The sequence below is a fragment of the Malania oleifera genome, chromosome 4, assembly GCF_029873635.1.
Source record: "Malania oleifera isolate guangnan ecotype guangnan chromosome 4, ASM2987363v1, whole genome shotgun sequence".
In the NCBI taxonomy this organism is placed as follows: Eukaryota; Viridiplantae; Streptophyta; class Magnoliopsida; order Santalales; family Ximeniaceae; genus Malania; species Malania oleifera.
This window is the reverse complement of record NC_080420.1, coordinates 7,351,148-7,423,236: the sequence shown is the minus strand read 5'-3', so window position 1 is coordinate 7,423,236 and position 72,089 is coordinate 7,351,148. Positions and strand designations below refer to the sequence as shown.

At 36.1% G+C, this 72,089-nt stretch overlaps 1 protein-coding gene across 1 annotated transcript; it reads left to right on the top strand.

Annotated features, from left to right (window-relative positions):
- Window positions 1-11,492: 11,492 nt before the first annotated feature.
- Window positions 11,493-61,715, top strand: LOC131152788 (starch synthase 3, chloroplastic/amyloplastic). The gene is made up of 16 exons (XM_058104647.1): window positions 11,493-12,028; window positions 12,580-12,643; window positions 12,731-14,140; window positions 18,494-18,708; window positions 19,268-19,538; window positions 25,806-25,981; window positions 32,809-32,916; window positions 33,491-33,600; window positions 37,960-38,065; window positions 38,493-38,663; window positions 49,194-49,322; window positions 58,312-58,494; window positions 58,868-58,999; window positions 59,110-59,221; window positions 60,485-60,608; window positions 60,924-61,715. Exons 1-16 carry the CDS (start codon window positions 11,903-11,905, stop codon window positions 61,051-61,053), a joined length of 3,567 nt encoding a protein of 1,188 aa, XP_057960630.1. The 5' UTR covers window positions 11,493-11,902; the 3' UTR covers window positions 61,054-61,715.
- The last annotated feature ends 10,374 nt before the right edge of the window (window positions 61,716-72,089 follow it).

Genomic DNA, 72,089 nt, shown 5'->3' with positions numbered 1-72,089 from the left:
ATGCAGCCATTTTAAAAAAATACATTTTAAGATTTTTGGGCCTAGATACAATTGGTCAGGCTTTCCTGAAACCTAACAAATAAGATAATTAAGGTGAATTAAGGGATAGTAGTGGGTGTACTCCTTGGCGTTTCAATGACTGAACCATAGGAAAAAACTTACAATTCTTGGTAAATTGAACCAAATTGAAATTCTATAGGAGTTAAATGCAAAGGGATAGAATCCAGAGAGGCAAAAATTCATGAATAAATTTGTTGCTTCCCTACAAAAGGGTTAGTTGGATCAAAATAAAATAGTGAAACTTTGTCCAATTTTTTACTAGTGGGTAAACTCTCACCTTAGGTGAACGTAAGAAAGCAGTACTAGGAGGAGAAAACACAAAAGTCCTTTTTTTGGACCAAACTTCAAACATAATCTTAACCTAGTAGAAGGTACTAGAGAATCAACACTCTAGAAGAAACTATAATGTTCACAAAGTTGGAATCAGATCCTCTTACTTATGGAGAGCCAAAAGATCTTAAAGATTCTACATGTTGGAAAGAAACTATAAAACCTATGGAAAAATGGAATTCATTATGGGTATAAAACAACCTAGAAATTGGGCTTCATTAACCTTCTGGTTCAAAACTAATAATGAAGGTCAATGAAAAACGATTGACCCAAGATTCAAAGCAAACAAATTTCGGCTAAAGCTTGAACAACAAACAGCAAGGCACGAACTACTTTGATACTTATGCTCCAGTTAACAGATTGCACTATCAAGACGTCCCCCTTCTTGGCCTTCTTCCATAAGACAAAGTTTCCAAAAATCCTAAACAAATGGATGTAAAAAAAGCTCATTCTTTGAAATGGAAAAATTAGGTGGAAGAATTTAACACGGAAAAACCTCAAGAACTTTATTTTTTGCCTTGAAAATGAATCTAAAGTACTGTTAATTTTGTTTTAAGTCTCCCTTTGTGGACTTAAACCAAGCCCAAAACAAAAGGGGCAATGAAAAAATTTGAAGCACCAAAGTTTTCCCCTTTCTAAATGGCCTTTTAGGATACGTGAATCGAGAACTGTAGTCTATCGTACGTTCAATATAATAACGGTGTAATTAATTTGCTTATTGTTGGCATGATCTGTTTACTATTTTGTACTTAATTGAAACAGTTGTTTTTTGAAAGGCTAGAAAACTTTTGTCATCATAGTGTTTTGATATGAAAGATCTGGGTAATTTAGCTTTGGATTCTTTGGGTATTTTGGGAAATAAGAAGAAAACAGAAATTGATTCTCACCCCAATCTTCACTATATTGAAAAATTACGGAAAAAGTTTTATCTATCATTGGAAAGTGCACCCTGTCCAGCACCCCTTTTTTTGAATGCAAAATTCTTAAACTATATCCTAACACTGGTAAGGCATTAAATCAGTTTAAGAATAAATGCCTAGAAGTTTTATTGGTTGCCTTTGAATTGTTAAATGACTATGACTTTCTACTAGACCTGAAATATTCAAAAACTTTGGCTATAGTAAACTTAAGAGATTCCTAGTGATCCATAGTGAATTTCCCAATTGGCATGCTTTATCCATAGAGTGGGGTGGGAGTATTGCAAATAAACTATGGATTAAATCATACATTTTATTAAGGATATCCTCTTAATTTTAAGAAAGGATCCACATAATGCAATTTGGATTAACTGATCGTACAATGAATGCATACTTACCAGTGGGTGGATATTCCATCCCTTGGGGGAGGCCGCTATTTTCCTTGAGGGTTCAAAAACAAATCCCTTACAACAGATTCCACTATGGAATTAGCTTTGGGGGGCTTTTGTAAGCTTTTGTAGCAAAAGAGGGCCAGAATGACTTAGGAAAATTTGCTATTAGAAATTCCAGTTGGCCAAAGCCTATGCCACTATATCTTTGGCGTTTTATGAACAGTTGGGAGTAATTTTTGTCCACGGGCACATATACGTGATGATAAAATATAAGTGAAACCCCTACAAAAAATAAGTTAAATTATTGAAGGATCAAAACAGTTAACAAAAATCACAAACCGTCCTAAAAATAGTGGACGATTTGTGAAATTATTTGTAACAATTTTGAATTAGTACGCTATAAACTGCAATTCACTAATATTATTAGTGGCGAATCCTAAAAGTGTCCCCCACTAATAAAACAGAGTATTTAGTGCCAGATTATAACCATCCTAAAAACCCTATACCCATTACTATAATTCTACTAATCTTCTAACATCTGGCTCGGCTCAAAATCGTTTTACTCAATCGTAGAGTATTAGTTGACGAATTGTCAAAACCATCCACCTAAATACATCATTATTAAATTTAGTGACGAATTTTAAAAACCGTCACTAATACTTGGTCCTTCGTGACGGCTGTTTGAAAAAATTCATCACTAATAACTGTAGTAATTAGTGACATTTTTTTGAAACTTCACTAAGACTTTAAAAAATGGAACCAGTTTTAATTAGTGGGCAATTTTTAAACCTTCACTAATAAATTTAAAATTAAAATAATTTTTAATTTAATCATTTAATCCCTCAATAAAAAATCATAATAACCTTTTCGTATACATAACATTTAACCCATAATTACTAACAAAATTATAAATTAATTCAAATTCTAATTCCAAATTTCGAAACAAAATAAACAAAATTATACAAAAATTTCAAATTAAAATTACCGAAAATTTCATCTGTTTAGATAAACAAAAAAAAATACAAAAAATTCAAAATTCCAAATTTACAATGAATACAAACCTCAATAAAAATACAAGAAAATTCCATTTGGGTTCATAATTATAAAAAAAATTACAAAAAAAATAAATATCCAAAAAGCTGCATTCGCCTATAGTGGCCATGACAATCGTGCTAAATGGTTTGTAACAGCTACTAAATCCACCAATTAGAATTATAAAAAAAAATCATATACAATTTTTTTTGAACATATAGTTATATGTCATCATAGTACTCAATGATTTGGGAATAGCAAATTAATACATAAACACACTCGAATTTATATTTTTGAGATACTATCCCGTCACTAAAAACACCCAAATTTTTCTTGTATGTTCTAGACAATATTGGCCCATTTAAACCATAGTTTTATGTGGAAGCAAGTTAAATTACTGTTGTGTAAATTACAATAAGATTGTTGTGAGATCCCAATCAAAAATTTGGCTGTAACCATTAACAAAAAAGGAACTTTTGCAAGAGACTGGTCTCGAAAACATCAAAAGGGTAATGAGACTTAAATCCATAACCTAGTCCCACCAATGATTTGAAACTTCTACCCTCAAACACTTTAAATTTTCAAAAGCCTCTGAGTTCCAATTAGCAAAGTTAACAGCATAAAAATGTATTGGACTGGAAGCAACTAACATAATAATGTCCCCCCCAATCCAATCCCAAGGAAAATAAGTTTCTTTGTACCTGTAATTGAAAAAAAGGTGAAGATTGAGCTTTGGCAAGCTTCCTTAACTCAGGATTTTAAAATAACAGGTTCCTTGAGGTAAACTTCAATTGCCAAGGGGTACTTTTAATAAACCCTACCTCTATGACTGTTCGAAGTGGTGCCCAACTTCCCTAATGAAGAAATGGATTTTCATCCTTTTTAGAGCACTTTTATTAAAACTGGGATATAATATTCAAAGCCAATCCCCGCTCGTCTTTTTGGTAACCTCCCAAAGAAATCTGATTAATTTTGTGGTGGTGAATATGTTTCCTTGGTTAAATCAACAAAGGATTTCTAGTTTCAAAGTTTTGGGTCTACTTGGTATTCCCTAAGTAACTTCATAATGAATTCCCACTAAGTGAAGGTTCAAATCTAAAAATACCTTTCATTTATCCATAAATTTTCCCTTTTTATTCTGAATAAAATGTTTGTTTTCATCCTGTAATTTTTGAAATGGTTGGTGGAATTTACGACCCTGTACAAACGGTTTTTTCGTTGGCGGTTTCGGTTTTTGGCCCAAAAACCAAAAAAACATCGAACCCGAAATTTTTTCTTCCGATTTATTTGATTTTTCGAACCCGAAATCAACCAACCTAAAATTATACTTAATTTAATTAAACAAAAATGGTGCCGTTTCATTGCCGATTGTGTTTCGGTTTTTGAAACCGATTTTTTTTATCAAAAAAAAATACATTTATTTTTCCTAAAGTTGTGAAAGTTATGGAGCTTTTCAATTTTTTTTTATAGGGACCCAAATTTTAACAAAATAAATATCTTTGGGCAAAAACTTTTTTATGGGAATAAAATTGGTTGGTCCTTCTAATTAGAATTTTACATATCAATTCCACAATTTCTCCATCCTTAGGCATTTTTAATAATTAATCTCTCTTCATCCCTAATTTTCCACAAAACAAGCCATAAGCAAAGCAAACATGCACAATAAAACATAATATTATATAATACCCAAAATTTACATACAATAACATTCCTAATTGTTTCACTCAATGGTTTAAAATTTTAATGAATTGGAATGTAAATCCAGCATTCCCCTTCCATCTTTCAAAGATTTTGGTAATCTTCCAATTTTTACCCATTATATCGGCCAGCCAAAAAATCATTCCTAATAAAAATGAAACAATCAACAAGGTTTACAACCAAGATGAAATTAAATTGGGGACGATCCATGTTCATTGCCTCATAAATACATAATCTTCACAAATAATCAATCCATGCTTATTTGATCACACCATTCCTTCCATCCTTCAAAAATTATTATTGCCTCATTCTCCAATCTCGATGTACCAATCATTCCTAATAAATGAAAGAAAATAATGATTTATAACAAATAAAAATTAAATTGACTTCATTGGGTTTCAATTGTTTATCATACAATAATCTTACCATAAATCATCCATGGCCCAATTTTGCCATCAAATTCCTGAAATGAACAAATGAACAAAATAAAAAGTTCCAATGAATTCAACCAAGAAAATACCATACAAACAATACTTTGGGCAATACCCCAACTCGAAAATGTTGAAAAACTGTCTTAACGAATAATGTTTTTTTACCTTTCCTCAAAGTTTAAGATCAAAGTTCGTTTCAAGCTTTTTCTTCCATAGTTCAACTGGTAAAATGGTGGATTTTTTGCAACCCAACTTGAAACATATAAGAAGCCCCACAAATCTAGAATCAAATGTTGTCCTGAAAATAATCAAGAACACGACCTCCCGTACTAATGGTGAAACCTCATAAGCAACAGTAACCTATGGGGATAGCCAAAAACATCACGTGGCAACTGTGGAAAGGTATTAGTAAAAACCTTGGATTATTTATTCTTTCCCCCCATCCTAAATATCAAATTCTTGAACTACCCTCGTTCAAAGGTGCCCCTCAGAAAGATAACCTCTCAAAATCACTTCTTCCCTTCCCCCACCTTCATTTTTTTTTCTTGACCTAATGCCTCTCTTGAATTTATCTAGCACAACCATCACAATCTTCCTTGTTTGGTTCGGTCCCAATCATCTTACCACAAAAATGTTCATACCATGATACTACGAGAAGAACTAAAGCTTCGCCTTCAAGCAAGTTTTTTACCACTCGGTTCCACTCCTGCAATTGGAATTGTCCTGTACTCCTTTTTTTCTACTCATCCTACATGACAAAAATTTACAATCCTTCCACCCTTTTTTACTCAAAAATTGAAGATGTAGGAGGAGGGAAAACAAGTTCAGAAAAAGGCCCCCAATCCACATCTCTAACTTGGTCAATTGAGGACTCCAAGAATGTGCAAACAACCATCCCATAAATTTAATTTTTTCCTAGATTTTCCCCCAATAAAAATCATGAATATTTTATGTTTTCAATTTTGAAAGCCATTTCAAAACTAATTCAAATCATCACTATTGCACCAAATTTTAAAAAAAGCCTTAACCCATGCACTTCCAATGGAAAAAAGTATTTAGAAAGTCACCTAATTAAGAAACCAGAAACTCGCAAGTGAAAGTTGATAGAAACAATCCTAAGAAGCTTCACCATCCTTCCCTCACAATTCCTCCCAATCATCTTTCCCTTGGTGTTCCTTTTCCACATCTTTGAAGAAATCCACGTGTAAAATCCTTCGTCCTTTTTCCAATCATATCTATCAAAAAAACTTTTTGAAATTTTTTGGCCCGTGTCCCCAACAAATCCATATATATGGAAGCATCTAGTTTAAGGCCCACATCAAACACAATGTTTTTTTTTAACAATTTAACCTATTTCCCTCATTCCGCACCTCCCTTAAAATTTAGCAGTTTTCTACCAGGTGGATTTTGCCCCTAATAAATATTTTTTTTAAACTGCTTTGCCTATTTTCGAAGTACAAAATCTCCCACAAGTGTTCAATCCATGCTTCACAATTAATTATGAAATATGCGCCACACAAACCTTCATTTCCAAGAACGCACCATTTGGAGTAACTACCCTTGCCAATGTGTTCACCCTCCTCTTTAAAAGTAAACGATGGCTTGTAAACCTTAGACGTGCATTAATCTACAGAATACCGTAAAAACTTTAATCAATTCCCCAATCTAAACTAACAAGCTTTTTCTCAATAGAAAAACCTAACACTTTCCCCCTCGATGAACTTATGACACTGGAACCCAACTTTAAAAATTCTTTTGGTGTAAACCTCCATCAATGGTGTCCCCCAAAAAAAATTGCCACAATTAACCCAACAATGTTGAACTAAATAAGTTCTTAAAGAAATGTCCCAAGTGTTCCCTGTTGTAAAGGCAAAACTCGTTGACGATTATGTTTTCCAATAATTTTTTCTTTTTCAATTTCTTCCTTCTCCTTCTGTATATAAAGAAAGACATTCCCCGTGCCAGTGTCACCTCGGTGATGGAAACCTTAAATCTGGTTCCATGAGGAGCTACAAAAATAAATTTAAAACCTTGTCCCTCCAATAAATCTGAATGGTAGTTCATCCACTATCACCAAACTATGCTAAAGCTTTTTTCTAAGAATATTAGCATCATAACTTTTGGCTGTTAACTGTTTTTTTCTTCCATTTTTATCTCTGGTTTGAAGTGATTTGGGATATGATTACGATCATGAGGTGCTCTTATAGGGATACTTAGCACATAAATTCAAATGATTCCACAAAACTCGTAAAATTCCATTCCTTCTTGAATCAGTACAAAATACTTTAGGACAATATTTACACTGAGCTTTAACCTCTGCGGTATTATCACCACACATAATCTAGTAAAATGGGATCCCATACCTCTGATCTTTAATTTAAATTTCCTCTTCTCACCCTATTCTGTTCCTATAGTAACATTATTTACTGATTCTGTATTCATGCTTGGGACTTGGACTCGTGCATGAAGCTCGACAAGGAGTTGTATTAAGGACTTTTGCTCTGTCCCCAAATTGCAAACATCTATAAAAATCATCATAAGTTGCAAATTTATTAGATGAGATATGTTTAAAAATGATAAATAACAAAAAAATTAATTATTATATGCCTTATTTTTTTTGTCTATAAATCAATTAAATACAATTAATACATATGCGATAAAAATAAAAATTTAAATATTATTATAAAAAATAAAAATTATTATAATAATTTCCATAATTACTATAGTTTAAAATAGGAGCAATTTTATCATACATGACAACAAAAAAAAAATATTTTAAAACCTTTTTTATTATATTAATTTATTCTCTCTTTGAGAACAATTTAGAACATTTTATGAATATTTTTTTGTTTATTATTAAAATATTTTTAATTCACATAGCTGTTTTACTGTAATTTTGATTTTAATTTACATATAACAAATAACAATAAAGAATTTGATCCAACAAAATTACTTTCAGAAACCAAAAACTAGGCATCAACTTTGGTTTTTTTCAATTGTTTTTTTTTTAAAAACAGTTTTATTGTTTGAAAAAAATAAACTAAGTAATAAATTAGTAATATAAAACAAGTGCATTTAGCCATTCATTCACTTGCATTGTAATTCTTCTCCACATAGAAACTAAAAAGTAGAAAATAAATAAAACTGAGAAAACATAAAACATACAAAACTAAACTTATAGCTTTCAGGCTACAATAGTAGAAGCAATTTAGAACGCAGGCGGTGCTTCTTAATTGGGGAAGAACTGAAAGACAACAAGGAGCCATGAGAGAGGCTTAAGAAAAAATAGCTGCAGGCGCACGGCGGACACACGGCGCAACAAATAGAGAACGAACTCGAGAGAGTGAGTTTGTGAGAGTGATGAGTGAGAGTTCTGAGAGACAACTCAGATGAAGGCCGGATCGCGAGTGACGATGGACGCATGACACAACGAAGTCACAGACTCACAGCGAGAGGCAAGAGCCGAGAAGAGAGAAGAAAATGAGGAAGGAGGAGGAGGAGGAGGCGGGAGGCAGGAGGCACGCACGGCAAGACAGCACACAACCGGCTGATAGAGTCCACAGACCTCCCTGGCTCCAGCGAGAGCGAGAAGATTAGAAGAGAAGAAGACAAAATGAGGAAGGAAGATAAGGGGGGAGGCACACTGGTCCAGCGGGTCGCTGCGCAAGCACGCCGCTCACAGACTCACCAATGAAGAACATAGAGTGAGGATTGAGGAAGACAGAGGAGGAGGCAAAGGAGAGAGGGGGTGGCAGGGTGTGAAACCTTTCCATCAATTGAAAACATGAAAAACCCGGCCCCCCGGTGCCCCAAGTGCCCTGAAAAGTGCAATGAAAAGGTGGCAAACTGAAAAGTTTTGAAAATATATACTTTAAAAACTAAAAACCCTAAGCACGGTGGGGTGTGTTACGGTGTTCCGTGTAATAATAACTATATATAATTATATATATGTAAAGTCGGTTTTTTGTTTTTCGAGTTTCTCGGTTCGGTTCAAACTTAAAACCAAAGCCGAAACCGAAACCAAATATTTTTTATTTTGTAAATCGCAACCGAAACCAAAACCGAAAACCCAAACCATTTATGGTTTCGGTGCGGTTTTGGTCGTTTTTTTCGATAATTTTGTAGACCCCTAGGGGGAATGTTGAATATTTTCTAAAATATATTAAAGTTATGTGGGTTTGTCCCACATTGGAAAAAAGTAAAAAAGGGAAAAGTCATTTAAGAAATGATAAAGTGAAATATTCTCTTAATAATGATTAAGAGATAGTGCTAGTGTGGTATCTTAGGACAGTGCTTCGCACTGTTTGCACATGCACGCGCATGTGTGGTGTAGGGTGTAAAGGTGCTAGTGGCTCATTTGATGTCGCACAAGCACTTAGCACTTTGCATGCTTGCATCGTTGTAAGGTTCGTGGGACCGTTGATCATGATCGGATGACTTAAAATTAATCTTATATTTTTATAAATCAAGTGGTGGCGATTGATCATATAAATAATCTAACGGTTAGAATAATTGACTTTCCAGAATGTCTCTACCAAGACGCGATTAGGAGAACTTGGAAGTGCAATCAGGTCTTCTGAACATGAAGAAATAATTGGTTTTCCAGAATGTGTCAACCAAAGCTCGACCAGGGTGCAACCAGGTCGACGCCTGGTGCCTATTTTAGAAATCTGCTTCGCAAATGAATAGATGTAACCTTTCGGAAAAGGTATAATTTTGTCTATTTAAAGACATAATCCGCTCCAAGAATATATAGAAATTTCATCATTCTCTCATTCTCTTTCTCACATAAAATTTCCACAACTTATATCTTCTTCAAATCTAGGTTTCGATTTTTGCAGAAATTGAATACCAGAAATTTATTTAGATTCTTTTAAGGGTGTTTGTGATTAGTTTTCATTTGTGTATAACGCAAACCGATTTCAAAATTATTTTTTGGGTTTCATTGTATCTTGGAAACGTATTTGTTGACTCAATAATTCTTACACTATTGCCTACTGCTTCGTAAGGGAGTAGAGGGGGTGCACTCCCCTCTAGTGGCAGTCCCATTAGCCAATTAGCGGGCAAGCCCGACAGGGGTATAGGGGCTAGCACCCTCATAAAGATATATTTTTCTATTGAGAAGGATACTAATGTAATTTTGTGTTTTATAAAAGTTGCGCTACATCCTCATATAAAATATATTATTCTAGTTTTGGGAAAAAAAGCTATTGAATATGAAGACAAAGAGAGGGAAGGGGATATGACATTTTACATGTACTTGTTGCTCAATGATGGAATCAATGACTTGATTTGACTTCCAGAACATAGATAAATTATCGAACCTCGTAAATTTTTATGTCATGTGTGTTGTTGTTGTTGTTTTTTTTTTTTTTTTTTCTCATTTTCTTTCTTTTGATGGTATTCTTCAGCAAGGTTTTGAGTTGATTCTCTATGGAAGGTGGTTTGAACCTTAGCTAAGGTTTATGCTGCTGTTGGTTCGAGTGTCCAGGTGGCAATTTGGTCTTCAAGTATCTGCATGGTTAACCTCATGGAGGTGGTTGTGTGCTGTTCTTCATCTTCGCCTCGGTCTTCTTTCTTGTGGATGGTGTTCCCAGGCTAAGTTGTTGATTATTTGGGAATCCTTTTGCTGTTCATCGTCTTACGACTTGCTGTTGGAGGGTGCTACACCTTGATTCATTCTAGAGTGGATATCCATCAACTCATGACATTCTTTCTGGTGATGACTTGAGTTTTAAGGTATTTTATTTCCCTTTTTGATTGAATTATGGTATATAGTAATTTTTTGGTTTTGGTTTGATGGCTTATTGCTCCTGGGAATGCTCAGGTTTGATGTAATAGTGATAAACTTTTGATGGAAGATTTATTTGGCTTCCTTCCTCTCGGGTATGTCCAGAGTTTCTGTACATATCCATTTGATCAATATAATTTATTATTTACTGATAAAAAAAAAGGTTATTGAACTGCATACATATATTCATGCATTGCGATACATTGTTAGATGTGTATCTATACAAATATGTATTTGCTCATGGTACCGAGACTTTAAAATTTTATCATCATTGCGTTTAAGAGTATATATTTTCAATATCAAATTTAAATTTATGTGAATTTAAAGAAAATATTACATAAATTAAGCCATATAGTACTTCAAGAAAATCCTACATATTAAAATCTAAGTTTCCAAATTTATAATGACAATACAAATAAACACATTTTTTATACTCTTGTAATCAAACTAATAAGCTAGGGCGGCCTTGTAATTTACCATCATGCCAAAAAATATGAGAAGAGATGAAAACCACTTAGGGAGAGGGCCAAAAATGGGCACACAACAAATTGGCCCAGTGGGACCCACATCAGTTGGAGGGCCTTGAGTTGCGGTCCGTGTCCAGCCCAACTCGAGTGTCTAGGCAATTAACGTTGCCTAGCGAATGAATGCTCGCCGCTTAGCACGCCCCACCTAGCAACAGCCTATACTGAGTTTAAACATCACGCTGCCACGTGGCCATTTTCACTTGGCCCACCAATTCCTTGAATTTCCATTTTCCCCCCGCCATACTTTCTATTTCTTACGATCGGCCCCTAAAATCCCCAGCTATTTAAATTATTGAAAAATAGCTTCGAAAATTGAAGTATGATCGTGTACCACTGCAGCAAAATGAAAGTAAAAACCATCCTCGATTTGGACTGTCCGATATTCATGAAAGTCAAACCGGAGAATCATCAACAGTCATGATCTCACTGACATTTCAAACGGAGTGTGTTCGACGCACACAGGAAATTGCGCGCATAATTATGGTTTGAGATTTTCTGGGTTTTGTTTCCATGTAGCTATTAGCGGAGCAGGATACTGCAGCCATCGTTGTCATGTGATTTCTATAGTATTTAATAGTATAATTCTTTATTAATAAACATAATTGATTGCTATTGAATGGTTATACGAATTGGTAGATTCCAAGATCGATCCAGTGGCATGTTCCAGTGACTTCTGGGGAAGAAGAGACGGGCAGGCACAGATATTCTCTTGGGTCGTCAATCCATGGAGCTGGGCTTGCAAGTACACAGGCCAGTGTGTTGCAGAACGGATTTCTGCTATAGTAGCCATTTGAATATCAAACCGGTTTTTGGGTTTTTCCCTCGTGGAAAAACTTCTCTATCTTCGGAAGTGAGTGCTTTGTTTCTTGGTTGTTTGACTTTGCTTTCGTTGTTCAATTGTCATTTTATTATGGGTTTGTTCGTTCATGATTTCTCTATTTTTATGGGTTTATTTAGTGTTTGATTTTGAGTTTGTTTTCGTTGTTTAATTGCCATTTGATTGTGGTTTGTTCATCCCGAGATGCTCTATCTGTGATTATTAGATTGAAAATTGAGTGCTTACTTGAGGTCTTGGAGGAGTAATTTTGGTGTTTATATACTATTTTTAGTATTTTGGTTTAGTGTCTTGATTATTGTGATAGGGTATTTTTTCCAGAAAATGTGTGTGTGTGTGTGTTTGTTCAATTTGATAATGTAATCTATAAGCCGCTGTTGGAGTAGCTAGTTGAAGCAATAGCCAGGAGATCCATTTGGTGAAAGTTCTGTCATGACTCGATTCAGTTATACTGTGATATTTGTAAATTACGGTATATGCTGAACTGGAGTCTTATAATATGGATTACAGGATCTAATATGTTAATCTGTTATTAACAATTTTCTCATTTTATGCATCGTCTTCAGTCTTCCTCACACTGCAAGGGGCACCCTCCAAGGGTTTCATACCGAATCACTGGAAGTGCGGCAGGTTAGTTTTAGTAATTATTCCATAAAGTTAATTATTTTTTCCATTTTGATTGGACTGAAATTTCTTAAACCACTATGTATCTCACAGATTTTTCCAGGAGGAAAAGAAAAGTATCACACCCAAGGCCTAAAAGTTCTGCTCCAAAGGGGTTTATGCCAAAGACACAGGTGGGGACAAGCACCCAAAGGGATGGCCAGAAAAATGTTGGGGATAGAAAAGAGGTTTCAAGCATTCCTATTACTACTGATTTGAATGATCCAGACGAGAGAACAGTTGAAATGAAAGCTGTCCCTGATAAAAATGAGGTACTTGAAATATCTCGAGGAAAGAAGCTTGAGGAAGGAAGTGACGATGAAACTGGCAGGGAAGTTGAGGAAATATCGGCACTGAACAGACCATTGTCTGTTGCTGAGAAACACCGGCTGGTAGAAAATGGGAGAATTGGAAGTGTTGATGAGGATAATACTAAGTTACAGAAAGAAGAAGGAATTGCCAAGAGTAGTATTGGGGATGTGGTAGATGGAACATCTTTACATAGGGAACATTTGGATATTATCAGAAGTGATGGCAATGAAGAAAATAAAATCAGCGAGACTGATGAGGACATTGCTCAAAATGAGTTGTCAAGACCAGTGCCCCTTCTGGGGGCTGATGCTTCAATCCACAGAGAAAAAGTTGAGGAAGAGTTTTCTCTAAAATTGAAGGTGGAGATGGAAGCCAATATGCATAAACAGCTGCTTGAGGGGCTTGCTGAGGAGGCCTTATATAGAGGGAACAAATTGTTTGTTTATCCACAGGTGGTGAAACCTGATCAAGATATTGAAGTGTTTTTTAATAGGAGCATTTCCACTTTAAACACCGAACCAGATGTTATTATAATGGGGGCCTTTAATGACTGGAGATGGAAATCTTTTACTACAAGGTTGAACAAGAGTCATCTTAAAGGGGATTGGTGGTCTTGCCAGATTCATGTTCCTAAGGAGGCGTATAAGATTGATTTTGTGTTCTTCAATGGGAAAAATGCATATGACAACAATGACAAAAAAGATTTTTGCATACCTGTGGAAGGTGGAATGGATCTTTTTGCATTTGAAGATTTCTTGCTAGAGGAGAAGCTTAAGGAACTTGAGAAAATTGCTATGGAGCAAGCTGAAAGAGAAAGACAAGCAGAAGAGCAAAGACGAATAGAAGCAGAGAAGGCTGCAAGTGAAGCTGATAAAGCAGAGGCAAGGGTGGAGATTGGCAGGAGGCGAGAAATGTTGCAACAGGTGATGAAAAGAGCTATGTTGTCTGTTGACAATGTTTGGTGCATAGAGCCTAGTGAGTTTAAAGGAGAGGACTCGATCAGGTTATATTATAACAGGACGTCAGGTCCTCTTGCTCATGCTAAGGATCTTTGGATTCATGGGGGACATAATAGTTGGAAGGATGGCCTCACAATTGTTGATAGGCTTGTGAGATCTGAGAAAAAGGATGGCGACTGGTGGTATGCTGATGGTATGTGTTAAACATGGTTATTTTCTTTCCCTTAAATATGATAGTAAACCATTTTGTCAATTCACCCGTGCTGTCTCCAATCTTGGGTATGCATTAACAAATGATGCTATTTGGATGGCATGAAAATAAGTGGAGTGCACACAAGGTGTTGATTGGCATCCAGTTTGGTGGGCTCATACCTGGGATTTCTCTGGAAACAACATAGTCATTCTAATTGTCACAATACTTTTCAATTATTGATGATTACAGCTTTTAATGTAACTGGTCCCAAAAGAATTCTCTAGGAAACATACAGTTGCACTCTCTTAATGCATCTCCCTTAAAAAAGTGACCTCCAAGTGGAGATCCGTGGAACGGTGTAGTATATCTAATTGCATGCATGACACATAGACTACTCTGACTATCATGCATTTATAATGCTTTATTTTCTGCAAATCAAGCTTGGTACATTAGGTTTCTCCATAAAATTCGGCTGCTAATATTTATTTTAATTGTTTTGAGGCTAGTTAATTTAGGGGATGGTGGTTGGTTAGCAGTGAATGACAAATTAATTAAATTTGAGTTTTAATTTGAATCAACTGAATCAATATAAGCTTGTAATAGTTGCTAAGTGAGTCCATCTGTGATTTATACATGATGGTGTAGTGGCATTAGATGTTCGACTTTTTCATATGAAGCTGACTGTTACTATACGTAATTATGAATATCAACATGTCTTTGATGAGATGGGTTCTATTGTTAGGCTCCTTGATTCTTGATTGCCTTTATGCATCCATGCATGTGACTAACTTGGAGTCTCATGCCTCCTCACAGCAAAGCAAAGACAAGGAGACCACATGATCCAGGAAAGCATTATAGACATTGTCCAGCGTGGGCAAAAATAGTTTTATATGAATTGCGATCAGTCAATTTTTTTTTTTTGATTCCATACGAAATTTCATTAATAGTGAAATAATTTACAAGGAGGGAGAATATGCATCTCCCAAAAAACTCTGGAACAAACCAGAAAAAAACTAAAACAACAAAAATTAGAAATCAAGCCAACCAGTTCTTCCAATCCCTATTTACATCCTGAAAACTAGCTTCCTTGAAAATTCCAAACCCGAAACACCATTAAGAAATAGTGATCACTCATTAATATTAACTGGCGATGACTTTACTAAACATGGCTCGAAGAAAGAAGCCTCTGTTAGATTATTTATTTATTTATTGAATTTTTTGCAATCAAGAAGTTGGAACATGCTGCAAATGCATCATACTGGTCACCATCAGGGGATGTGTATCTGTTAGAAGTATAGGTTGCATTGTGTTCAATTAGTAATTGAATTAATAATTATGCCATTTTCTTTTTGAATTAGAACTTGTTTTATTTCTAGTTTTAGTTCTTATTCTGTTTTAAAACTAGATCTTATGTCTTAATAATTAACCTTTCTTCGTTCGGTGAATATGAAAGATTCTTATTGGCTTAGGAAGTTCATTAGGTACTCATAACAGCTAGTCTTTTTCCTCGCATGAGTTTTTGGTACTTTGTAGATGATTATTTGGGAATGAAGCAAACCTTTTTAGGAAGAATGCAGTTTGTTTTGCTAGTTTTCTTCAAGATCCTGCACAGCATTAAAGTTGAGATTCGTGCTTGCTGTTTCATTTATACTTTTTTATGGGAATATTATAATTTTATGCATAATATATATTTTTTCCTATTCAAAATGGTCTCACCTTAGGGTTCCCTCCTCATTTTATGTGTTTCTTTGGTCCATCTTGCTTCAGTGTGATTTCTTTGCTCTTTGATTTGTGGTGCTTTAAGTAGAGAATGTAAATGAATGAGGAACTGTTTTCCTTAGTTTAAAGAACCTTAGCTCAAGTTGCATCTAGTTGAACATGCGGTTGACTTTCATGGTTGGCATTAAGGTTATGTTTAGTTCACAATAAAGTGGGAATGGAATGGTAGTTGTGTAGGGATATAATAATTTATGGAATAGAAATTGTGTAGGGATATAATTTACAAGAAAGTCACTCTCGCAAAAGTTGGCCTATCCATCCAACATGGAATAGGATAGGAATGGATATTCCCATGGTAAACTTGGGGTTATCATATTGTTTATTACATGTTATGGATTATTATTATCATTATTATTATTATTGCATTATGGTTTGCTTTCTGTGATGCAATATGAGCTTCAAAGCTTTCTTGTTTATCTCAATTTGAGGCCTGCAACCCAAATTCATCATGTTTGGCTTCTTTAGGATTTTGTGCAATCTTATAATTATTATTTGTCAATTTTCAGGATATTTATAGTAGCATTTTATTTGGTAATAATCTAGTAGATTCTAGAATCAATAGAGAAGAAGTATCCTAGTGGTAATTTTATTTACCTGTTTCTCAAGCATATTGTTTCCGAAAGTATGTATCCTTTAGTTTTAGGAGAAAAGCCCATATAAAGGCTTGATATGTAACTGTGAGAGGCATAATTGAAATTGAGAACCCAAATTTGTATTTTGCTTAGTTTTTCATTTTCCTTTAACTTATCTTTTTTTTTTTTTCATGTTTAATTCTTCTTTATTTTCTTTTAATTTTCTGTGACTTTCTATATGTCAGTTGGCCTTGCTGCTCTTTGTAAGCTACCAAAATCCTTTTACTATAACCGTTATATTCCTAATAAACATTCTGCTAGGGAATATAATCTAATTGTTAGTATGGTTAATTGCTTCTTGATGAATTTTATCAAATGTAACTTACAGCTGTTGATGTTGAATCTCAAATAAAGATTCTTGTGATTTTGAATTCCTTGTATAAACTCTAGTTAAGACTTTCAAACAACGTGTTGCTTTGAGATTCCTGTTGAAAATAGCGCGATGACAATTTTTAATTCTGGTTGAAACCCTTTATGTGTCAAGATACTTACATTGTGTCGATGTAAAAAAAGCATTGCCATATTTAATTAACAAATTATTGTTGCTCATCAAATTCCAACCAAACTCTCACTTTGGCGTTCTTATGAATTCTACCAAGTGATATGGGACTTTTTTGAACACACGCACCCACAAAGAAAAAAAAAGAAAAATAGGTATTAAACACAGAAGATCACAGGAAATGTGAAGTCAAGAGCCCATTGCTCTATTGGTAAACTTAAGAATTTTAAACATTAGGGTTCGAGTCTTGGGGGCTACAGCCAATTGAGATGAGTCCTTGGTATTTAATATAAGAAGAGTGGAGGGTGGGCATGCCATCCCAGTGGATTAGCTGGCTAATGGCCTTGGACACCATAGTAAAAAAAGAAAAAGAAAAAGAGGTAATCAATTTCAGTTTTTTGTTGTTATTTAGAAACTATGAGAGAAATTATTTACTTTGTTTATCTGTCTGAAATTGAAAAGGATGTAATATATAGAGTTAAAGCAGGTTGGTTAAAATTGGGGGGGGGGGGGGGGCTTTGGGTGTGCTTCGTGAATCGTGATTGTAAAATACTCTTAATATTAGAAGGAAGCTTCTATAGAACGACTATGAGACTAGCCATGGTATATCAATCAGAATGTTGAGCAACTAAGCAATAACATATCCAAAAAGTAAAAGTTTCCAAAAATGCGAAAACTAAGGTGGATGAGTAGAGTAACATTAGAGGATAAATTAAGGACGAACATATTCAAGATTGTTAAAGTTTGATATGCATTGTTGGCCCACAACCTAACAGCTTAAGCTTGTAGGAGAAGTGGTAATTTAACATGGTATGAAAGTTGGTTATGAGGAGGTCTTGGGTTCTAGTCTCCTTGCCTACGTTTATTGTGTGGTGTTTAGAAAACTATTTTGTTCCCTATAATGGGTGTTATTTATTATGTGTTTATCTTTCCACGTGCCATTTGGCTGCACATGCTATGGAGTGTTAAAGCTTGATATACATTGTTGGCCCACAACCTAATAGTTCAAGATTTTAGGTGAAGTGTAATCTAATAGATTTAAGCTAGGCTTAGCACTAGTAGAAGATATGATAAGGGAGGGGAGGCTTAGCTGGTTTGACCATTTGAAACATAGGTCAAATAGTGCATTAGTGAATAGGAGTCAGCTAGTTACTGTTGGTAGTAGAAGGGGTAGGGGTAGACCAAAAATAACATGGAATAGGATAGTAAAGAAGGATTTAATAGCTCTTCAGTTGTCAGAAGAAAATACCCTCAATCGCGTGAATTGGTGGGAAAGGATTCTTGTAGCCACACCGCCTGGTGGGACTTAATGCTTGGTTAGTTGTTTGTTGTTGTTTACTTGCAATTTTATATTATTGAGCATGTACCACCAAGGTCTGGATAAAAAACTAATGGAATTTTCATGGCCTTATAGCCTTACAACTACATCTGTACTTTCCGCAGTTGTTGTGCCTGATCGAGCCCTTGTCTTGGATTGGGTTTTTGCTGATGGACCACCTCAGAATGCAACCCTGTATGATAACAATCATTTGCAGGATTTCCACGCTATTGTCCCCAAATGCATCCCTGAAGAACTGTATTGGGTTGAGGAGGAACACCAGATTTATAAGAAACTACAGGAGGAGAGGAGACTACGAGAAGAGGCTACACGTGCCAAGGTTAGTTTATCACAAGATCTCATTCAAATTTATGAGATTTTCTGTATTATACAGTGCAGTGAAGATGCACCAGTTTCCTATTTGCTATTTTCTTTTAAAATAGGCACTTGTTTTGATTTTACAAAATGAGCATGTTGAAGATGGGAACCTGCCTCCTGAGCTATTGTCCGGTGGTTTTCTTTCATTTATATTCTTACAGGCGAGCATTGGGTTTCTGGATTCTCCTATTTTTAAGATGGTTACTTATTCTGTTGACTGTTGAGGGTCCAAGATGTTGCCAATATTTCTCTCTTTTGTACCCAAAAATGAATGAAAACTGAACCTGAACTTCTGGAAGTTGATCATATATAATATGAAAACTTTCTTTTTACTGTATATTATTTTCTTACTCATTATGTAAAACTTTCATTAATTAAATAAAAAAATGAAAGAAAACATGTCTGTTCAATAGCTCCCTCCAATACCAAAACTTCCCATACAAACCAATCTTGAAATGTTGCTGTTCTTTTACCCCAGTTATATGCCTCACTATTTTTTTTTTTTCATCCATTTTTCACAGGCTGAAAAAACAGCACGCTTGAAAGCTGAAACAAAGGAGAGAACTTTGAAAACATTTCTGCTTTCTCAAAAGCATATAGTTTACACTGAACCTCTTGATGTTCAAGCAGGAAGCACTGTGACAGTTCTTTATAATCCTGCCAATACAGTGCTGAATGGAAAACCAGAAATTTGGTTTAGATACTCGTTTAACCGCTGGAACCACCGGATGGGAGTGTTGCCCCCTCAGAAAATGTTGCCTGCGGATAATGGTTCTCATGTCAAAGCTACTGGTGAGGTTTCCAATTATTGGAACTATTTTGGGTATTGTGTTTACTTCATCAGATCTTTCTACATTTATATTTGTAATTTAATCTCTTTGAATGGAAGCCTATATATTTACTTTTTCAAATAATTAAACACTTCTTCGGTTGAAATTTCTCGATGCAATATAAGCATGGAGAATACCAAATTTTGAAAAACAAACTGAAAAACCAGCAAGTTCAACGTATTCGAATTCCAAAACATTATTGTTTCTTGTATTTCTTCATTTTATATATGCACCAATGAGCATTTTTTCCTGAACAACTTCAATGCAAGGTAAACATGCTAAGGTCCTGTTGTTATGGTAATAGAATGGCCAGTTAGATCCTGACAGACTGAAGAGGCCTTACGCATATGTGACTCATTAACGATTGTTTTCCCAATTCGGTTCTGTGCCATACTGTAGTGTGTCTTTGGGTAATTCATCCTAAGAATAGTTATTGCATATGCAGCCTTAGATGTTTGGCTGGATTCTTTATTTTGGTGCCAGTTTTGAGTGCATTGTCATTATGGACTTCTTGGCGAGGTTGTAGAGCTTACAAAAATAAAGCATTGCTATTGTCGAAGTATTGTGTGACTGGCCGAATGAATCTGGTCTTCAGTTCTGTATATTATATATATAGACTTTACAAGAATGCTATACATGGAAAGTAAATAAGGTCTAGCATGATTCTAACCCTATACATGTACACTATAATTTGCCAAGCCCTATACATGTGAACTAAATATATGCTAACTGTACAAAATAATGAATTGAAAAATAAGGAAATAATTGTGGGCTGAAGTAAGGAAAGAAATCTTTTGCTTTGCTGTTTGCTAATCTGTTGACACCCGTGCCCCCCCCCCCCCCCAAAAAAAAAAGATGCGGGTTGATCAACAAGCATCAATTTGCTACTTAGGAAGCAATGTCAATGATGAGTGAGAGCCTTGGTGAAGATATCCGCAATTTGTAATTCAGTGGAAATGTGTGGAAAAGTGATAACATGAGTTTCAAATGCTTCACGGATAAGAGTGACAATCGACTTCAATATGTTTCGTGCGCTCATGATAGATAGGATTGGCTGTGATCTGGATAGCACTCGTATTATCGGAATGTAGAGGTGTAGGATTGGTCTCAGAAAAATCTAGCTTAGCAAGCAAAACTCGAAGCCAAATGATTTCAGAACAAGCAAGAGACATTGCCCGGTATTCAGATTCCGTCGATGACTTAGAAACTCTGTCGTGCTTCTTACTCTTCCAAGAGATCAATGCATCACCTAAGAACACACACCTACTAGTGATGGAGCGACGTGTATCCACACAACCAGTCCAATCAGCATCGCTATAAGCAGCAAGGCAAATAGAATTGCCTGTAGGGAAGAATAAACCACGGGCATAAGCGCCCTGAACATAGCATATGATCCTACGGACAACAGCCAAATGAAGATGACGAGGAATTTGAAGAAACTGGCTGACTTCTTGTACAACAAAAGAAATTTCTGGTCTAGTAATGGTGAGATAGACAAGACTACCCACCAACTTCCGGTATAAACTGGGATCAGCAAGTAAGTCGCCCTCCTCTTTGCGAAGCTTGACAGTTAATTCCATGGGAGTATCAACAAAAGTACCTTTTTGAAGGCCAACTATGGCCACCAAGTCACTAGCATACTTATGTTGATTGAGTGAAATACCCGAGGGACTACGATTCACCTCAAGACCAAGAAAATATGTGAGAGACCCAGGATCTTTCATATGGAAGGACTCTGAGAGATGAGTCTTGAGCTGAGCAAGTAAAGCAGAATCGGAACCAGTAATCACAATATCATCAACATTAACAAAAAGAACAACGATACCCATGTCTGATTTCCGAAGAAACATTGAAGTGTCATACTTGCTTTGCTTGAATGAAAATTGTAATAAAGTGGTGCGGAATTTATCAAACCAGGCCCTCGGAGCTTGTTTGAAACCATAAAGAGAGCGATGAAGCTTACACAAATGTGAAGTCGGAGAGGGAAACAAGCCCAAGGGTGGCTTCATATTTACACTCTTTAAGATCCCTGTGAAGAAAAACATTCTTGACATCCATTTGATGTAGTGGCCAATCACTGGAAGCAGCAATAGCCTGAATCGTACGAACAGTAGTCATCTTAGCCACAAGAGCGAAGATCTCTTAATAATTGACACCATATTCTTGATTATTCCCAAGTGCAACAAGGCGAGCTTTGTAACAACCCATACTTCCATCAGATCGGACCTTGATTGAGTAAACCCATTTACAACCTAGAGGAACAATGGTGGGAGGACAAGGCTCAATGTCCCAGGTGTGATTGGCCTTTAGAGTGGCAATTTCTTCCTGCATAGCTTGTCGCCAACAATCATGCTTGGCAGCGTGTGAGTAGGATGTGGGAATATCTAAAGTGGACAATGCAGCAGTAAGAGCTGAAACAGAATTGCCAGAACTTGAAGAGGGAAACCCATACCTATCCGAGGGTACAGACACTCGAAAAGAGCGACTTACCAAAGGCTCCAGAGGTGCTGCAATTGACTGAATCTGGAGCGTGGTAGGATTAGATATCGGATAAGCTACTGGAAGAGACTATGGGCGGGAGCGTCGCGTACACAATACTTGGTTTAAAAAGAGAGTTGACTTGATGAGGATCTGAGAACTGCTCCTTAAAGGAGGGGAGAATCATAGTAGAAGAGGAGGGTATAGAGGACACTGGGAATAAATGTTGATTTTCAAAGAAAATAACATTCCTAGAAATGCTTGTACGATGTAATGTAGGATCATAGAAAACAAATCCCTTTTGACACACACTATATCCCAAGAATGCACATCGAACAGATTGAGTAGATAATTTATGTCGCTCATGAGGAGGTAAATAAACAAAACATACACAACCAAAGGTATGGAGGTTATCTTAACTAGGTTGCTTAGCAAATAAGCGGAAATAGGGAGACTCCATGAGTAGGACTTGAGAAGGTAAACGATTAATCAAGTAAGTAGCAGTTTTCAGAGCCTTAAACCAGAACAAGGATGGAATAGAGGATTCCAGCAAGAGAGTATGTACCATATCTAGGAGATGACGATTTTTCTGTTCGGCTACTCCATTCTGTTGGGGAGTAGCAAGACATAAATGTTGATGAATAATACCTTTAGAAGCCAAAATTCCTGAAACTCAGTAGACACATATTCACCACCATAATCTGTGCATAATGTCTTAATAGAAGCAGAACATTGATTGTCAACATACGCTAAAAACTTAGTGAAGGTACGAAAAACCTCATATTTAGAGCAAAGAAAGTTGACCCAAGTAAATCTGCTATGATCATCAATGAAAGTCACATAGTATTTAAATTTTTCACGTGAACCAACCGGGGAAGGTCCCCAAACATCACTATGGATAAGATCAAAGCACTGAGAAGCTCTACTAGCATGCAAAGGGAAGGAAAGAGTTTTGCTTTTACCAAGTTTGCAAGAGGCACACTCAAGAGATAAAGAAGAACGTTCTTTATTACCAAGTAAACCAGAGTTCAATACATGAGATAAGATCTGAGTATTGGGATGACCTAAATGATGATGCCACATCATACTAAGATCTGAAACATTAATACAAGCAAAATACTTAATAGAAGAAACTAGAGAACGTGCTGGAACAGGCAAAAGTAGTGGAAACAAGTGCCCTACTTTAGGCCCCTTTGCGATTGGCTCCTCCGTTACCTGGTCCTGCACAACACAACCATTATTAGAAAAATTAACAGCACAATTGTTATCAACTAATCAACCAACAGAAATAAGATTCGTGGAAAGTTGAGGAGCAAGAAACACATTAGTGAACTTAGAAGAGGCATCTCCGATAGTAGCTATTGGCAAAGAATTGCCATTGGCAGTCTGAATAGCAGATTGACCAGCGTAGGGTAGAACATGACACAGGGTAGTGGGATTATTCGTCATGTGATTAGAAGCACTCGAGTCCACATACTAGAGTTTAGTAGAATTGTTACCTTGGAGCCCCGTTGCTGATAATGCTGAAATTAGCATCTGTTGCACCATTTTGGGTGTGCAGTAATTCGCTGTAGGAGGTGCGGGAACAGAGGAGTCACTTGAAGAAGAGCTCGGGGCCGAAAAAGTCACTGTTGGGGGGGGGGGGTACACTAACAGAAGTTTGTAATGCTTGGGCCTGACTATTCTGCGAGTGGAAACGACAGTCTTTGATAATGTGACCCTTCTTTTTGTAGTAAGAGCATAATTTCTTGGAACAATTAGCAGCGATATGCCCAAATTCTTTGCAGCAAAAACACTGCAAGGAGCTAGAATGCGCAGGTGGTCCTCATCATTGAGTAGCATAAGCCACAGAGACAAACCCTTAACTACCATGAGGTTGTGCTAGAGTAATTTGAGTACTAAGCCGTTGTTCTTCACGAAGTAACTCACCAAAACAAACATCAAGAGAAGGAACAGGAGAGCGATTCAGCAGAGACGAGCGAACATATTCATACTCAGGGTGGAGTTTCATAAGAAATTGATCACGACGACTAGTCTCATGAAGACGTTGAATAATGGGAAGAGAGGCAACAGAAACATCCGCAGTAACCAGATGAGAATATTCGTTCCAAAGAGTCAGAAACCCTGAATAATAGTCTTGGATGGAACGATTGTCATGTTGAAACATGGCAATCACATGCTCTAATTGAAAACGACGGGCACAGTTATCTTGATGATATACAGTTTTTAAATAAGTCCACATAGATTGAGCGGTGCGATAAGGTCGCAAGTTGGGGACAATATGTGGCTCAATCGAGCCAAGAAGCCAAGACATAATCCGAGCATCAAGCACAGCCAATGAAGGACAAGCCGCTGACGCGTTGGATTTATCAGGATTGGGTGCACAATCTGTGCCATCAATATGACCCCAAAGATCTTTTCCCTTCAGGAAAAGTTCAAATTGAAAAGCCCACGTAGAATAATTGTTGCTGTAAACTTGGCACACATAGGTGTGGAGTCCATGCTAAATAAAGAAGAAAATTGAGAAGCCCAAAAAAGCAGACTGTGCCGAAAGAGAAAGACCACCATAAAATCGAGAAGCCCAAAAAAAAAAAAATTGCAGGAACAAAGAAAACCAAGAACAACCTGCCTGCACTAAAAAATAAATCTTGAACCAAAAAAAACTACTGTGCCGACAATCACAAAGACAGAGAAGCACCAGAAACAGCAACAGAGAGAACCAAGACCAACCTTACTGCACTTAAAAAATAAATCTTGAACCAAGAGCACCAGAAACAGCAACAGAGAGAACCAAGACCAACCTTCCTGCACTTAAAAAAATAAATCTTGAACCAAGAAACCTGCTGTGCCGAGAATCACAAGGACAGAAACCTGCTGTGCTGAGATAGAGAAGTACCAGAAACAGCAACAGAAAGCTGTTGCCTGCTTGCCGAGAATCACCAGGACAAAAATCTGCTGTGCTGAGATGGAGAAGCACCAGGAACAGCAACAGAAAGCTGTTGCCTGCGCTAAAATAAATGCCACACCAGAAGATCTGCTGTGCCGACAGCCACTCAGCCACAGAAGTACCGAAAGAACAGAGAACAATTGCTTGCACTAAAATAAATGGCAAACCAGAAAACCGGCTGTGCCGACAGCCACTCAGCCACAGAAGTACCAAAAGAACAGAGAACAAAAAAAAAAATTCCAGAAGAGAAAAAAAACCACAACAGCCATGAAACCGAGAAGACAAAAAAATTCGAAGGGGAAAAAAAACTTAGCAGTCGGCTGGCTCTGACACCATGTCAAAGTATTGTGTGAATGGCCGAATGAATCTGGCCTTCAGTTCTGTATATTATATATAGACTTTACAAGAATGCTATACATGGAAAGTAAATAAGGTCTAGCATGATTCTAGCCCTAGACATGTAAACTATATTCTGTCAAGCCCTATACATGTGAACTAAATATATGCTAACTGTACAAAATAATGAATTGAAAAATAAGGAAATAATTGTAGGCTGAAGTAAGGAAAGAAATCTTTTGCTTTGCTGTTTGCTGTTCCGTTGACCGCTATAACATTCCAAAACCATCTTAGGAAGTATCTTTTCAGGATGGATTTTTAAGTACATATTTTTTTTAAGCTGCAAAAACATTTCTCAGCAAGTCCAAATGTGCACGGAGGTGAATCATGTTGACTGTGCTGATCACTCTCTATAATCCATCTGTATTCATTTGTCTGCATTTGGATGTGACAAATATATTATTGCAGTCAAGGTCCCATTAGATGCATATATGATGGACTTTGTATTCTCTGAGAAAGACAATGGTGGGATTTTTGACAACAAAAATGGGATGGATTACCACATACCTGTGTCTGGAGCTGTTGTCAAGGAGCCACCGATGCATATTGTGCATATTGCTGTTGAAATGGCCCCCATAGCAAAGGTAACTTTTGGTCATGATCTTTAATTCATGATTGTACTGAACACTTTCAACCTTATGTAGACTGTACACTACATATTTCTTAGAACAATTTTTTTGTCATATTCTTGTATTCATTAGTTAAAATTGTTATTATATGTTAAAGTTGCTTAGGTACAAATTACAATAATTGTATTGATGATGATGATAATTAATATATTGTGCATGGTGTACAGTAGTTAAGCTTCTTCCTTCATAGTGGTAGCATTTACTGTCACTTTGTTGTAGTAATTCAATCTGTGAAGCTAAATTATATATCTGTGAATCTACTGAATTCTTATCAGCAAAGAAAATATTTAATGGTGTAAGTAATTTTTTTTTAATGTGTAGCTGTTGCACCTTTCTAGTATAAATTTAATACTATGAAGTGGGCAAAAAATCATTGAGAAGTGATAAAAGATAAATTTTCATTGCAGTGAATGCAGCTTGCTCTTTGGATACAGCTCATGAAAGGCATGTAGACTGAAACTGAACAGGCCATAATATTTTAGAATGAAGTCATGTCTTCTCAGCTACCTAGAAACATATTATTATATGCTCAAGCTAGTGAATATGCATAATATCTATGAGAAAGGAAAAAATGAGGGAACAAAACATAAGATGTTTTACAGTCCAAACCTGATACAGAGAGAGCAAGGCTTCCCATAGTCCATCCTCTAGAGACATTTCTAGGCTCAGCCCTTGCTAAAAATGAAGACTGAAAATGAACATTTCCCCTTAATGAAACAGATGCAAGTTGCTGCTGTAGTTACTGCAAAGGGAAAAGTACAAGATTTGCTTTGTTTTTGCAAGTGGAGAAGTTTTTTTTATTTCCCTTACTCGGTATCTAATCAGCTTGCATATTTATTTTGTAATATGTCTACTTATTGCCTCTAACAAAACATTACATGATTTAAAAAATATAAATGAATTCATACCATAAGAGAAGAAGAGTAGATTCTTCAAATTCTAGTGGATAAGAACTCTTAACCAACATCAGATGGTTCAAGAAATAAAAAGCAAAAGATTCCTATAGCTAATAAGACATTAATACAAACTAGGAATGATATCCTTTTGCCAGAAAGCTAACAAAGAAGCACCTTGTATAGATTCTGGCCAAGCAATCAACCTCAATCTCAAATCAAATGCTTTAATATAGCAATAATTTGCCCACTCAAATTTGGATAGAGAAGCTCCATTTTTGTCAATATCTTTTGAATAGATGATTTTCCTACTCAATGCAACACACGACCCTTGATTATTTTGAAGAGAAATTGACAGACACCATCTCTAAATCCTGAACAGCCTCAAAACCCTAGCAATTTAATTCCTTCACACCATGATGTCCATAGTTAATCTCCCTGATATACTTGTGTAGGGTATTTCAATTAAAATAGAAAAGTATGGTCTGATAAAGCATTTGAGCAATTGAAAAAAAAATTTCATAAATTGAATTATTTATTTTGACACACATAAAATATTTCACACCTTGTGAAGGGTTGTGCAGCACTAGCTAAACTGCTAAAGCACTCTTGTTTAACTAGTTGGCCAAAGATTACCAAGGTTTACCATAGAAACACATTCACAGTAGTTGAATGTAAAGTAAGCGGAAGCAGTTAGCAATTCATCAAAGCACTTGGCAAGCAAGTGGTAAACATTGAAGCAACGTAATTCATTAACAAGTACCTTTGTAAGCAACAAGTGTTAAGCAAGGGAGGCAAGTAGGATAAACATGTTTTAGCGAATGCTATGAGTTCTACAAGATCGATGGACTCTCACCCTCCCCTAAAGAGCTTTATATGCTATTTTAGCTCTGACACTAGGAAATATCAAATTGTCCAAGGAGTCATACTCCCCTTTTACACTTACACTTACTCAAAGAATAAAACCAATATTAGTATTTATATGATGGTAATCCATTCCATGCACAAAAGACAAGAACATGCAAGCATAATGCCTTGAACAAGCTTGGCTTGTGACATTCTCCCCCACTTATGCGTTCGATGTCCTTGTAGACTTTGATGCTAGATATTCTTCAACTTGGTCCACAAATGGTTGCATCTCTTCCACTGAAATCCAGCTGATTTCTTCGTCTCCAAGGCCATTCCACTTCACTAAGAACTCATGCTACTTCTTCCTTGATGATGTGAACTCTCTTTCTATAGGGATGACTTTAACTTCTCTTCTTTTATATTGCACTATCTTCAATGTTGCTCTGGTTGATTGAATTCTTCTTGGATCTTCAGTGTTGGCGTTGAAGTGCTTGAGGTAGCTTACGTGAAACACAAGATGCACTTTCATCCGAGCCGGAGAATCAACCTTGTAAGAGGCTTTCCTGACTTTAGCCAAGATGGGAACTAGTCCTGCATATTTGTGAAGTAGTTGCCTATCTCAACCCCATAGTGACCCGATCTGTTCAGGATGGAGCTGAACAAGCCCCAAGTCAGCCATGTTGAAGTGCAAAGATTTTCTTCCTTGATTGGTCCACTTCTTAATCACTTCTTAATCTGTTTGAAAGCTTTCTTTAGGTAGGCTCGAGCAATCTCTGCATTCTGTCTCCATCCTTTGGTGAAGATGTATGCTCTTGGACTCTTTCCTTTGTACGGATCATCCACTGTGTGAGGCAACATTGGTTGCTGGCCTACAACACACTCAAAAGGACTCTTGTTTGTTGTTGAGCTCTTTTGAGTATTGAAACAAAACTGAACCACATCAAATAGCTGCACCCAATTCTTTTGATTAGTGGTGAGCAAATAGTGCAAATACTCCTCTAGTAGTCTGTTGAATCTCTTCGTCTGTCTAGCTGTTTACAGGTTATAGCTCAAAGAGATGTCAAACTGTGAACCAAGGATTCTGAAAAGTTTTGTGACTATTGTCCAAAAGTTGTCAGCAAATCTTATGTCTCAGTCACTGATAATTTCTTGAGGAACATTTCAATACTTCATAACATGTTTAAAGAACAATTGTGCTGTCTTCTCTGTCTAACAGTAGTTCCGTGTGGGTATGAAAGTATAATGCTTCGAACCTAGGACCTCCTAATAACCAGCTCTTGTATCATGTTAGGGTACTGTTTTGCCTAAAAGCTTAAGCTGTTACATATTTCTATTTGAGTGGTACATACTGGTATTGGTACCAAACTACATTTTCATCTTAAATTTGACAAAGTACAAATAAATATCAAATATTTTTGAAAGAAATGTTATTTGGCTATTTGCTGATACTGACCTATATTTGATAGGTATCAGGTGGTATTCAGTTATCAACTGGTAGCAGAATAAGAGATGCTACCTGTTTTTAGACAAAAGGGTGCACACTGGCCAGTAGTGGCTGATAAGAAATGGTATTTACAATCTTGCTTGTAATACCACGAGTCTTCTCATAGAAGTGTTAGCTGAAGTTGTTATCTGAGTTCTTTTGGCCTCCTCCTTATTATCCTAGGTCTCCTACTCACATTGTTGAAACTAGCATGGGTCCTGAAAGTCTGAGTCAAAGATTTGGAGCAATTTGCAGGATTTTCTGTGTGCTTTGAGTCTTGCAATAGTTTCCATCAGATGCCCCTGTCAATAATATTTATAATTAAAACCATTCTTAAAAAACTTGTTTTAAGTCACATGTGTCAGTTTGCAAGACAATACATTTATTGTTTTTGGGATTTCAATTTTTCTAGGTCTCTAAATGATGAGCGTGTGCATGCATGCCCCCGGGGGGGGGGGGGGGGGGAGAAGGTGGAAGAACTCTTATCTTTGTTGGTTTTGTTGTAGGGATGTCATGTCATCTTTAAATTGGTAGGGACACTTGATTTTGGGGTTTTAGTTTCTTCAGGGGTGTATTCTTGTAAATCTTTCTTTTAAAATTTGACTAGATTTTTTTTTTATTGGTAAAGAAAGTATATATTTAGAGCACATCAAGGGGATGCCAACCCAAAGTACATGAAATCTACCACTCTGAAGGGTTTCACAAAAATAAAAAAATTACATTAAACTCATTTGCTGCTAGTCTACTATTCCAACTAGTAATGGCAGTAAACCACTGCTCTTTGCTGAACTGAAGCATTGAGATTGAATTTTTTGAAAATCTTCTTCTCCTCTCTTTCCAAACACAGCAGAATAATGTGTCCTTTCCTCTTCCCTATGGTATTTGGGAAGCTAAAGTCCGCTGGCTTGGTTGTTCTTAATAGAGTTAACTCAGCAAACTGTTGAGGAATAGGAGGCGGAATAGGAGGCATTTCAAGGCATTATCTCCGGATGTATGTACTCTATTTATTTATTTATCTAGTTTTTGAGTTAAAAATATGCTTTATTGAGACAAGTAAAGTGCAGTAAAACAATTAAGTGGAAAAGAAGTCCTCAAACAAAATAAAAGGGAAAAAAAACCAGCAGAAACTTAATAAAGCTATTCAATCTTGGTTAACATCTTGAAAACAGAAACCCTTGAAACAGCCTGCACTATACATTCAAAGAGACGCTAAATACCAAACTCTGTTACAGAGAAGATCCCTTAACTTTAGAAATTATTCTAGCATTCTTTCCTACAAAATTAACCAAAGAGCGGCATGTATAGTGCACCTCTACAGCTTCCCAGCATTCTAAGCTTCCCAAAACCAACAAAAAAGACACTTAAAAAGTTCCTCCACTAATTTGGGACAAACCCATAATTCAACAAGAACTCCAGATAGAATGTTCCACAATCCCTAGCAAATGAGCAGTGTAAAAACAAATGAAATGCATCCTTAGAGCTATTTCCACCCATGAGACATATCTGCAGCGCATTGTTGGTGTTAACTCCAGTGTTTTAAAAGGCTCAATGAAGGCTCGCCTCAAGGCAAGGCATGCTTAGAACGCCTTGAGGCTCAATCTAAAATACCAAATTCCAAAAAGGCTAATGCATTACATGCTGAGGCTTACGCATTTTTGCAAAAAGCACGCCTTTTGCGCCTTTTTAGTTGAGGCTTATGCATTTTGGGTGTGTGATTCTCAAGTTAGAATTGGTTAGAAAATTTTAACTACATGTTTGTGCAAAACGAATGTCATAATATGAGTTTATTTCTAAAACTCTTGAACCTCAACCTTTCCAAAATAACTGGACTTGTATCTTAAGTCATGAAAATAGTTTGAACTTTGTAATGGTATAGCTATCTCTTGTCATGATTTATGTCATGTATACAAGTTAGCAATTTTTGAATGGCCAACAAGAATTTTGCGAAGTACATACAGTTTTTCTTTTTTACATTATATTTGTGATTTTCTTAATTTTTACTTTATTTTAAATATATATAATTTATTTAACAAATTTTTATCGTAAAAAACAAATTCTCAAAAGGCTTATGCCCCAACACCTTTAGGCTTACGTCTCACCTTTTGAGGGTTAAAACGCCTCGCCTTACGCCTACGCCTTTTAAAACATTGGTAAACTCTATTAAGGGCCAACAACCAAAAAAAAAACCTTAATCTTAACAAGGAACTTTAACTTCCATGTGCCCTGAAAAAGAGGAAAAGGCACATGAGCTATATCTAAATTAGAGAATAATGATTTACTTGATATCCAAAGAATGTATCCAAATTCCAAATTCTAATAATCAAAGTATGTACTTTATGTTTTGATAGCTTGGGATTTGCATCTCATCTGTTTTGCTTTGCTCTTTCTCTTGGAGGTTTTGGAGTAAGTAGTTTGGTATGTTTGGAGAGAAGTGTGTTTGCTCAGGGAAGGTGGAGGATTTGTTGACTGTTGCTTTTACCGGCTTAAGGAAGGACAGAGACAGTTCCGCTTTTTGGAGATGTGGTTTTTCTAGGGAATTTGGCTTGAATGGAATGCACATATTTTTGTGGGGAAGAAAGTTATCTGTTCTTTTTTATGGGAAGGGATTCATTATTGTGTTTTGCTTTGTTCCTTTGCAGCCAGATGTGGTTGTCTTTTTCGGATTCACAGCGAGATTGGAAAGCAGTGTTATTTTGATTGTTGTACCATTTTTTTTGGTTATCTTTCTCTTAGGAGGATGCCTTATTCTTTTTTTTTTGTCCTTTCTTCTTTAATGAAAATTTTTTAATCCCAAAAAAATAAAGGATGCTTAGCAGAAAAAGAGAGGAAAGAAGATTCAAAATATGTTAACAGTGTCAATATGGGCTCGTGGTTTTATGCTTGTATGTTTAATAGATCCTCAGTACCCTTTTTTGTTTCCTAGGTCAGCTAACCAGCAACTTATAAATGGATAATTTAGCTAAGATTGGGTTGCTGAAATTTTAAAATCTATACTGGTGGTCTCTCCCTGATTTTCCATCATTATTTTCAGTTTATGTATTTTGTTTTATTTGATTTTCATGAGGAACTCTTTTGCTTATTGCATTTTGGCCTCTTTCTGACAATTTCCTCTACCCGGGTGGAAAAAAGAAGAAGAGAGGATTTATCTTCAAATTGTTTTGATTCTTATGAGTTTGGATGCATTATAAGTAAAAAAATAATTGCACTATAGGATTGCTTCCCCATAATACAAGAAGAAAGTTAAATTTGAAGAAAAATGATTCAGTGGCATTTCTATTGAAAAAAAAAAAGGGTGTGGGGGGGGGGGGGGGTGGGGTGGGGTGGGGTGGGGCTTGCAAAGAGAGAAGAAGGAGAGGGATTTGTCAATGGGCTATAATATATTGCCATACTCCCTTTTTCCAGTAGACGTGCTTTTTAGGGATAAGGCGTGTGTTTTTTGAGCATCTTCCAAATTTTCTTCTTATTAGACAAACTGTCAAGATGTATGGAGCTTGTATGCGAAAAGCCTACTGATCCTCTGTTGCACCTTTTTTCGGTCCTGATGAAATCTTTTGCAGGTGGGAGGCCTTGGTGATGTTGTTACTAGTCTATCCCGGGCTGTTCAAGAATTAAATCATAATGTGGAAATCATTCTTCCAAAGTATGACTGTTTAAACTTTAACAATGTAAGCTTTCAATTCCATTTTGTTTGATTAATTTTCCTATTATTTATTATACTCTAGTTTTGGTCTTTATTTCTTACATGTAGTTTGTTCTTCCTTGTGATTTTTATGCAGCAATCATGCTATCTGAAAGTCGTAGGTGTGATAGTTTAGCTGAGTGCCTAACTCTCCTGTAGTTCATTTTATTCAGATGTGGATTTTTCTTTTCAAATTAAGCTGGAAAATCTAATTGCGTATAAGGTTGCTTGAAATTCCTTGAGAAAAGGTTTTCCATTGTTTCCACTTACCTCCTGTAATCTGGCACTTACAGAACAAATGTACTCAATTTTTTAATATTGGTTACATTAGAAGTGCATGCTATTGACATAAAATTACTGGATCATATACTGTGCTGTTATTCCAGTTAGTGGCTTGTGCAATTCTTCTTCACTCTTAATTCATTCTTTTGGGGGTCCTTTTGGGGAGGGGGGGGGGGGGGGGGGGGTGGGGCGCGACGCGGAGGGGTTGTAGCTCGTGTCATGTATGCTTCTTGAGTAAATCTTCTATCAGTTGGCTAAATGGATGTGTTTTGAAATAGGTGAAGGAATTTCAGTTTCGTAAAAGCTATTCTTGGGGCGGGACTGAGATAAAAGTTTGGTTTGGGAAGGTGGAAAACCTCTCTGTCTACTTTTTGGAGCCTCAAAATGGGTAATTTTCTCCTCTTCTCTGAACAGCATTTTGTTTTTTTTCTGAAGGTCTTCTACTTGGATTCATATATGAATATTTCATAATTCCCTCAGCTTGCATAATTAACATATCATCTTTGATGAGTAGGTCTGAATCATTTCTTTATCTTGGTAATTGTAGTTATATATGGAGACCTTGGTTCAGAATATCTAATTTATGCAATACTAGTTCTGAATCTGCTCTTAACTGTAGGAAACCGCATAATCTACTTTCGTGTAAATTAGAGTAGATACCCAATAAAAATGAAGAAGTAAAAGCGAATAAAGCAAGTGGAAAGATGACAAGACGCTGAATCTTTGTGGAGAACTCTAGGAAAACTGCAGGTACTTGCCCAGAGAAATCTTCTACTATGCTAGTGACTAAGCTACAGGCTGCCAAGCTTTAAGAGAAACTGACAATTGAATTAGAACAAAACATGGAGCAATAATTTAATTTCTCAATAGATGCCCTGTAAAAAGTAATTTGTTAACGTAATTTAAGAGGCTTATTTATAGTCCTAATCTATTGAAGAACCAGTCAAGTCAATTATAAAGCTTAAGCTGTTAAGTGAGGGTGAGGGCGGACCTTGGATCAATGGTAAGGTTGTTCCTTTGTGACTGGTTAGTCATGGGTTCAAGTTCAAGGAAACTGCCTCTCTTGCATAAAAGTAGGGGTAAGGCTGTGTACACTGTGACAACCCTCCCCTTACCCTCGCAAAGCAGCGAACTTTATGGCCTAGGGACGCCCTTCAAAGCTGTTAGGTGAGGCTTTAAGAATGAGTTTTAATATCTAGCTAGAGTATTGGGCTTGAAAGCGAACTAAGCACAAGTGCACCTCTTACCTTGGTCTGAAATTTAATTAGGTCCATGGGGATCCTTTTAAACTTTGGACCACTAGATCAAAACATATTCTTATGCTCTCACCAACAGCATAAGGGTTTTAGATCAAGTGCTTGTCAAACATCATGAAAGCCATCATGGCCTTAGGGCCTACTGCACAAATACTAGTTTGAACCCGTGTTGTAATCTTCACTTGCTAAGTAAGAAGAATATACACTTGAGGGAAAGTATTAAAGCATTGTCCCACATAATTGGCTTGAGATTTTAGATCAAGTGGTTGTTCAAATTTAGCCATGGTTCATCACTTCTATTATGACTGAAAATTTTATCCCAAAATAGAGTATGAAGGAGCCTTCAAATTGCAGTCAAAGCGGGTTAACTTTCTCTGTTATTCAATTAAAAAATAAAAAATCTCAAGAGAGATAATCTTGCTGCTGTGGAAGTTAATGCTCACCAAGATGTCTGTACAAAATTTCTTCCATTTGTGCAAGACCATGCTTAAGTCAAGAACCAACCCAAAAATGCGTTAAATGTATCTTGGAATCAAAACTGCACTTGTGCTAAAATTGAATTAGAACCATAGGAATGTTTTTTAAACTTTGGACACCACTAGGTCAAAACTCAAAAGACACTGAAACCAAAACCATTAAAACATATTCTTATGGCCTCACCTAAACACCATAAGGTTTTAGATCAAGTGATTCTCTGACATGGTATCAAAGCCATAATGGCCTTGTTACCGTATGATCTAGTGCCTTCTTTGGCTATGGCACCAATAATAAAGCTGAACTTAGGGCCCCAACGGAGGGAGTGCGGATGTTCAAAGAGATGGGTTATATGAATGTGGAGATTGAATGTGACTCTAATGTAGTGGTCGATTGGGTTCGTTCTAGGAGATGCATGGTATGGCATTTGTGGGATTTTTGGGAAGAGATTCTTGAGGCTTTTTCCATGATTAATTTCACCATTGTTCACCAATTCAGAGAAGGAAATAAGGCTGTGGACTTCTTGGCACGTCAGGAAAGGAAGGCACCCCTATGAGATATCTGGAGTTTGTTTCTTTATCCCGTTTAGTTAGAGGCATGATACGACTTGACAAAATTGGTCTTCTTAATTTATGAGTCTAATGTGTAGTTTTTGTCTTCGTTTTGTTTTCGTTACGTTTCAATTTTATCTGTTTGTAGCTTGTTTTTTTGGAACCACGGTATTCCTCCGCCATAAGTGAGAGGTTTTCTAATAAAGAAAGGAGGTGCCGCTCTCTTTTGTGAAAAAAAAAAAAAAAAATTGACCGACCCATGTTATTTAAATCTTCATGTGCTACATAAGGGCGGACACACACTTGAAGGGAAGTTTTATGACATTGTCGCGCCTAAATGGCTTGAGCTTTTAGATCAAGGGGTTGTTCAAAAATAAGTGATGGTTTTCACTTTTGTTATAATTGAAAATTTGAGCCAAAATAGAGCAGGAAAGAGCCTTCAATTGCAGTAAAAGCAGTCTTACTTTTCTTTTTTATTCAATTTAAAAAATCTCTATAGAGATAATCTTGGGACGTGGAAGTGAACACACAACAAGATGTCTGTACAAACTTTCTTCCACTTGCACAAGACAATACTTGATTCAAAAACAATGCCAAAAACTATGCTCAGCATTAAGATGTCATAGGGGGTATTATTCAAGGTAAAAAACACATTTCTTCTCTTATTCTTGTGTATGCCTAGTTTTAAAAATTGGTGCAGTTGTGTAGCTGTTATGTAATAGTATATTTAGGTTTTGAAATTGTTATAGGGCGATATCTTGAAGTTTCTCTCATTCACAACCATATCAGCCAATATGGTTTGTTACGGTACCCATAGCAGCTGTTATTGAATGTTACGGGCATTGTAGGCCACTTATTATTGAATGGCTAAAATAGATTTTTGAGTCCCTTTTGTTTTTTTTTGTTTTTCAACGCTTTTCCCTTGTGACATACACCATACTGCCAAAACCCATATGGTATGCAATCTTTGTGTAGGTATTGTATTTATTTCATACTAATACCAAAGAGACCCTATTCATGCATGAAAAATTCACTCCTTCACCACCACCCCTCCTTCAATTTTATTGTTATTCGTGTTAGTCATAACTATTCACCTAAAAGCTAAAGCTCTTAGGTTGTTGGCCAACAATATCAAACCTTAACAATGAACCATGGTTTTAAATCGTGGTAGCAGGTAGCTTAACATAACAATACTGGGTGTAATGGGATGCGGGAGTGGTGGATGTTACATAACAGGAACTGGGTGTAATAGCCGTGAATTTTTTTCAAGCACGCACAGACTTGTGCATATTAGTGTTTTGGCTTGTTTTAAGTTTTCAACCCTTCTTAGAATGAGTTTTTCGTGTATTTTGGATCCTTTAGTTCAACTAAATTGTTTGGTAAGGGCAAGAAATTTACGTTTGTTTTAAACCATCATTGACAGAAAAATTATGTGTGTGTGTGTGTGTGTGTGCACGCATGTGTGTGCATTTATACTTTCTCATTATTCTTATGCATGATAAATTTTTATATGTGATAAATTAGTTAATAAAACAAAATAAATTATACACTCCATTAATCTATTAGACAGATAAGACATACGATTATATGAATAATACAAATATACAAATAACTAGAAAAGAAAAGAAGGTTGAAGTTGAAAAATATAGAACATAAATATTAAATTTCTAATTTTATCAAAATAAAATATTTCCCTAACAGTTAGTATTTTCAGATTGTTAATTAATGCATCTCTTGCGAGTATTTAAAAAAATAAAAAGTTTTGTATCATTATCATCCTCATTATAATCTTTTCTTCCTCTCACCACATAGTTTATTGAGAATGATTTATGAAAGGGTGGAAAAACAAAAGTGATAAGGAAAAGTAAAAAATAAAATAAAATATTTTTCACGTAACAATCCTGTAACGGTTATGGAACGGCCGTCATAGCCTTTATGTAACGGTTGCGGTCCGTAATGATCACTAAGGCCATGATTTTTCTTCCGACTGATTTCGCGGTGTGTAACGATATTGAGAACCCAAAAAATCATCATGTAACGGTATTACATAACGGTCGTGGCCATTATTTAAAACCATGAAATGAACACTCTTCCTGCATGTGGAGTGTGAGTGCACATGGAGGGGTAAACGATAAGTAATACCTATTGTGATTTATAAGACACCTTTTTAACAAACAAATGATAAATGTGGGCACTAATGATTGAACCTAGAACCTCTAAACAGAAATATCTGTGATGCTATTTGACAATAGAGCACCAATTCATCTAGAAGATTAAGCTGTGAGATTGTGGGCAGACAATGCATATTAAGCTTTAAAATATTTGTTTCCATGCAAGGAAAAATCCTATACTTATACCATACAGAACCCACACTGGCCCTAATATCTATCTTATTGAGCATAACTGTTTTCAATTGTAGGCAAGGCCCTCCATTTCAATATCTTTTGATGCATTTTTTTCTTCCAGATTCTTTTCTGCAGGTTGTATATATGGTTGTAGGAATGATGGAGAAAGGTTTGGTTTCTTTTGCCATGCTGCACTTGAATTTCTACTCCAGAGTGGATTTCATCCTGTAAGATCTACCAACTAACTCATTGGTCATTGCTAGCTATATAATTTTAATTTGCAGGGGGTAAATTATTAGTTAATAGGCATTAGAAGTGCTATTCACTATGTGACGTGGTTCATTTCTCAAACTATTATTAGTTATTAGTTATATCTGGTTTTGATTTGATTTTAGATCCTTCGTCAAGTGGAGATAATCAACCATTTCTTATGCACCCGAAAAGGCAAAAAAAACCCTTCTATGCTTCATCCTTTTTCCTAATGGAGCCTAATTCTTTTGGTTGGGGGGTGGGGGGATGGCCCGATGGGTTAACGAAAAAAAATGAAATTGAGTTTTATGCTATTTTTTTTTTTTTTTTGTTTCAAAAGTATATTCTATCGTTTTGCTAGTGTTAAAATGATATCTGAAGTAACAATTGCTTCTTACTGAGCAGGATATTATTCATTGCCATGATTGGAGTAGTGCTCCAGTTGCATGGCTATTTAAGGAGCATTATAGGCATTATGGTCTTAGTAAATCTCGCCTTGTCTTCACAATTCATAACCTTGAATTTGGAGCACACTTCATCGGGAAGGCAATGGCATACTCAGACAAGGCTACAACTGTTAGTACTCAATTTTTTCTTTAGTTGTTTGAAGCCATTATTATTTATTGTTACAAATGTATTTGTGCTGGTTTATTTGGTTGCTTTGAAATTTTTTTATTCTTTTTTTCATGGTATGATTTGGCCCTTTTCAACCTCATAAATCTCCATGTTGGCTCCTCTTTACTTAGCCTTACGTGCTCTGAAAATTTACTTCTGGGGCATATGCTTTTATTTTTATTTTTATTTAATAAATTTATGTTATTATTGATCTCTCCATCCTACATTCTATTTTTATTCCCCTTCTCCCCTCCACCTAGAAAAAAAAGAAAGAAATTAAAAGGTGTATGATTAATTTATTTTACTGTTTCTGGGTTTTTATCCATCAAAATGCATGTTTTGATGTTCAAAGGGTTTTGGTGTGTGTTGGCGTCGTTGGATCAGGGGTTGTTTGCCTAATGTGTGGTTTTCTGTAATTGTGAATGGTGGGCCTAAATCTTGGTTTGGTGCTTCGAGGGGTTTTAGACAAGGAGACCCTTTATCCCTTTTCTTTGTTTGTTTTTGTAGCAGATGTTTTGAGTAGGATTGGTGGATAGGGTGGTGGAAAGGGGTTTGGTTAGAGGGCTAGAAGTGGGGAGAGAGGGTGGTGGTTTCGCATCTCCACTTCACTAATGAGACCATTTTCTTTGTAGACGATCACAATTTCTCTTTTAGGTGCATTTTGTGTATTCTTCATATTTTTGAGTGGGTGTCTAGGCTCAAAATCAATATGAGGCAGAAAATGGGTTGTACCTGGTGAAAATGCACAACGGGCACCAACGGCAGATATGATCCACAAGTTTCATGGAATGCAATGACTTGTGGTCCTCATGAAGCTTGACTGTGGCATATGAGGCCTGGTCATGCAGCTTTTCATGCTCTTAGTAAAATGTTTTCTAGCCTAATAAAGCCCTTTGATGTATCCCAATTTTATTGTTGTACTTGTGAATTAGCTAAACATCATAGAGTGTCTTATCCTTCAAGTACTAATAAAGCATCTACTCCATTTTCAGTTATTCATTCAGATGTGTGGGGACCATGTCACATATCTTCTGTCTTTGGTCTTTGTTGGTTTGTAACATTCATAGATGAGCACACTACACATATGTGGGTGTATCTGATGCGTGACAAATCTGAGGTTTTTTCACTGTTTGTTATTTTTTACAGCATGATCTAAGATCTCTTCGACACAAAATCAGAATACTTCATAGAGACCAAGGTAGAGAATATGTCAATAATGACTTAAAAACATTCTTTACCAAAAAAGGCATTATTCACCATATGTCGTGTGCACACACCTCTCCTCAGAGTAGTTTGGCAGAAAGAAAAAGCTGGCGCTTTCTAGATGTCACTTGTAGCTTACTCTTTAATCATAATGTTCCTAAGCATTTTTGGGGTGATGCGTTCTTAATTGATACCTTTCTTATTAACAGGATACCTTCTAGAGTTTTAGACTTTGAATCTTTCCTGGACAAACTCAAAGCAATTTACCCCACAGTTAAATTCTATTCTGATCTCCCACTACATGTTTTCGGGTGTGTTGCCTTTGTTCAGAATGTGTCAAGAAATATTAGTAAGTCAGAACCTCGTGCAACAAAGTGTATTTTCCTTGGGTACTCGATGTTTCACAAAGGGTATAGGTGTTATTGTTCACAGACTCGTCAGCGGTGTATTAGTAGAGATGTCACCTTCCACAAGTTGGTCCCATTTTACCTCCCTACTGCTCGGCAGGGGGAGAATAGGGTCAATCCCGAGCAGTTCTGGAGTCCTAATCAAGGTCTAGATCAAGTCTCTATGCCAATTGCTATGCCTACTGACGTGCAGGAATATGAAATTATCACAGAACACCTTGGCCTGCGGCCTAAACAGCATGACAACCCCGACCTGAGGCCTGAGAAACCTGACCACCTTGACCTGCGACTTGATCTCCTGTGACCTGAACATGCACCTGGAGACATCCTACCACCAGACACTTTGCAACTTGTACTTGAACTCATAGACAGCCTGCAGTAGATTGACTCTTCTAAATTGCCAAAAACAACAGAGCTTTTGACATACCAGAGAAGGAGAAACACACTACCGGTACCAGAAAAAGAACCACGCACAACTGACCCATTCATTCCTCACAAGATCCCTTGGATGCAATAGAGGAAAGTATGTTTGAAGGTACAAACTCAGCATTTCAGATTTACACAGTGAACTGGATATGCCTATTGCTATTAGGAAGTGGTTTCGAACATACACTGTCAAATTATGTATCCTATCATAGACTTGGGCCAGTGTTTAAAGCTTTCACTACCAGCCTAACAAGTCTTTCCATTACAAAGAATGCACAAAGGCACTTCAATAGGACAATTGGTGGAAAGCAGTACTTGAAGAGTAGGGAGCTTTAGAAAAGAATTAGATGTGGAAGTTGTGCACACTACCAAGTGGAAAAGGGCAGTTGGTTGCAGATGGGTATTTGCAGTAAAGTATAAACCAGATGGAAGTGTTGAAAGGTTCAAAGCACGCCTAGTAGCTAAAGGATATGCACGCCTAGTAGCTAAAGGATATACTCAAACTCCTGGTGTTGATTACTTTGAAACTTTTTCTCGTATGGCTAAGATTAATGCATATAGAATCCTACTGTCTCTAGTAGTAAATCTGGATTGGGAACTGAAATAGTATGACGTTAAGAATGCATTTCTTCATGGAGAACTTGAGGAAGAGGTCTACATGGAAATTATACTAGGGCTAATAGGAGAAGATGTAAAGGGGAAAGTGTGTCACCTTCATAAATCTTTGTAAGGACTAAAGTAGTCACCTAGAACATGGTTTGGGAGATTTACAAGGTTCATGAGAGGAATGGGTTATAGGCAGAGTCAAGGTGGTCATACTTTATTCATCAAACACTCTACAGATAACAAGATTGCTGTCTTGATTGTGTATGTAGATGATATTATTGTTATAGGAAATGATAAAGAAGTAATAGAAAATCTAAAACTGAGGATGGCTCAAGAATTTGAGATCAAATCTCTAAACAGGGTATTTTTATCACTCAAAGGAAATATGTTTTTGATATATTAAAAGAGGTTGGGATGAAAGGAAGTAGACTAGCAGGAACTTCAATTGAAGGAAATGCCAAGGTAAAAGTGAATTGAGGGGGTGAAGCAGTTGATAAGGGAATATATTAGTGGTTAGTTGGTAAATTAATTTACCTATCACATACTAGACCTGATATTGCTTTTGCTGTAAGTTATGTGAGTTGGTTCATGCAGTGTCTTGGTAAAGAACATATGGAAGTTGTGAATCGAATCCGAAGGTATTTGAAGTCATGCCCAAGAAAGGGCATCCTATACAACAAGCATGATACACTGAATGTAGAAGCCTATACCGACTTAGATTGGGCGGGATGTCTGGAGGATAGAAGATCTACTACAGGATACTGTGTGTATATGGCGGGAAACTTAGTTACACATGGAAGAGTAAAATGCAAAATGTTATTGTTAGATCCAGTATAGAAGCAGAATTCTGAGCCCTAGCTAAAGGGTTAGATGAGATACTATGGATTAAACTAATCCTGAGAGGACTTGCGAATGAACATCAATGGAACCATGAAGCTCTGCTGTAATAATAAGTCAGCGATCTCATTAGCTCACAATCCGGTACTACATGAAAAGTATAAACATATTGAGATTAATAGACACTTCATTAGAGAGAAAATTGAGTCTAGAGAAGTTTGTATGCCATATATCCCTATAGATCAACAAGTGGCTGATCTGTTTATGAAAGGGTTAGTCAGGAAGGCTTATGAAGTTCTGCTAGACATGCTTGGAATGATTGACATGTATTCGCCAGCTTGGGTGTGGGGGGGGGGGGGGGAGTGTTGAAGATCTGCCACATATGGAAAGCTACCATTCTCGGTAACTCTAAATATAGAGTTTTCCGAGAATCGCAATTAGTGTGTCCTAAATTAGACTTGCCTTATTAACTAAAATTTCCTAGAATTAATTGTATAGAGTGTGAGTTGATTTCTTTCTATTTATAGGCACCCGGATTTATGTATAAATTTAGTAGCATGTAATGACATTATACACAACATAATACATAAATTAGTTTTTCTACTGCACCAAAGGAGTCTTCATGGGGGCTTGATACCCATGAATGAGCACCAACTTGATTTTTTCAATGTGGGACAAACTCATATATGAAATTCTCAACAATCTCCGCCTTATGTGCCTCGAATGACATTTGATGTGCCAATGAACCAATCTTACCTCCCATGTCTTGACCCTATTTAGATCCATCTTCCTTGCCTAGATGATCCTTATTGGCCTCAATCACACACTTGGACCTCCAATTGTTAGCACATTAGGAGAATTAGCTTTATGTTTTGACTTTTATGACATCACTCGTCCATAGTTACGTACCGTCTGCTCTGATATCGAGTATAAAAAACTAACGAATGATTTTTCCTATTATGTTGTGTATAATGTCATTACAAACTGTTGCTTTTATACATAAAGTCCGGTGCTTATAAATAGAAAGAAATCAACTCACACTTTATACAATTAATTTTACGAAATTATAGCTAATAAGGCAAGTCTAATTTAGGGCACACTAATTGTGATTCTCAGCACACTCTATATTTAGAGTTTCCGAGAATGGTAGCTTTCCATATGCGGCAGATCTTCAACACTCCCACTCAAGCTGGCGAATAGATGTCATTCATTTATACTTGTCCACTAGAGCTTCATAAGCCTTCCTGTCTAACCCTTTAGTAAACATATCTGCTACTTGTTGAGCTGTAGGGATATATGACATACACACTTCTCTGGATTCAATTTTCTCTCTAATGAAGTGTCTATTAATCTCAATATGTTTAGATTTTTCATGTAGTACCGAATTGTGAGCTAATGAGATCGCTGACTTGTTATCAGAGTAGAGCTTCATGGTTCCATTGATGTTCATTCGCAGTTCCTTCAAGATTAGTTTAATCCACAGTTTCTCATCTAATCCTTTAGCTAGGTCTCAGAAGTCTGCTTTTGTATTGGATCTATCAACAACATTTTGCTTTTTACTCTTCCATATAACTAAGTTCCCCACCATGTACACACAGTATCCTGTAGTAGATCTTCTATCCTCCAGACATCCTGCCCAATCTGAGTCGGAATAGGTTCTACATTCAGTGTATCATGTTTTTTTTGTATAGGATGCCCTTTCTTAGGCATGACTTCAAATACCTCAAAATTCGATTCACAGCTTCTATATGTTCTTTACCAGGACACTGCATGAACCTACTCATATAACTTACAGCAAAAGCAATATCAGGTCTAGTATGTGATAGGTAAATTAATCTACCAACTAACCACTGATATCTTTCCTTATCAACTGCTTCACACCCTGCATTCACTTTTAGCTTGGCATTTGCTTCAATTGGAGTTCCTATTGGTCTACTTCCTTCCATCATAATCTCTAGGAAGGATATTGTATGTGATGAGAAAATGAATAATTTTCGCTTCAAGGGTTAATTGTTTGTACAAGGGGGGATGCCCAAAGTTCTTGCCTTCCTTAGTTAAGACAAGTGGAAGAAAGGATTGAGGGGTAAAATCATGTTCCACAATCCAAGAAGATCCAACTTTAGGACACTTAAAACTCCCCTCGGGCAATGTGAAACTGTTCAGTGATGGGGCTAGCGGTGAGTGAAAAATTTTTGGACATGATTTGAGTAGTGTATTGTTCACCCTCCTTACCTAGGTTTGCATAGAAAAGGCGCACAAGGTTTGGATAAATGCCTTGGGATTGATGAGACAAAAATCTACCACATCCCAAATCTGAAAAATGATGAAGAATGTTTGGAAAATATTCTTGCATTAATGGAATGTCAAGGATCTTACCAAGAATAGGATCAAGAGAATGAAGATGCTCATTATAGATTTTCTTAGCTCCAAGTGTCATGAGCCAATGGTGAATACTTTCGGTATCATCTTGACCTGTTGTTGGAGTTTTTCAAGCAAGACTCTTTCTTCTTGACATGACGATGAAGTTTGAATGAAGATTTAAGGATGAAAGAAGTGATTTAGATGGAAGATTTGAGTTTAGAAAGATCGATCAGGGAGAGTCGCACTTTCGGGTGAGAAAGGAGTGATGTTTGGGTGACTGAAATGACGAAAAGTTAGGGTTTTTTCGCGAGTTTAAGTTTTTAAATCCTCGTGGTTCGGTCGACCAAGTGTGGGGTTTGGTCGCCCGAGTCACATGACGCTTCCAATCACTGAAGTTAAAATGGATTCGGTCGATTGGACAAGTCGTTCGGTCACCCGAAGGATTCGGTTGAGTATCTGTTGGACTTTTAGTCACCTGAAACACTTAATACTCTCAGCAACCAATTTAATATGGATTCAGTCGACCGACCAACCTTCACCCTTCGGTCGCCCGAGTTGCCTGAAAACCCAAAATCATCTAAAACAGATGTATTCAGTTGACTGTGCTATAATGTTCAGTCGCCCGAGTGTTTTGAAATTTATCAATTTCTTAGATTTAGCTTGGAATACTTAAGATAGTGTACCAATTCTCCTAAAACAACTTCCCTAACATGTAATAAGCCTAATTCATGTCTTATTAAAATGAAATGATATCCTTGAAGAGGTTTCGTGAATATTTCGGCCCAATGTTCATCAGTACTCACAAATTCAAGGCTAATATCCTCCTTTTGCACATGATCTCGTAGAAAATGATGCCTTATGTCTATGTGCTTCGTTCGTGAGTGTGATATCGGATTCTTAGAGATATGTATAGCAATGGTATTATCACACTTGATTGGTACACACTCATAAGTCAATTTGTAATCCTTAAGTTGTTGCTTCATGTACAAGACTTGGTTCTATGGGCCTTATAAGATTCTGGAATGTATATGCCCTGTCGTCTTAACTTACCAATAGACTCTTAAGGTACATCTAGTTTTTCTTTTTCTCTTGCCTCAAGATGAAGTTAGGGGAGCGAGTTACTGTGCAGTGCCACTTGCTTGATATTGTACCTACTTGTAAGTTTCAAATGCAGCCACAAGCAAATTTGGATCGCTGAGTGGTCAAACATAGAAGTCGAGACATCACAAACGTTTTAGTTCATTGATCTCACTTACTAGCTGAAGATGCAACTTGGAAAACTTATCCATCCTTGGAGGACAGATTCTTGGAGTTTATTGCTGCTCAACCTTGATGAGGCTGATTTAAAGGAAATGGGAATTTTAGGATTCCCAATTCAACTTGGATTTCTAATTAATGTGTTAAGATCCCCAAATCAGTTAGGATTTCTATTTAATTTGTTAGGATTCCCAAATCAATTAGGATTTCTATTTAATTTGTTAGGATTCCCAAATCATTTAGGATGGAGTCCATTGAGGACTTGGATTGAGATTTTTTACACCTAATAGGAGTAGGGTTCCCTACCTTATATATATATATATATAATCCTATGGGTTCAAGCAATAACATAATTCAGAGCCTTAGGCTAATTTGGAGGCAGATCCCCTTGAAGCAATAAACCCTATTTTCTCTTATCATTTCTATTCTTTCAATTTCCCAAATTTCCATACAATAAAATCCTAGGGTCTTATCATTTCCAATTTCCTTATGATAGATCCCTAGGGTCTTTTTTCATTTTTGATAATAAAAGAAGCTATATTAGATAGATAGAAGATAAGGTACAATGTGGGACAAGGAGCCTACCAAATAACCACAAAAGGCCAACAAAGAAAAAAGAGAAAAGAAAAAAAGGAAAAAAAAAAGAAAAAGAAAAAAAACACAAGCCATAAAATAAACTAAGACAATATTAACCAAGGAAACCCCTTTCAAACCCTATCCATCATAATTTACAAGCTATTCAAATTCTATAATTCTATTTGACCCTTCATTTTTTTGAGTTTTTCCACCATCCAATCGCTCTTCATTTACTCTAAAATCAGTCAACTTTAAATTCATTTTATCCAAAAGATCTTGAGCTTCTACCTCCTTAGGAATTTCCTCCACAGGTGTAGGAAAAATTCCATCCCTATGTTGTAAATTATTAACCAGCCCATCATTTGCAAAAATAGACACTCCCTCCAAACCTTCCAGCAGGGGAGGATGAACATAAGATATATCCCCCAATTTGTCATAAGAAGCAGAAACATAACCATAATGTTCTTGAATCTCATCCAACAACAACCCCCCACCACAGTCGAATTCACTAATATCGTCACTCTTTGAATCTGAAAATGCCCCCTTTTCTTTATCCCCTTTCCTTTTCTTGCCCTATTGCTAACCCCATTCTCCTTCTTTTCATGAGAGTCTTTCACTATGCTAAATTCTCCTTTAGAATCTCTCCTTAATATATTTGGCATTGACTCGCCAGATTTGTCACTCTTATCATCAAACACCTTCCTCATCTCTGCACTCATACAAGCTGCCTTTTGATGAGCATAAGCCTTCTTTCCCTGAAATCTGTTAAAATTTGGACAAAAAACATGAGAATTCCCCCTGAAGGCAGCTTCTAATTTTTTACTCCTTCTAACCCCACCTTTTATTCTCTCTTCAACATTTATCTCATTTTTAACATCACAATCTTGTTTCGAAACTAACGTGCTAATATTTTGGTCGTTCCGAAGCTTGTTCAGTTTGATTTGTAACTTGGAGAGCTTCTGTGAATGGAGTCCATTGTCAAAATATTTAAAGTTCTCCTCCCACTATTCATCTCTTGAGTACTAGTAACAGTAGTTTGGACCTGCCCATTATTGGTCTTCAGCAAGGAAGTACCAGAATCACTTTGTTCCTCTGGCGTGGAGCCTAAAAGATGTGGTCCTCCCTTAAGCTCCATATTACTGCCTACATCAGACTTGCCTAAACATTGGGGCTGCTCAAGAAATTGTCCCAGTTTAGACGAGAGATGTATCTCCTTTTTCAATTATTTGGGTCAGGTCCAACACAAGAAAAAAACCACCCAGCCTACTCCTCTTCACGATCTCCTCCCCATAAGCGACCCTAACTGCCTCAGAGAGAAGTGCAGCTCTCACCGGAACCCTAGCTTCCTTTGCATTCTGGTCGGTCATCAATTCCAGTTTTTTAGCACTAGTAACTGTCTTCGAAATCCCATAATCCTTCTGCTGTAGCTTACCTCCACACCTACAGCGGAGCTCTCCTCTTCTGACCTCCGTACTCTGATTTCCAGAAAGATCTTGATTTCTGCAACCCTTGCTTTCACCTTTTATAGCTTCCAGCACCACCTGACTCCACAGTCTGGGATGTGAAGAACCTTCTGCAGCTGCATCTCTAAAATCCTCCTTAAATTCCTTAGCCAACTCACGAAGTGTCCCCACCCATCATCCTTTGTGCTGCCATGAAAAAATACTGAAAATTTCTTACCTTTCCAGCCCAACCCCAACTCCAAAATCTTTTGCATCTTTGTCCACCTAATTGACATCCAATACTACGTGATTACTTTGTGCATACATCGAAATCCCCTTTCCATCCGACCGAAAATTGGCAATCCATCAGTGAACCAGGATGCAGCTTCTTGTGAAAAGCTAACCCACCTGTTACGAACGATTATTCTCATCATGAGCAAAGATGTAACCCCCCTGCCTTTGTCCAAGCACAGAGCGAATGATTTTCCTTTGATATGTAACGTTCAATTCAATATATCCTACAACAGGAGGCTTCAGTGTATGCAGATCGTTTCGCAAAGGGGGAAGAGAGAGAACTAGAGAGAGAAAGGGATGCATCCCTTCTACTTTAACTTCAATTTTAATCTAGTGGGATCACTTACATGTAACTGGATGGAATAAATGGTTAAATCTTAGGGTCTTAGCAGATGGATATTTGGTAGAATAAGCACTATACCTGTAGAACATTAACAAAAATTTTGGAACTGAATTTAAATAGTGCCAGTTGCATGGAGATAGTTGATAGAATGATCAAAAGAAAAAAAGTAACATAATTTGCCTTAAAGAAATTAAGTAGGTGGGAGAAACACAAGATAGATTAAGGCCTAAAAGATAGTGCTGTCAATGTTAAAAGACTAGAGGATAATGAATGACTTGACCTGAGATACTGAATGAAGATTTAACAAGAAGTCAACTTTTGTGAGGATATTGCCCGAGATCATGCAGAATGCTGTCTTCTTGTTGCATATCTATATGGAACCATTTGAAGGTTATTATCATGTCTAAGCAGCAACATAAATGAGAGATCATTTTGAAACATTTACAATGTTCCAAAATTACTCATCTTGTGATTGGATTTTGAACTGATGAAATTTCTCATTAATTTGGTTAGAATTCCTAGTGACCAAACAAGTGACTGGTTTATGGCCACTCATGACACCCAAATCATAGTGAAATCAGGGATATTCCCTCTTTTTCATCTGTTATTACCTGGATTTTTTTTATTTTTTATTTTTTAATTTTGGTAAATTTCATGGACAGGAAGACCCTTGATCAGTCTTTGCTTCCTTTTATCTTGATTGTCAGAGCATCTTAATTATTTGTGTTCATATCTGCAGGTATCACCCACTTATTCGAAGGAGGTTTCTGGAAATTCTGCAATAGCTCCTCACCTTTCCAAGTTCCATGGTATATTGAATGGCATCGATCCTGATATATGGGACCCATATAACGATAAATTCATTCCTGTAAGTATATTACAGTTTTGTCCTGCCAATTTCTCTTTTTGTTTTTGTTTTTGAAAACATAGATCCTTAAAATGAAGTCCTTAAAAGTGCAGTCATCTTGCTAATTTTTTTGGAAAATTATGTTCTCCCCTTCAATGTGCACATGCGTTAATACAGTCGACAGTGAATTCTATAAAAGTTAAATAAATAAGAACAGTATACAATGAAAAAATATGACCTCCATCTACTGACTTTGGAAGGTTTTCTTAACCTAACTAGGGGTGAGATGTAATAAAATGGCATAATGTTGGCCGTCTTCATATGCTCAATCATTCTGCCCTTCCAAGCATTGTAGAATTTGATCCGTGTCTCTGGGTTGCATGCGTGTGTGTGAGGGTGTTCTATTTATTTATTTATTTGTTTGTTTACTTATTTTTTTGTGAGGGTGGGGGGGAAGGTGAGGTTGTCAATATTAGAGCTTGATCTTTTATATTGGGAGCTAAAGCATGGCATCAATTTGGTGTATTATGCTGCTGTAAATATCCATTCTAGATGAACAGCTTACCTGGTCTATACTAGTTAGCTATTTATCCGAAAAAAGAGAATGAAGAAAATACAGAGATGATCTGAACTTATTTTAGAAGTTCAATCGAAATATGGCTTCTGCTCCCATTAAAATAGAAAGACTAGAATTTTCTTGGCAACCCTAAATAGGTGCTTGAAGCACTTTTTCATGTGCGAAAAAGCCAATTTTTTGGGTAAAGCTTTGTATTTGTGTGTAAAAAGGATTTTTTGAATTGAATTCTGGGAAGGGAAAGGTTGCTGGAAGACTAATGTGGGAAAGGTTTGCTGAAAGATTAAAGTGACATAGGAATCTTTGTTTAAGTGTTTTTCTGAATCTGAGCCACTTAGTTCTAAATTGGCACATAAAGTCGAGTCTCATCAACTGAAACAATATCATCAACAAGCAACATCAACCATTTTATATTTCCTTGAATAAACAACATCAACACCAGTAGAGAGGGGTTGAATGCCCATTGTTGGTTTAACCTAATTATATTTGGAAGTTCGCTTGTTTTGCATGTAATTGTTCTTTGACTAATTACAGTTCCATTGACTAGAGAAGAGAAAAGGAATAATTACAATACCATCTTGCGTACGGCCATTGGTTACTAAATATATCTGTGTTGAATTGATATTTTATATTTATAACTTTTATTTAGAATTAATTTTTGAAATCATATTTTGTGCATAGTACGAAATCTCTGCTAATTTTTTATAATTATATGTCATAGGGTCTCTCCTAGTAATGGCTAACTGAGTTTGGGTGTGAATCATTAGCATTTTAGAGATCTGGTTTGTGTTTCTTTCCTAGAATCCTCCACATTGTACCTGTGTAGTCAATATAAAATCATTTGAGGGCTGTCCTATGCTTCCAAAACCTGTTCAGTTTTCACTAGCCTTCTATTTGAAATTAGGTTTGATTGTTTGATTTATGATTATTGATTTACATCCTTTTTTCTGAAACTGCTGTTTTGTACATGGTCTTTGCTTACTGTCTATCCTGAAGCTCCACATAAATGTTGAATAATGTTTTTAATAAATAACGAAGTAAGAAATTTGAAGTTCATTATAATATGAAAAAAGCCAGATTATTATTATTATTTTTATTTGATGTAATGTCATCATTTTAGATAAGTATAAGATGTCACCTAAAATATGGGGTTTCAGAATTTGGATTGCAAAGTTAAATGGCAAAGGAATTAGCTACTGTTTTACACACATATTGAGCAGAACTTTTTATTAGGCACATGAATTAATTACATTTTGTCTCTGTGAAAACATGAAGACAAGAACATCAGAATTTAAAATTTTTAATTTGATAAAAAAAGTATGTGACAAGGATCTCCTTCCATTTCTATCATAAAAACAACAGAGAGAGGTGAAACAAACCAAAAAACTTGATTATTCTTTGAGTAGTTAATGTTTGATTTTCCAAAATCCAAGCGCTTGGCCTCTTAGTGTATACATCGAACTTGGACATTTTCTCAGTGGAACCTCACAACTGTGAGAGTGATAGAAGATTTGCAGATAATTCCTGGAGACCAGATTTTGTAGATTTTATATTAATCTAGGGATAGTTATTTATGTCAATAATTTTTAATTATTTTGGGCTTATTTTGTAATTTTTAGTAGTGTTGCCTTTAGAGTTTGTTACTTGCCTACAAATATAGGTTTATGATCTACGGTTAAGAAGCTTGTGGATGACTCATTGAGTTTTACGTTGATCTCTCTCTATCTCTTTCTCACGTCTATTCTATCCCTCACATTTTCTTCCTCCTCCTCCCCTTTTCTTCTTCTATTTCCTTTTTCCCTTCTCTTCTCTCACTGTCCTATTCTTTGTTCTGTTATCCTCTTTCTGATCTTTCTATTCGTTGCCCCTGTCTGCCTGCAGTTTCTCTTCTCCCTTGTTCCTCTCTTATTTTCATTCTGTTTCCCTCCCTCGATTCTCTCTCTGTTTTTGTTTCCCTACTGCCCTACATTAATTGGTATTAGAGCCTAATTTCCATCCACCGACCCTCCATCCACAGCCATCAATAACTTTTAGCAAAACCTCTAAAAACCAAAACCCTTATTCTTTTCCTCTTTCTGAAACAGTCTCACAAATGCAGAAGCACTCTGATTTATGAAAAACCACTGCTGTCAAAAAAACAAAAAAAAAAAAAGAGAGAGAAAAAAGAGTTCTGCTGCTTTGAAGCTTGTTGTAGGATAAGGAACTTCATCTGACCTCTGCTGGAAATTTCTTGGGTTTGCATCAGATTTTCTCATTCCCTGTACCTCCCCCAATACACTTAGCTGTTACCTTCCAGCCATCAAAGAAATCCTTCCTCCATCACTTGCAGCTCCTTAGTTACTTTCCCATAGCTCAAGCATCTCATCTTAGAATCATCATCACAGCCCCATCATCACATCCCTAAGCCATCTTCACTTCCAGGCCTTTATTTTTTTTTTTGAGAGAGAGCTGGTTTGTGAGAGAGAGACTTCTGCAAAATTCAAGCCCATTTTTATTACTAACAATCCAAGTTAACCAACCAAGTTATTTTGATGAGAGCAGGGATATTGAATGCCCTTGAAAGATAGTGGACTGTACAACGGAAAATTTGGAATTTTCTTGCGAGATTTTGAAGAAACTGAAGAGAACCTGCATACTTTGAGAAACTGATTTTTTTTTGTGAGATTTCAATTGTTTGCGTGAGGTTTTGAAGAGACTGAAGTAAAACTGCATCTTTACTGTAAGTTACAGTTTCCTTAGACTGTTAGTGAAAGACTAAAAAATAATAAATAAATGAGAAACTGGAGTAGCAGCATCGCTTCAGGTTTTCCCCGTGGTATTTTGGAGTTTTCTGCTCAAATCTAGGTGAATTTCTGATAATTACAGAAAAAGATGATCTAGAGTTGAAAGCATCCCTGTAGGCACTTGATAAGGTTATATGGACATTGGTATGTGCTTGTACTTCCTTGAAAATTAATTTAATTTTTCTTATCTAATTGGTCAGCTTGTGAATCTGCACTAGTTCCGATGTCCTTCCCATCCTCACTCAGAGGAAAAAAAAAAACCATTGCCTTGCTCAAATCTTTATTTTGTCTCTTATCATTGCATACCCGTCTACTCCATGTAAAAGAATAAATAAATGAACGAGTCATCATGACATATTTTGTTATCAAGTAGTTTGCAATTCTGAACAAGTGACTTAACCTAGGTGTCCCTTTTTTAATAAACAAAGTGTGTTATTAGAAGAGAAAAAAATGGATGTCAGAAAAAGAGAAAGAGAGAAGAAAAGAGAAGAAAAATGGGGAATAAAAAATCCTCCCTTTATATCAATAGAAACTAGTTCACAGTCTAACCCCAAAACCAACTCAATTTAGCAGAGCCAACCAATCCCACATTAGGTATTCCAAAGAAACATGATGAAAAAAGCCATTTGCTGACACCCACAGTGATGCGATATAAGCTACTCTACTCCAAAGAAAATTGCTAGCAGTAGCCACATTTTGAATATTCTAGCATTCCTCTCCAACTGAGCACAACAAATAATAGCCATAACAGTGCATTGCCATAAATCCTTCCTATCCTTTTCTTTGCCAAACCCCCTAAACTTGATGGTACAAAAGACCTTCAATATGGAGGGACAAACCTAGTTTTCACCAAATATACCAAATAATTTATTCCAAATAGCCAATGTGAAAGTGTTAATCGTCCCAGCCCCGGGAGTATGTAGTCTAGAGAGGGGGGGGGGGGGGGGGGTGTGTGAATAGACTCTTTTCGCGGAATATGTATTTTTCTACAAAATAAAATCTCTTGGCAAGATTCAAGCAATTATATCACAATATATGAAATTTAAATCATGCACAAGACAAATAATAAAGAGTATAGGGAGAGAAATATGAATACCGGTATTTTTACGTGGTTCGGCACCAAGCCTACATCCACGCCTTAGCACCAAGTCAAGGATTCCACAATCCACTATAACACTCCTTCACCGATGGAGCAAGCCTTACAACTCGGGTACCAAACCCTACACTTAGGACAAATCCCTACTGCGCTCACCAAGAGCCTTCACTTCGGTTTACAACAAACTTTCACCAAACGGCTCACAAAGAACCTTACAAGCAACCTTACAAGAAGATGGAAATACAACACAATACTCCTTAAATGAGCAAATATAAATTACAACCCAAACCTCGCACTATTCTCTCAAGAATTGAATCAAACACAATAAGTGAGTAAAAGAGAATGAGCACATGTAATGAAGAACTAATATGCAATGTGCTAGGTTTTGTATAAAATGATGTTTTTCACTAAGAATGATCAAAGACTTTCAAAACCATGTTAATACAAGTCTAATAGCTTGTATTTATAGCCCAAGAGCCAAATGATAGTTGTTGGGGGGAAGAAAAGATATTTTATTTGGTAAACTAGCCGTTTTCCGCCTGTTGGAGTAGTTCTGCCCGTTGGACTCGTTGACTAGTCCCCTGCACTCGTTGACTAGTGTCAACTAGTTACTTGTTGACAAATTCCCTGTTCTCGTCGATTGAGTGCCTTGAATCAAAAAAAGTAATCAACATGAAAGTTGTGGAATTTTTTCTTAGCTTTCTAGGGACACCAAGATCGTCCTTTTTGGACTTTGTTAGAAAAAGTTATGCCCCAAATACCGAAAGGTGTTCAAGACTCAAGGCTGCACTACGTCAGTCAACGATTGCTCTGTTTTTCCTTATCAAAAAGCCTTTTAATGATTTAAAACATTTCTTGGACAAAATATAAGAAAGATATTAAGTCTAATGAAGTTCAAAACTTGTCTAAGTGATATTTTCCTAAAATATAAGATATCTTGATTTATGAAAACACAATTGAAAGATCATTTGATATCTTATATACTTAAAATGTCCTTTTACAAAAATGTACTTAACTTTCTTAAAGTTTTAGGACATTAACCATGCTTTGACAAAACCGGGACCAAGTATAAAAATGTTCTTAAAATTAGGATGTTAAAAACTTGTCCATTTGAAAACATATTTTGAGATTAGGATTGTTTTTGACAAACTCTTTGAATTTAACTTTGAAAACCATGAATGTGAGTCTGTCACTTTTAGTGCAATCCTATAAACTCAAGTGTCCTAGTGTTCATGCATTGGCTCAACTCTTGCTAAGAAATTATGCATAAACAAAATGCAAGAGTTACAATAAGTTCCTACCACACACAACCCCTATTACAAATAATTCAATGATGAAGCTTTCATCGGTTGTGCTTGGGTTCATCCGAGTATGTGACCTTTTGATCTTTCCTACTTCGATTGTTGACTCGGTCCAATCTTTGCCTTTGATTAAGTACTTCGTGAATGTGCCACTTGTATCTGTACTAAGTATAATATGCAAAGATGGAAGACACTAGGAATAACAAGTAGGTTAATATCATCAAAACACAATAAGCCATGATAGTGTGGCCATCAAGACTAACATTCTCCCCCTTTTTGATGATGTCTACCCTATTAGGAATCTACTTAATTTTTGCATTTGTATATATACTTACTATGGCTTGATATGCAAAGATAAGCTAATCTAGAACCACTAATGGGTTGTTATCATCAAAACAAGACAATTAAGCTTACATAGCCTCTAAGGCTAACAGAAAGGGCAATGAAGAAACATATGTGTGCAAGTCTCTCCAATCCTCAAACAAAGGACACAAACGTTAGGTGACAAGGCCTCATTAGATCTCCTTTTTTTTTTGAAGAAAATCATTGGCGTTGTTTTTTCAAGTATCAGTATAGATAAAAGATTTTCTTTTTGAGGAGCTTTAGCTTTCTAAATTGAAGGGTACAAAGCAAAAGGATCAGCAGTAGAGTCATGAGTCAAGTTGGAGAGACAAGATATACAAGAGGATTCCTCAAAAGGATCTAAGCTCCAAATCCATTTATCACTCCACAATTGAACAAGAAAAGAGTCGAGCAACCCGGTTAAGAGAGCCAACTCATTAATCTTTGTCTCATTAAGACTTCTGCAGAAATGGAAGTTCCAAGAATTCCTATCCTCTTGCAAAAGAAGAGAAACAGAAATAGGGGTATCATAAAGATCAGTAACTGAAAAAGATAGGGAATGTAATAGCCAAAGGAATTTCTCTCATCCAATGGTCCTCCTAAAAGCAAATTTGCTCCCAATTACCTACTGTATACTGGACTTTAGGAAGGAAATAATCATAAATTTGAGATACAAACTTCCGAGAACTCAAATAAGCAATGTTAATTCCCACTTCAGCATCACAACCATTTTATAATACTCCAAATTTACTGCGAATTACCTTGCAAAAGAGAATTAGGTTCTAAAGGAAAGGCATAATGATTTCTCCACCGAGGAAATGTTTTGGACACCAAATTACCAAGATCCAAGCATCCCTTCCTTTCAGGTTTTCAGACAATCTCCCAACCTACAAGATGATCTCAACTACCCTCTCTACCACTTGACCATAGGAAATCCCTCATTAATTTCTCAAGCGTCCACGCCAATGTCATTATTATTCTAAAAAGAGAAGGTAATAGAAGGGATGGAATACATACAAGCATGGATAAGGGTAACATGACCCCTAAAGTGAAAAATGCACCTTTTCACCTGTCTATTCTCGTAGCCACTCTCTCAAAAACGGGGTCCCAGAAAGAGTCAGCATTGGGATTACCACCTAGGGGGACACCTATACAAGTAATAGGCCAAGTCAAAGTGGCACAACTAGCTAGCCTAACAAAAAGATCCACATTAGTACGAAACCCACCAAACCACTCTTAAAAGAAATTAATTTTCAGCCCAGATGCTTTCTCAAACACCTGTAAGATAGTCAACAAATTAGAGAAGCAGCCCCATAGTATCATATGGGAATTTAATGATGTTTACCAGGGCAGCCCGGACCCCTAGTTTTCCAGCTCAAGATCTTCATTCTACCACCTTACTGCCCCTGACACTCTTACAACTCCTCCCTCCATAGTTTATGTTAGAGGGTAATTTTTGCAGTTCTTTCTCCACCCTATTCATTTTCCTTTCATAGGTTCGAGGGGAACCGATCACCTCAACAGCCTGCCTAAAGGATTAACTGCAGAATACCCCATTTTATCTAGAAGATCCTGTGAGTCGTGGCTGTTCCCATCATATACCAATGGATCAAGGGTTAAAGTCCCTCAGGATCTATCTCTCTTTGGAAAGAAAGGTAATTGGTTTCAATATGGTCAACCATAGGCTTAGGCATGATTTTTGATTGTTTTGGGGTTATTTTGTAATTTTTTTAAACTAGTTTTATTTTAGGGTGTATATTATGAATATGTTTGATGTGAGTATTACATACAACTTTTGCACCTCATACATAACATAAATGTATTTAATTTATGAAATATTAGTCCTAAAACTTACATTATGATGTCTATTTCTAAAGCTTCATAAAAGAATTTTATGCTTTTCTATTAATTTCCATTTTTTTTCAAACTGAAATTGAAATTGACATCAAAGTCGATTTTTCTTTTGAAATTACTCTACTTTTGGAGATTTGAAATTTCAGTTGACATTGAAACTTAGTCCTTGTTGAGAGGTATATTAACCTCTTTAACAGCTTTATAGTCTCAACTTGTGTTCTGTCATCTATGGACTTATGTTATAAATAATTATGGCTGCGTATATGAATGTGATGCTTTCCTTTTTATCAATTAAGTGAATATGGAGAAGTGAAGAGGAATGCAATTTTTTTTTTGGCAGAAGACACTCACCTCCCCTGAGGTTTGTCAAAAAGGGAGAGACCTCCCCCGAGGTTTCAAAAATGCTAGACTTCTCTTGAAGTTTCAAAAATGCCACAGACTTCTCTTGAAGTTTCAAAAATGCCAGAGACCTCTCATGAGGTTTGCCAAAAAGACCGAAATCTCCCCTAAAAAAACTTGTCTTTTTGTAAAATATAAGAGGAGGTTTGTGTCTTTTTGACAAATATTAGGGGAGGTCTTTGGAATTCTTGAAAGCTCAGGGGAGGTCCCAGGAATTTTTGAAACCTCAAGGGAGGTCATTGTCTTTTTACCAAATCTCGGGGGAGGTTGTCTTTTTCCCTTTTTTTGTTTCGTTTTTTTCTTCCATATAAGTTGTTTGAGCAAGATTGGCTTTTGGGCGCATAATGAGTCAAGGAACTAGCCAACATGACATTGTTTCTGCTTACCTTTTCCAAAATGATACAGAGCTGCAATTCCTTTATTGTTGATTCAAATGGCCCTATATAAGATAATTTATGCTTGAATACATGTTAAGTAGTATTTTTGTGTAAATCTTCTGTGATATTCTTGATTTTCCTCTGATAGTTTCCTTTGGAAGGGAACTGAACTATATTTGCCTTCATGTGTTTGATTTTTGACATGCACAATATTTACATTGGAGCTTTTGATTTTTAATTATTTTGGTGCAGTTGCGCTAAGAAGTTATTGCATTTAATTCCAGGTGTCTTATGCTTCAGACAACGTAATTGAAGGCAAGAGGGCTGCTAAGGAAGCCTTGCAGCAAAGGCTTGGATTGAAAAAAACTGATCTGCCTTTAGTGGGAATTATTACTCGCTTAACTCATCAGAAAGGAATTCACCTTATCAAGCATGCAATTTGGCGTACCTTGGATCGCAATGGACAGGTTATTTTCTTCTTCTTCTTCTTCTTCTTCTTCTACTGGGAAAAAATTAGCAATGTATTACTATTGACAATGTTGCTTAAAATTCTACCCATATTATAATCCTATCTAGTGCTTATGTAGTAATCCTTTCAATGTTCTCATTCTCTGTCACACCATGTGTGCATGTGAGCTCGTGCGGTGGGGGATGAAACTTAGCCAAATTAGCAGTGTTACCTGATTGATTTGACTTACTATTGAGTGGAGGGATGCAGTTTAATGTCTGTCATCACGCTGATTGCTGACTATACTGTATTGTTTGACTTGGTTCTTGCTAAGAAGCAGATGCAGTTGTTATCATTCTACTGTCTGAACTAACAGAAAAATATAATGTCAGGTCGTATTGCTAGGTTCAGCTCCTGATCCTCGAATACAGAGTGATTTTGTTAATTTGGCCAATCAATTGCATTCTTCACATGGTGACCGTGCTCGCATTTGTTTGACCTATGATGAGCCTCTTTCACACTTGGTATTCTGCATTTAAGCCTTTGTTTCTTCATTTTTTTTTTCAATGCATATTCAGCTCCTAAATATGCAAAATCACCCTTGTGATGCTTACCCTTTTGCTCATTGTACTAGATATATGCTGGTGCTGATTTCATTCTAGTCCCGTCAATTTTTGAGCCATGTGGGCTTACTCAACTTACAGCGATGAGATATGGTTCAATACCTGTTGTTCGTAAAACTGGAGGTACGTTATGTTTATTCTCAGAGATGGAGCATTATCATTCAACATTTTATGTTAAAACAGTTATGAGAATAATGCATAAGGCACATGCTTGATTCTCTATATTTTAAATTTATTTAGAATATTTTTTTATCCCTATAATAAAGATTTAAAGAGGCATACTATATTCCCAACTTTCCTGCCACGCTTAGGTAAAAAACATTAAAATGAAAAAAGAGTAAATGAATTTATCAGTTATGTTCTTTTCTCATGACATGCTACATGCACAATGACTTAACACACTAGTGGTAAAAAGGGTAACAAAGGACAAAACAAAAGTTTTATATTGGGTTCTCACCATTGTTTGAAAGCCTAGATTGCTCCGGCTGGTCAGAATGGGTTCAACTGGAAACAGTCATTTGGTCAGTCTGGATCAAAAGAAAATCTGGTGTTTACTGAACCTGAACTTGGCTGAGCAAAAAATCTGGTTTCCTTCCGTTAACCATATAGCACCAAATTTTGTTGTATAGATAGTTTATAGAACATTCTTTAATGCTGCAGTTATTGGAGTTAGTTTTGTAGGATTGCATATGAATCCATGTAATTCTGCGAGTTAGTTTTGTAGGATTCCATATATTACCATGTAATTTTGCGACAAAACTGTGTCTTTTTCTTTGCTTTCCTCACTCAATTTTTTTTTTTTTTTACTTTTCTTTTGATTCATGGTATTTATTATTTGGTCCATATATTGAATTAATCTCAGCTCATTATATCTAATGATAAACAATTGTTTGGTCGAAGGGAGTGAAAAAAGGGGAGATAGGAAAAGGTGTAAGGGAGGAAAAAAGGAAGGGGAGAGAGTTGGTTTACCATTTACCTTTCCCTCTTTAAGGGATTTTGGTCTTGGGAGGAGTGGAAAAACCCATTTTATCTTTTTTCTTCCATTCTTAATTTTCCATCCTACCAAATAAGAGGAAAAGAATTGTTCACTTGCATTTTCCTTTGATACCTTTTCTCCCACCTACAACAAAGAAGGTAAAATTTGTTTGCATGCACGTACAGAGGCATGTGTGCTTATATGAAAAAACTGATCTCGATATACTCTACTCCATCCTGCCTGCAGGGCCCAATGAAAAAAATTGAATCGATTTGTCACTGCTAGGGAGTGACATTTTAATGTTGGATGGGTTGGAAAGTCGTATTACTGAAGCAGCTAATGTTTGGATTTAATTCATATGTACTTGATGATAACTTTGCCCTTTATATTAATGCTGTTTCCTCCTTTAGGGCTTTACGATTCCGTGTTTGATGTTGAGCATGATAAGGAGAGAGCACAAGCACAAGGTCTTGAGCCAAACGGATTTAATTTTGATGGGGCAGATCCTGCTGGTGTCGATTATGCTCTAAATAGGTAAGTAGATCTGTATTATGTGTGACTAGCAAAATACCTTTCTTGATTGGCAGTCATATATCTATTCATTGTTTATTTCTTTTTGTTACGCCACTACGAGGAGCAGGAGAGGAAAAGTATTATAGGAGCACTGCAGGGGTGAACTTCTAACATTTAGGTTTTGCTTGGTTAATGGAGTAAAATAAGATGTAAATAGAACAGAAATTATATAAGGATAAAACTTAATAGTTATACCTTCTTGTAATATTGGCTCTCTCTCTCTCTCTCTCTCTCTCTCTCTCTCTCTCATATTTTACTGACAAGTGGAATTTTCAGGGCCATCTCTGCTTGGTATGAGAGCCGGGATTGGTTTAATTCCTTGTGCAAGCGGGTAATGGAGCAAGATTGGTCTTGGAATCGGCCTGCTCTTGACTACATGGAGCTTTACCATTCGGCTTGCAAGTGAAAACAAGAGACTGGTTAGGAAGGGAGAGGGAGAGTAGTAACCGGATTCCACACAAGAATTTGTACAGGTCCCAGGGACATGTCCACAGTTTTGTTGTTTCAGAAAGATGAATGGGTGTGGTTTAGACAATTCAAGATGGCATGCATCTACTGCAATTGGCGACTCATTGGCCCATCCATTCTTCTTTGTAGAATAAAATTAGCCATGGTGGCATGGCAATAATGCAGTGTCCGTGCGGTAAACAGTAATTTGTTAAAATCATTTTTAAAAATCATTTTTGGTTTCTTTTTATGGTGAATGTAAATATGGGAGGAAGCAAAGCCAAGCATGGGATCTGCAGCGGTATTTTGTTGATCTTAATCTGTCTCTCAATAAAAGGAAAATGAAGCAAAATATTTTGCTTTTTGAATAGAACATTTCCGGGAAAAGATACGAGGAGGATCATCACAGTGTACGCATCCTTATCACTGCTTTTGTACAAAAAAGACTTTCTTTAAATTTGAATCCATGGCCAAAACAGTTGATCCCAAGTTGGGATAAAGGATTATGTAGACCTCTTTAGATGTCTGATGATTTATTGTATGTCAAAAGTGGTTTGCATTCTCAACCTTCCTGTAAAATTGGTGGTTCTGTGGTTAATGAGATTTTGAATGGGTGAGAAACTTGGGTAGTAAACTATATATATGATTGTATTCAGCCTTTTTAAATTTTTTTAATAAATTTAAATTTGATATTTGAAATTTATACTCTTGAATTCAGGTTTTCTGGTTGGTTAAGTATAATTGTACCAAATCATTTCATTATTAAATTAAGTTAAATTATAATCAATAATATATAAGTTATTAGGGAATTTTTCTTTGTTTTTCGGTTCTTTTTGGTCATGTTTGGAACTTGAAAAATGTGATGGAAATGAAAGGAAGTGATTAAGGAATCTGATTTCTTATGTTTGGTTATCAAGGAAATTGAAAATGAAAGTAATGAATATGTCAAATCAATAAATAAAAATTTAAATTTGTGCATCACTCGTATTTAATTTTTCTTGATTTTAATCATATTAGATTAAACTTTTATTTTTAGTAATATTTGATTTAAAGAGAAAAATATAATGGAAAATGAGTTCCCTTCTCATTTTCCTTTCCTTTCTTTCCCCTTCCCCATAAAAATCCTTGATTGGAATGGATGACTAGGCTGCATTTTTAACTCAAAAAATATTTATAAAAAAAAAAAAGTAGCAAAGAATTCTCATTTTTATGTTTGGTTATGAATGAAAATGAAAAAAAAAATGCTAAATTTATAAACAAAAATTTGATTTTATATATTTTTAATATTTAGTTTTTCCTTATTTTCATTCATATTAAAGTAAACTTTAATTTTTTATATTATCTAATAGAAAAGGAAAATATAAAGGAAAATGAGTTTCATCATTCCTTTTCTTTTCTTTTCGCTCGTAAAATCCTTAATCCAAATAGACTGTATAGTTTATGGGCTTGGGTAAGGCAACCCTCAAAGCTCTAGTATTACCTTGACTAAACAATTAATCAAGGCCCCAACTTCATGTACCTATTTATTAACTTAAATTTGAAAGGTCTACATGTTTTGTTGCCTATATATTATGACCTTAGAAATTTTATTTTATTTTTATTTTTTTTAAATTATCTAGCAATGCATCTTTCGATGAGGTCACAACATCTCAGATGTACTAGTGCGAGAAGTCTTAGATTTGGGTTCAAATGAATTTAGTCAAAACTCAATAAAATTTTGTATTACATTTTGTTCAAATTCACACAAATTCAAATTCAAATTCAAACATTCTCTTAGAGCAATTGGGACCTCAAATAATGTACAAATGAGAAATAAAAGAAGAAGAAGAAATATTAATAAAAAAAGCTCTTTATTTGGTAAAACCAAAAGGACAAACAATATGCATGGGAGAATGAGTTAATTCATTTTTCAAATACATGTCTCAAACAATATTTTAAGATGATTTTGAACATGTTGATTAAGACACTGCAGGTCCTTAATTCTTGCTAAAAAAATTTGTATTTGTTGTTGGAACATTGTTTGTATGTGTAATGTGAAATTTAAAAAATCTAAATGCACATTAATTTACTAGTCAAGGCTCCAGCATGATCTGGCATAACAAATTAACCACATTTAAACATTTTGTGTTATGTTTTTTGGTTGCCTGTTGATGCTATGCAGCTTAAGACTCAGTGGAGTTGGAGTTGTTGCAATTGTTAAATTTAGAGACTTTATAATTGTTAAAAAATAGCTCTTAATGGAGCCGGGAGGTTGATTGGATTTGGGATACATAATTAATGAGAATAATACATTTCCATTTCAAACTTCTTCCCATTCCCATTCCCATTCCCCCATTTTTTTTTTTTGCCAAATTAGAACATTAGATTATGGTGTCGGGGTCTTAGACTCCGATTAACTCTTTAACTTTTTTGACTCGATAAAAAAAATGAAAAAACAATAACCCTAAACTTTTATATACTGAAAAATGGAGAGAGAGAGAGAGAGAGAGAGAGAGAGAGAGAGAGAGAGAGAGAGAGAGAGAGAGAGAGAGAGAGAGAGAGAGATGCAAATGATTAATGTAAATTTCTTATTTATCCCCAAAAAAGTAAAAATGAGAACAAGCGCTTAATTCTTTTAAGCTATTTTTTAGGTTATAAAATAATTGTTCACAAGAATCTCTCTTAAAAAAAAAAAAAAAACATATAGACACGCAAATATGAAAGAATTGTAAGTTTTGACCGATTGAGTGCAAAAGGTAATCATAGGTTAATTAAGTTCTGCTTGTTAGGATGGGTGTATAGGGTACACTGATATTTGCTCTCGCATACTCATACCCACAACCCTGCGATAATTATGCAAATCAAGATTACTGATTCTTGACCAAGAGTTAGCTTAGAGATCAAGGGATTGGTAGTAATTAAGTGGCCAAACAACACATAAATAAATAACAAATTAGTGGTGATTTAGTTTAACATATAATACCCAAAATCTTAATCATACTCTCTCAGTCCCCATTTGAGTTGAGGCATTTTAGGTAAACACTGGTATGAGACATGTCAACAATTTGAATGTTTGTGCAACCAACCAATATTTGCATCAATAATTTGGCATCTTGTAGTGTATGTTTGCGACATAGAGAAATGGCATGATCATGTACTTACAAAAACAGTCTTTTAACGATGTCAAAACAATATATTTATTTGAAGGGAACATCATAAAACACCATATAAAGTTGTATCGAGTTTCTTCAAGTACACAAATCTATATTCAAGACTTGAAATATATAGTTTCCAAATAGTATGTATAGATTATTCTAATGATTAAAGCTTGCAAATCTTAAAGGGTTAGGGATGCATATGGAATAAGAGAATTGCATGAGACGATATAAATAGAGAAAACATAAAGAGAGAGAAAATGAGAGTGTTGGTCGAGTATAAGTGGAAAAAGCTTGAGAGAGAGAATGGCTGAGCATTTGGAGTTGATGCCCCGATAATGGTCTAGACAACGGTGATCCTTACAACAACCGAGGAGACTCTTTGACTTGGGATAAGGATGGTGATGGCCTTGGATGGTTATAGGAACTCACAAACAAACGAGCTCTAGTTGGAGAAGCTCATAGGTTCTCTCACAATTGTAGTTAATGTAATTGGAGGATAACCATCAGCATTCAGAAGTGAGGAGGTAAGGCCATGGTTAAGTGTGAAGGAAGCAGTTAGAGAGCTCATCCTCAAAACCTAGGTGTTAAGGAGAGAGAGTTAAGAGGATTTTGTACTGGTTTGGGACTACCCAAAGAGGCGATGTGGGACTAGATGCACTCCAACACTCCCCCTCAAGCCCATGGCAAGGGAAATGATGTGAGAAGGAGTCCAACCCACAGAGGAGCCAAGTAGCCCAAGGCCCAGCTCTTATACCAAGTTAGAGAGCTCATCCTTAAAACCAATGTAGTAAGGAGAGAGGGTTAAGAGGATTTTATACTGGCTTGGGACTGCCCACAAAGGCGATGTGGGACTAGACTCCCTCCTCGCCTCATTTCCCCCCATGGGCTCGAGGGGTAGTGCGTCTAGTTCCACATCGCCTCTGTGGGCAGTTCCAAGCCAATATAAGATCCTCTTAGCTCTCTCTCCTTTCATACCTAGGTTTTGAGGTTGAGCTCTCTAACTTGGTATAAGTGCTGGGCCTTGGACTGCTTCGCTCCCTTGTGGGTTATATTCCTCCTCGCCTTATTTCCCTTGTTATGGGCTTGAAGGGGAGTGTTGACATGCATCCAGTCCCACATCGCCTCTGTGGGTAGTCCCAAGCCAATATAAGATCCTCTTAACTCTCTCTCCTTAGCACCTAGGTTTTGAGAATGAGCTCTCTAATTGAAGCTAAGATGGCAACATTTGTGTAGCAAAAGATGCTGAGGTTGTAGAAAAGGCTGCACATGGTGGTAACAAGGAGTCCACAAAAGAAACAAATTAGTCATGGTTGCTACCAAATTAGGATGGTGTGATATAGCTGAGAACAACATAGATTGGTGGCCATTATTAATGAGTGACCACTGAAAACTAAGGTTTAAACCCAAGAGAGGGGGGGGGGGTGAATTGGGTTTTTAAAGTTTCTTTTAAATCTTTTTATAAATTCACAACCTTTTGTAAACTTAACAAACACCCAAGAATGATTTGATTTTTAATGCTTAATTAAACCAACCACAATCCACACTTAAGATCAGCACAAACCAAATACTTTCAACAATGACAATTGGTCAACTAATCAACCAATCAATCAAATACAAGATACTTAACCAACACAAAAGTTGCAGCAGCACTTCCTTGATTCAGTGTTTCCAAAACTCAGCATAGAGTTTGATTATAGCCTTGTATTTATGGATCTTATGCACTTTCTTTTAACTAAGGTTTCTGCAAACGATTGATCAACGTACTCCCTTTACGATTTTCGCAAAAGATCAATCAATGTACTTCCTTAAATTAAAAATTTTTCTCAATCTCAATATTTCAACTTCTTGCACTTAGATACACAACCACACAATTTATATATGCAAAAAAACTAAAGAGTAAGGGTAGAGAGTGAGACCGAGTTTTTTACGAGGTTTGGCTTATACCTAGCCTACGTCCTCACCATAGGTAAGACCACCTAAGGATTCCACCATAGTGTTCCTTAATGGGCGGAACAAACCGTTACAATCCCTCCTTCAACTAGGGTGGAGCCCTCTCTCCAAGCGATATCCCATACTTGGTACAACGATCCAACCAACCTTGAACCGTCAAAAACTACAAGAGAAACAAGAAACAATTCTTGTGTACAAGAGATGCTCTCAAATGGAGCTGATTAGTACAAATATAGCACAACTAATACTTCAAAGTAAATATCAAAGAGAATTAAATTGAAGCTCAAAGAAGTATGTCACCGAGATTATTCTTTTGATTTGTATCAAACCTTAGAAGATTAGCTTTCAGATCAGTGATCAAAGACTCAGTTTATCTCAGAAAATTCTCTACAAGAAAATGCGTGCAAGAGGGCTTTGAGAGAGAGAGAGTGAGCAATATAGCTTGAAAATTGATTTTCAATTCTTGGTGCTAGTTTGATTTGAGAAACCATGTATTAATAGGCTACAAAAAGTGTTAAATTCGTGTTGCCCAAGTTACTTGGAGTGTTTCCCCAGTTTATACGAAGTTTGGGGCACAAGTAACTTGATTTTGTAATTTAAAAAGCTATTTTAAAAACTAGCTATTCGAGGGTCAGTCGCCTGAGCCCTTCGGGGTTAGTCACTTGATCCTTTTGAACACAATGCAAATTTTTAGTTTAAAACAGGTTCAGGCGCCTGAGGATTCAGGGGTCAGTTGCCTGATCCTTCACTGCCTGTTCAAAATCAATTCAGGAAAATCTTTCAATCGCCTGACCAAACACAGGTCAGTCGCCTAAACGATTATAAAATCTGTTTTTGAGGGTTGTTTCCAAAATCCTTGGCCATCTTACTTTGACACTCACCTGATCCTTTACTGCTTGTTCAAAATCAGTTCAAGAAAATCTTTAGTCGTCTGACCAAACACAGGTTAGTCGCCTGATAGTTATAAAATCTATTTTTGAGGTTTGTTTTTAAAATCCTTAGTCATCTTGCTTTGATACATTTAAAAGGCATTTTCCGGGATTTTCAAAATAAGGTCTCTAAGTTCATATCAACCCCTGATGAGTTTTAAAGCGTACAAAATGATATTTATAATGAAGTACTTACATAAGACTTCCTAAAAACTTAAAAAACTCTCTAAGCTTGAAGTCTTCATGTAAATCTTTGCTTTGAATCCTCTTAGACTTAAACTTCAATATTCTTTCAGCTTCCACATGTTTTGAACATCTCGGTCCTCTTGAACTTTCTTTGGATCACCTTGTTGATGAAGTATAGCTCTACGGTACTTTTGATCTTGGACTTTTATTTCTTTGATCTTTTTGAACTTTGTCATACTAAGTTTCCTAAAATATCATCCCTTAAACAATAACTTGTTAAATTAACCTTTATTTGTTATAATCAAAACAAGATTCGAAAGTCATGTTAGGCCAAAAACCACAAAATATGAAAATATCTTGGAAAAATTCAGAAGAAATAGAAAAATGCAAAACCTAAAATATTTGAAATTTTAATATTTGGAAAAAACCCAAACTTTTTGAAAATTAATGATCAAAATGCCCTTAAAGTTAAAAAATTGCCAAAAAACCTTAGAAAATTCTTCAAGGAACCTGAAAAATTTCTGAATATCAAGAGAGTATTTTTGTTTCGATTTTGTTTGTTTGTTTGTTTTTTTTCCTTTCTTGTGTATTCTCATGCTTATCATTGCTGCTTAAACATTTGGTTGCCTCATTCTTGTATGCATGCACATGTGTGGATCCCTATCGTAAAAAAAGGGAGATTGTTGACTCTATAAGTCCAATCTTGTTTTGATAATGACAAATCACTTGGAATTCAATCTGTGCATTGAGATTATGAGTAGGAATATTATTTAGCATGTATGGAAGGTGAGGAAGCCACGAGGATTAAAACATATACATCTGATACAAACCTCGGAACTGAAAGAGTAGAAGGATGAAGAAGCAAGCCGCCTCAAGTTAAAGACCTTAAATGGGAATGGGTATCTAGATTTGATGTATTTACATGTCATATGATATAATTTGAAACTCAATCATATCTTACTTTGAACTTAGGACTCATGCATTTCATTAAAAATTCATTTACATTGGTCCAGGTTGAATAAATTTTTCGAGGCTAATTTTAGTGGCCTCGTCGACGAAACCCATGGCCTCGTTGACGAACGCATAAAGGCCACTTGGCAATGAATAGTGTTGTCTCATTGACGAAAAAATACCGAGAGTGCAAAAATTTCAGACAATGCTCTCGTCTACGAATACATGGCCTCATTGACGAACGAGTGTTAAACACTCGTCGACAAACGTACCCATTCGTTGACGAATGACAGGGCGCTGATACATGCTTCAGCGCAAACACGGACGTAAAACCCTTTGTTTTATTGATCCAAAAGTCAGGATTCATTCTAGGGTCAAGGATACATATAAATTTATCTTCTAAACCCTAAAGCACCACTTTTTGAACACATCTTGAGAGGGTTGAACGAAAATACTACTCTTGCCTGCACTCCAAAGCATTCACATCTTGTTTGGGCATTTGTAACATTGATCATAAAGGCATTCACATACATATTCAATCATCAACGTTATTATTGAGGTTTGAGTATACAAATTTTATTTTATTTTTTGTTTTCCCATATTCATTATTTCAATATATTTCTTGGAAGCATAAATCAATATTTCAATATTGTCTATTGTTTGATTGAATAAATACTTGAGAAAGTTATTTTTGAAATAACCAAATCTTTGAGATATTTTAAAGCTATTTTTTTTTATAAAGATCTGTTATTTGGATGTTTGATTGGAAACTCTAAGAATTTCTTAAATTATATTTTTGAAAAATAATATTCTTTTAAATCTTGGATACACTCAAAGTCATATTTTTATTCAAAGATATAATATTCCAAGTTATTTGATAGTAAGAATCTAGATCTGCATAATATTCAAGACTATCTTTTTGAAAGATCATTTTTGGTATTCTTGCATAAAGTGATTTGAACTTAAACCCTAAGTTCTCCAAATCATTTACTTATAAAATTTATTTTTGGGAGAAATTGACAAAAGGGAAGATTTGTGAAGCATATCATTCTCATTACAAGGATCATATTTTCACCTACATACTGAGTTTCAAGTATTTATCATATGATTGTGTAGTAGGACTTATTGTACTCACTAGCTTTGTGTAGAAGCATTTGAGTTTTTGCAGAAATTGTCATTTGTATTGTGATCATGGTTCGGGTTGTGAATCGGATTGAGGAGGAAGTTGTACCTTTTGTAAGTAGTAGAATTGTAAGGGAAGTTTCATCCTGGTTAAAGGAGTGAAAATTTTTAGTGGAATCCTTGAGTGGGTTACTCAAGGCGAGGACGTAGGCTGGGGTAGGCCAAACCTCGTAAAAATCGAGTTTGCGTTTCTTTCTTCCTTACTCTTTTAATTTCCGCATTGCATTTAGATTACTTGTTTATTGTGTGAATTGAAAGTAGTTTTAGTAATGTATAATCAATTGTTTGATAAAGAAACACAATTCAGTTAACAAGTTGAGAAACCCTAAGAGTTTTATCAACCAAGTGATTATTGGGATATCAAAGGTTTTCAAACTTGGAAATTAAAGGACATATTTTTTTAAAATACCCAATTGACCTCCCTTCTTGGGACAACACCGTTATTCACATGTATTATATATTTTAGTATTATATTTATTTGGGGCGAAGTATACACTCCGCCTGAGGGCTTGCTAAGAAAGGCGAGTGTCCTGATTATAACTAGATGTACCCATACTAGGTTGCATAACATATTAGGGCAGGGGAAAGCTACTTGTATAGGCGTGTAATCTTCCCTATTCTCAGGAACTTTTGCCAGTAAATTTTTGTTTGAATGTGTGTGAGTACGAGATAAACTATCCACCAGAGGGCTTATTGAGTAAGGTAAGTGCCCTGATATGCTTTAGTTGTAGTCACAGGTTGTAAAAGTATCAGAGAAGAGGGAAATACTTGTATGGGCGGGTAATCACCCCAATCCTTGGGAACTCTTGTTGGTAAAATATTCCGCATGTGTGTGAGTAGGGATAGAGAATGGTTTCATAACTGTCATACTTTTATAAATGATGATTATATAATTGTACATAAACCTCATAGCCACACATTGGTGTTAATCTATTCTGACTTACTGAGATGTGCTTCACCCGATATGAATTCTATCTTTTTCAGGACCTCCACGTGATTGAACTCAGTGAGTTAGGGGCTTGGCGTAGCGTTTTTGAGAGAGAGAGGGTATAAACTTTGGTTACATTTTTGAGTTGTATATGTTGGGGTTGTATTATATTTAAGTTTTCTAAAATGTATATATATGTTTGTGAATACTGGATGTTGGAAAATAATTTTTGAGATTATAGATATATAGAAACTCTGGTATATTATTGAGAAGTTGTTATTATTTCCGCTGCGTAATTGATGTGAGAATATTAGATACAGGTAATGGAACACATGGCACCCGGGTCCCACTTGGCGGGTTCGGGGCATCATAAGGTGGTATCAGAGATATATTTTAAATAAAACTCTGGACTCTAGTTTCGGGTTCGAGGCGTTATAGAAAGACAAAATAATAATAATAATAATAATAATAATAATAATAATAATAATAATAATAATAATAATAATAAACATCAGCATCGTGTCCATTGACACTACACTGAAAAAAATAAATTTCAAAACCTGCTCACTTCATCATGTGCAAGTCAGATTTTGAAACATTTAGGAACAAATCTGCTCCTATCATTGTTCAAACCGAAGATTCATCCTTCAACATAGGGATTATACTTAATGGGACAAATTATTATGTGTGATCTCAACTAATGGAGATGCATATTGTGGAGAAGGACAACGTCATACTAGAGGTATTCCTAAACCCATATATGAACTCGATCCTTCAAGTAAAGTTAAATATCCTATGAGTCACTATGTGTCTAACCATCGTTTGTTAGAATCAGATTAGTCATTTTTGAATCAATTATCTACTGTAGCTATTCCTAACAGTGTGCAGGAAGCCTTAGCTGACCCAAGGTGGAAAACTGCTATGAATGAGGAAATGAAATCCTGGTAGAAGAATAAAACTTGGGAACATGTTGATTGTCCACCAAGAAAGAAACTAGTTGGATGCCGGTGGATTTTGACTATGAAGTACAAAGCATATGGTACAATTGAACACTTTAAAGGAAGATTGATTGCAAAAGAATACGCCCAAATTTATAGGATCAATTATGCAGATACTTTTGTACCCGTAGCTAAAATCAATAAAGTTTGAGTATTGTTGTCTCTAGCTGCAAACATAAATTGACCATTACAACAATTTGATGCTAAGAACGCCTTTCTACATGGCGAGTTGTCCAAAGAAGTCTACATGGATCTCCCATCAGGAAGCATGATACTAGAAATATATAGTCAGAAGGTATGCATGTTAAAGAAATCATTGTATGGATTGAAACAATCTCCAAGAGCTTGGTTTGGAAGGTTCACAAAGGCTATGATAACCTTTGGCTACCATAAGAGAAATTCGTACCACACTTTATTCCTAAAGAAACGACAAGATAAAATCACTGTACTTATCGTATATGTAGATGACATGGTAGTCACAGGAAATGATCATGAAGAAAGGAAAACACTACAGAGGTACTTGTCCAGAGAATTCGAAATGAAAGATCTCAATCCCTTGAAAATTTTCCTTGGAATTGAAGTGTCCCGATATGATAAAGGGATCTTTCTCTCTCAAAGGAAATATACCTTAGATTTTTTACAAGAAATTGGTATGTCAACATGTCAACCAGCTAATACACCAGTGGAAGAAGGTTTGAAATTATGTGTTGAGTCTAATTGGGTACCAGTTGATA

What these genes read in the sequence shown, in the direction of transcription:
- LOC131152788 (XM_058104647.1), top strand. Translation starts at nt 11,903, where the DNA reads ATGGAGCTGGGCTTGCAAGTACACAGGCCAGTGTGTTGCAGAACGGAT. An exon ending in AAACTTCTCTATCTTCGGAA is followed by an intron (nt 12,029 to 12,579) that starts GTGAGTGCTTTG and finishes CATCGTCTTCAG; the next exon opens with TCTTCCTCACACTGCAAGGG. An exon ending in ACTCAGACAAGGCTACAACT is followed by an intron (nt 38,664 to 49,193) that starts GTTAGTACTCAA and finishes TCATATCTGCAG; the next exon opens with GTATCACCCACTTATTCGAA.